The sequence below is a fragment of the Gorilla gorilla genome, chromosome Y, assembly GCF_029281585.2.
Source record: "Gorilla gorilla gorilla isolate KB3781 chromosome Y, NHGRI_mGorGor1-v2.1_pri, whole genome shotgun sequence".
In the NCBI taxonomy this organism is placed as follows: Eukaryota; Metazoa; Chordata; class Mammalia; order Primates; family Hominidae; genus Gorilla; species Gorilla gorilla.
In genome coordinates, this window is record NC_073248.2 from 42287972 (window position 1) to 42360060 (window position 72089).

At 38.6% G+C, this 72089-nt stretch overlaps 2 pseudogenes; both read left to right on the top strand.

Annotated features, from left to right (window-relative positions):
- Positions 1-9614: 9614 nt before the first annotated feature.
- On the top strand, positions 9615-14263 carry LOC129530362 (serine protease 55-like; annotated as a pseudogene).
- A 6408-nt stretch (positions 14264-20671) lies between these two features.
- LOC129530214 (RNA-binding motif protein, Y chromosome, family 1 member A1-like) lies at positions 20672-30059 on the top strand (annotated as a pseudogene).
- Positions 30060-72089: the final 42030 nt, after the last annotated feature.

Consider the following 72089-nt stretch of genomic DNA (forward strand, 5'->3'; position numbering starts at 1 on the left):
CATATCCTTCTCATCTCTATTCCTTCAGATCACAGTAGCTTTGGCAGCAATATCGAGACGTTGTCAGTTAAGCTTCTAGATCCCTCCTTCTGCCACCATCAACATAGTCACATGACTAGAAATAATAATTTATGTATCTAGAATCAGCCACAAGTAGACTGCTGAGTACTTACTACATAAAGGCAAAGCTAGCATTTTTGGGTTGGGGGCGGGGGCAGTTGTAGAAACACATTAACAGTTCTGTAAATACATATAAAGACATGCATTTTCCTTAATCACAAATAAATAAACCAGAAGCATTTTCAGTGATTTTAAAAAATTTAGAAATAGGGAACTTATTTAAAAAGGCTTTGAAGCCACAGTGGCTCTTGCCTGTTATCTCAGTATTTTGGGAAACTGAGACAGGGCCTCACTTGAGGCCAGGAATTCCAGAGGAGGCTGGCAAACAGAGTGAGATGCTGTCTCTAGAAAAAATAAATAAAATTTAAAAATTAGCTGCTTGTTTTGCAGTGTGCCTATAGCCCTAGCTACTTGGGAGGCTGAGGTGAAAGAATTGTTTGAACCAGAGAGTTTGATGTTGCTGTAACTTATGATCTTGTCACTCCACCCCAGCCTGTCCAGAGTATTATCTAATCATACTGTGGACTGTTGCCAAATCTGCAGCAGTGACTCTCTGGACACATTCTGTGTCTGGTAAAGTCACACTTTGGAACCAAGAAGAATTTCCAGACTTACTTCCCTTGACAGAGCCTATCGCTAAGACAGTCACAATGTAGATCCAGCATAGAATTCCAACAATAAATCCCTGAGCAAAAGCTATAGCTGAAACTGCCATACCATGGATCCTTGATGAAATGCCACCAACAAATCCCTGGAAAAAATACAGCCTGAATATTTAGCAGTAAATACCTGGCACTATCTGAATTTAACCCAGTCTCATTGTGGATCTTGGCTTATGTGTCAGTAGGAAACTACTCTACACAGTTCCATACTGAAACAATAACACTGTGAACCCAGGTTGAGTCTCCAGCAATACTTTCCTGGAAACAGTTGGGAACTGAGATAATCACATTAGGGACCCATGCTGAATCACTAGTGATGAATTCATGGATATATTCTTCTATATGTGATATGGTCACAACACGTATCCAGGCTGAATCGCTGTTATCAAATCACTGGACATACTCTGAAACTGATATACTCACAACATGGATTCTGGCTGAAACTCTAGGATTAAGTCCCTGGGCACATGATATGTTCCTACCATGGACCCAGGCTGAAAGTATCTTGGATTCAACCATGGATTCCGGGTAGAATGCCAGCAATGAATCCCTGGAGAGAGGCTATAGCTGACATTGTCCTACCCTGGAACCAGGCTGAATTTATGTAGAAGGAAATGCCTGGACACCGTCTGAAACTTATACAATCACAAAGAGGATCCTGAGTGATTCTCCAGCACTAAATTCATGGACATGGGCAATAGCTGATGCAGACCAGCTGTGGACCAAACCTGAATTTCCAGCAGTAAATCCCTGGACAAAGTCTGTAGTTGATAGTACTATACCATGGATACAGGATGAGTCTCCAGCAATAAATCCATGGACACGGTACGTATCTTATACGATCAGACCATGAGCCCAAAATGACTCTTCAGCAGTAAATCTCTGTACACTACCTGAATCTGATACCATTATCCTGTGGACACAAGCTGAGTCTCCAACAGTAAATCTGTTCACAGAGGCTGTAACTTCCACAGTCACACCATGGGCCCAGGCTGTATCTCCAGCAGTAATTCCATGGACACAGCCTATACCTTCCATAGTCGCACCTTGGACCCAGGTTGAATGTCCATCAGTAAATACCTGGAGAACGTCCATAGCTGATGCCATCACACTATGGAAAGTGGCTGAATTAACCTCAGGATATCCATGGATACTGCCTTGGGCTGCTACTGTCACACTATGGGCACAGTCTGAATCTCCAGCAGGAAATCTTTGGACACAGTCTGTGTATGACACAGACACACCATGGCCTCAGGCTGAATCTCCAGCAGTAGTTTGCTGGACAGAACATGTAGCTGATACACACCGTGGACTCAGTTTGAATTTTTAACAGTAAAGCCTTGGATCCAATCTGTATCTGATACACTCATACCATGGACCCAGGCTGAGTCTTCAGCACTTAAGCATTTGACACAGGCAAAAGCTTATACAATCAAGCTGTGGAACCAAGTCAAATCACGTGCCGTAAATCTCTGGAAACAATATGAAATGAATATGTTCACATGATGTACTGAGGTTGAATCTCCAAAAGTAAAGGAGGGGACACATCCTATACCTGCTACAGTTATACCGCTGAACCAAGCTGAATCTGTAGGAGTAAATCCCTCCACAAAGCTTGAAACAGAAATACTCATACTGTGGACCCAGGCTCATTCTAAAATCAACAATCTCTATACATATACTCTACTTGATAGAGTGACATCATTGGCTAAGAATGTTTGTGTAGCAGTAAACCCACGGAGAATGTCTAAAACTGAAATAGTCACATCATGGGCCCAGGATCTGTTGCCAGCAATAACTCCCTTAACAGTGGCTGTAACTGGTATAGTCACACTGCAGTACATGGCTGTATCTCTAGTAATAATTCCCAGGAGAGAGGCTCTAGCTGATACAGTCATAATATGGACACAGACAAAATCACCAGCAATCAGTTTCTGGTTGTAACATCTGCCTGGCACAGTCAAACTATGGACCCAAACAAAATATACACCAGTTATCACTTGGAACCAGGCTGAATTTCCAGCTAGAAATCCCATGATACAATCTTAGCCTCCAATTATAAAGATCTGAACAGAGTCTGAATCTCTAGCCCCAAGTCCTCTATTATAGGTGGAGACTGATACAGTCATACCATGGACCCAGACTGAATCTTTGACAGTAAATCCCTGGACAAAGCCTGTTGCTGATACACTCACACTGTGTACACAGCCTGTAACTCCATCATTAATCGTTTTTTCACAAATTTTTCATGGTACACTGAAAGCATGGGCTCAAACTGAATGCTTACCAGTAAATACCTGGACAGAGGCTGTAGCTTCCAAAATTGTACCCTGGACCCAGGCTGAATTTCCAGCAGTAAATCCTTAGACAGAGCCTTTTGCTCATATGGTAACAATTTCGGCACAGGCTGTATCTTCAACAGTAAAGATCTGGCCACAGCCTTCATTTAATACAACCACATTATGTATTTAATACAACCAATCTGAATCTGCAGCATTAATTACATGGATACAGCCTGCATCTGATACATACATAGGATTGATCCAATCTGAATCTTCACCAGTGAATCCCTGGAGACTGCCTATATCTAATATATTATCATTGTGGACCCAGCCTGTATCTCTAGCAGTCAATCTGTGAATAGAGGCAATAGCTTCCATAGTCATACCTTGGACCAAAGCTTTACTTTTAGAAACAAAACCCTGGACACATCCTATATCTGATATACTTACACTGTGGACCCAGGTTGAATCTTCTGCAGTCATTACCTCCACACAGGCAGTATCTGACACAATTATACTGTGGCTGCATGCTGCAGGCTCCAGTAGGAATTACCTGGATACAGACTGATCTGATCTTATATCTTCTTATATCATGGAACCATGATGAATCTCAGCAGAAAATTCTGGGGCATGGGCTGTAGTTTCCACCGTGTTACCATGCAACCAGTTATCCCTTCAGCAGGAAAAACCTGGACATCTACCTGTGTCAGAATCAATCACCCCACGGACCCAGTCTGAGTCTCCAGTAATGAACACATGGACAGAGGCTGCAGCTTCCACACTCTCAAAGTGGACTCATGATGATTTTCCAGATGCAAATGCTTATACACAGAACAAAATGGGCACATCCTGGACAATGCGTAAAACTGAAGCTAAGAGGTGGGGTGCAGTGGCTCACACCTGTAATCCCAGCACTTTGAGAGGCAGAGGCGGGCGGATCACGAGGTCAGGAGACTGAGACCATCCTGGCTAACCCAGTGAAACCCCACCTCTACTAAAAATGCAAAAAATTAGCTGGGCGTGGTGGCGGGCACCTGTAGTCCCAGCTACTCGGGAGGCTGAGGCAGGAGAATGGCCTGAACCCAGAAGGCGGAGCTTGCAGTGAACCGAGATTGTGCCACTGCACTCCAGCCTGGGTGACAGAGCGAGACTCCGTCTCAAAACAAAACAAAACAAAACAAAACAAAACACTGAAGCTAAGAAACTCTGAACAATGCCTGAAGCTAAAATATTTAGAGTTTCATTACCACCTCAACCTGATACTCATGACCTGTAATTCATGAAGAAAATCAAGCATCTATGTTATGGACAGACACATCATGAAATTGAAAATATCAATGAATGGACGTTGTCTGAATCTGGAACACTTATATCTTGGACCGTGCTTGTACCACAAGCAGCAGAACCATGGCCCCAGCCTGAAGCTCTGCTTAGCACACCTTTGTTTAAAACTGGATCAGAAGAAAATGAAACCTTGGGCTCAACCAGAATTTCAAACACTGAGCACATTTACTCCATTTGGACCTGGTAAACTAGAATCCCGGGCCAAACATAACACTACTACATTGAAAACAAGGATCTAATCCGAAACTGATGTCTTCTACCCGCGCACCTAATCTGAAGTAGGTACAATGAGATCCCAGACCATTTCTGAAGAAGATACAGTAAAACTATGGAACTGGACTGAAGCAGGCACAATCCACCCCTGGACTCAAACTAAAACTAATACAATCAGACTTTTGACTCATGTGAATTTCAAGCAGTCAGACCCCGGACCCTGTCCTTGTCTGATACACTGTTGTATCAGGCTGAAATGCAAGCCGCAAAATGCTTGACCATGCCTGACATTAATACTGTGAGTTCTTGGTTTCAGACTCAAAACAATGTACGAATAAATGTTACTCAACCTCATTCTTGAGCAGGTACTACCTGGATGCAGCCAGAATGGCAAATAATCCACCCATGGAACCAGTCTGAAAAGAATGCAGTCAGACCCTGGACCCAGTCTGAAGGTGATGTTCTGCAGCCTTGGATCTATGCTGAACCATGGATCTATGCTGAACCAATACAGTCAGACTCTGGGCCCATTCTGAAACTGATAAAATAAAACAATGTACTGAGCCTGAATCTCAAGCAATTAGGATGTGGCCTGAAGAGGATATGTTCGCACTTTGGTCCCCAACACAAAACGATGCAGTTTGGCCATGGACCCAAGTGGAATCACAAATGACCCACTCCTGGACCCAGAATCAACTTAGTATAAATTACCCTTGGACTCAGCATGTACCTGCTGCAATCAGACCATGGACTTACTCTGAAATTCAACCCTGCACCCACCTTGAAGCCAATACAGTGATAAGATACTGGTTCCAGACTCAAATGAGTTCATTAAATCCTGGAACCAACCTGAAACTGAAGTATTCCAAATTTGGACTGTAAGCCAAGTAATAAAACCCCAAAACTTCATTGAAATTGATACAGTCACATCTTGCTTACAGACTCAATGTGATACAATTAGACCCTGGGTTCATCCTGAAAGTCAGCCACTCTCTCCTTGGCCCCACACTGAAGCTGGTGTCAGGCCTCTGAGCCCAAGCTAAGCCATCATATCCCTTGTGACCTGCATGTATACATCCAGATGGCCTGTAGCAACTGAAGATCTACAAAAGAAGTGAAAATAGCCTTAACTGATGACATTCCAACATTGTGATTTGTTTCTGCCCCACTCTAACTGATCAATGTACTTTGTAATCTCCCCCACCCTTAAGAAGGTTCTTTATAATCTCCCTCACCCTTAAGAAGGTGCTTTGTTATTCTCCCCACCCTTGAGAATGTACTTTGTGAGATCCACCCCCTGTCCCCAAAACATTGCTCTTAACTCCACTGCCTATCCCAAAACCTATAAGAACTAATTATAATCCCATCACCCATTGCTGACTCTCTTTTTGGACTCAGCCTGCCTGCCACCAGCTGAAATAAACAGCCATGTTGCTCACACAAAGCCTGTTTGGGGGTCTCTTCACACAGACACGTGAGACAGTTTGTATATTTCAGCCCTGGACTCAGCAAAGAGTTACTACAAATCGTTCGTGGACCCACCCTGAAACCCAAGCAGAGAGACCCTGGATCAAGCAGGAAACTGAAGATAGAGACAGATCTTCGTTTTACATTCAAATGAATAAAGGCAGACCATGGGTTTATTTGAAATATCAAATAGTCGGCCCCTGGATCCAGCCTGAACTTGATGCAATTCACCCTTTTATCCAGTCTGAAACCTTCCTATTAAGATTCTGGCCCAAGGTTCTACCTCCAGTAGTCAAACCATGGATCTTGCTTAAAGGAAGAACACTCATATCTTGGATACTGCCTGTAACCCGAGCAGATGCTGGATCCAGCCTGAAGCTCATCTTATTGAATCCTTCGGTGTTTTTAAAGCCGGCAAAGTGAGAACCTGGATCCAGCCTGAAACAGAAATACTAAGACCCTGAACCCTATAAAGCTGTTATAATTGCATCATTTTCTCCTCCTGAAATTGAGCCGAACAGAGAAACACTATTAACGAGTCATTTTGGCTGCTTGTCCAAATATGTACCCTTTTTGCCAGTAAAAACTGTTTGTTCCCCAGATCGGTATTTTATAGCTTTGTCAACTGAGATAACTGCCACACAAAGCCAATATAAAATCAATTCTATCCAACCAAGCCAGTTTACAAGCATCTGGCTTCCTGGAAGAGTTGTTTACCAGCTCTATGGCAGGAAATTAAAAATTATCAAGACAAAAGAAAGCCCTCATGTCCCAAGTACCTCTCTTATCTCTCTTTATGCTTTTTCTTTATTCATTCTTGTTCTCTTCCATCTGTGTGTACACTGACCCCTTCTTGTTCAGTCTTTTCTTCTTGTACTTTCCCTTCATTCTGTATTTTCCCATCTTGCTCAGGAATTTCTCCTCTGATCTCCCTCCTATTCTGCTATCCATAGGCTCTTTTGCTAATCCTCCTCAGAATATATTTCCCTCAGCATTTACTAAAGAGTCAATTCTTTCTCATTCTTTTTCATCCTTGCATACTGCTCCAGCCGCACTTTTAACAAAACAACCTCTCCTGATGCCTGGATCTCAGTCTGGACCCAAGCCTGGACAACAACCTCTTAGGCATTCAGAACTCAATGTTTCCCTGGGTGAGTGTCAACTAGCTGTGATTTGGAAAGAAAGTTTCCAGGCTTTCTGGCTCTTCAGGACAGCTGTTATTTCCCATGAAACCACAGGCAGCTTTAGTCCAGTCAGATATTTGAGTTAATGTACTTGGTATGAAGACTCTTGTTGAACCCTAAAACCAGAGTTTGTAGCAACAGAGGTTATGTTCTCAGACCTTTGCAAAACCAAAATTTAGGTTACTGTGTGAATCAGCAGAGATGTGTAAATATGGAGAGAATATCTTTTTTTTTTTTTTGCCAAACAGGATGTATGAGCTATGTGTTATGAACACAATTCTATTCAGAGAGCAGTATTTTAAAGATAGCCTTACTCCTTAGAAAGGTTTTATTATTTTCACTTGAGGTATATACATATATACACACACTATTGGATAATAGTATGACATCTTGGATACTAGTATCAGATATAAATAATAATACGCTACATATGTAAACTATATATACATATATTTATATATAGCATCTATATAGTATATATGTGTATATGTACAGTATATATGTAACTGTGAGTGTGTGTGTGTGTGTGTGTGTGTGTGTATATATATATATATATATATATATATATACACGCTTTGTTAGAAGGGGAAGTATGAAGATAACCTCTGTACTATATCTAAAATTGTGGGATGAATAATGTATATTTCTATGTATTTTCTCAGAATTGAAGATAATGAATTTCCAAGCATTTTTCTAAAAGTCTAAATTTAGATTTTAGAAAAGGAAGGGTAGTAACACTAATCACTCTATACCATGTGTGGGTTCCTCTGGAGAGTGTGGATTATGCCCTGGCATTATCCCTGTCTGTCCCAACTGCTGGGAGGCAGAAATTGGTGAATTCTCTTGGGTGATTTCTGCACAAATGTTTTTCTCCCATTTTTGTGCTGGCTCCATACTACATGAACAGTGGATCATTAGCACAGCTAGATGTGCCAATTTTATGTAAGTGTGAGCAATTCATTTCAAGATTATGATATCATTATAAAGCAAGTACAATATTGAGATTGTTACTGAATATGTTTCTTTTCTATTTACTTATTTATTTTTGTTTGTGTGTGTGAGACAGAGATAGGGAAAGAGAGAGAGACAGAGACAGAGACAGAGACAGAGACAGAGACAGAGAGAGAGAGAAAGAGACTCTCCCTCTATTGCCCAGGCTAAAATGCAGTGGTGTGACTCACATTAGCCTCAAACTACCAATATTAAGTGATGCTCCCACCTCAGCCATCTGAGTACCTGGGACCGCAGGCACACGCTACTGCATCTGGATAATTTTGTTGTTGTTGTTCTTGTTGTTGGTAAGGAAAAATTCTCATCATGTTGACCAGTTGGTCTCAAATGATCCTTGCAAATAGTTTCTAAAGTACTATTTGCAACTGAGTGCTTACCTGGACTTCATGTGATTCACGTGAAATCCAGGGTTTTTTCACACTGAAATGTGGAAATAATAAGATTTTTTTCTTGATTTTTTTCCCGAGAAAAAATGCAGAAGCCCTGGCTGTGGCCCGAGTGGGGCTTATTGACCTTCAGGATCCTGCCCAAGCTGAGACTGTCACCTTTGAGCATGCCATGCCCTATTTAGGTCCCAAGGGACCTCTAGGACCTGGGTTGATCTTCCTGAAGCAACCACTACATTTTCAATCCGTGGTCCTTCCTATATGCCTGGAGCAAAGCCTGGAACAAGAGAAAATATACAACTATATGACTGTTGTCTACCTAGTTGGTCCCTCATAATGAGTGAGTAAAGAAGAAGACACTGGAATGAAAGAGAAGCATGTTTAGGAAGAGAATAGTATCCTCTCATGAATAATAAAAGATTTGTCTTTCCCTTCACCATACTTCTCCCTCTAATGTGGGCTAAAATTTGAAGACAAACACAAACACCTCTTCTCTGTTTTCTATCAGAAAGTCCTGGAATTGTGCAAAAACGGCACCTGAGCATCCTACAAGTCAGCACTTGTGCCCAATTTTGGCTCAAGCTGAATGAATTCACTTTCTGGGTGGAGGCCAAGAAAGCCATGGGGGAGGCTGACTGTCAGGTGACAAATTCATGGGGTATAAATATCAGGGAGAAAGAGGAGTATCTTGAAAACCAAAAGTTACTTCTGGCCCTCCTTTAAAATATTGTTTGATATCTTGTCTCTTGTTTCTTGCAAGGTGACTTGGGAGCACCTTTTGCATGCCATCTACAGCAAAAGGACACTTGGGTGCAAGTGGGAATCTTGAGTCACTTTGAGGACCATTGCACAAAGCCCTAGGTCTTCAGCCAAGTGCACCCTTTCCTTTCCTGGTTCAAGGGAGTGGCACAGTCTAGCCATGCTCCCTGGGACAAGCAAGAGCCCATGACTACCTCTGCTTCTATGTCCCATTCAGTCTCTACCTCTACAAATGCTTCAGCTTTTACCTCCACCCCTGCTTCTATTTGGCCACACTTCTCTCTGCCACAGCCTCACAGTAAGGCTCAAAAACTTGGTAGGGGAAATAAAGGAAGAAGAGAACGGAATTAGAAAAGAAGAGAGGGAAGCAGAGAGGAAAGAAAGCTCTTCCTGAAAAATATATGAGTTTTTTATCTACCAAATCACAGAAATTATTTTTCTTGTGGTTTACAAAGGTATTTCACACTTGATCTATGATTCAATTTCCACAGTATCCCTGTATGATATAGATTACTGTATAATATAGGTCATAAAACATGATTATTATAGTTATCTTAATTGCTTACTCTTATGCTAGATAAGTAGAATGGATTGTTCAAGTTCTTATGGCAAAAGATGAATAGGACTAACATTAAGACACACTCTCCTAACACAAAGTCATTTCTACCACACAGTATCTTACATGTGTAATAGAATTATTTTGAATTGAATATATTTTAAGTTAAAGACATTATGATGTTTGGAAACAGCATAGCAGTTGGTAAGTAATGTGTTTTAGGTGCTGGTGTACTAGACTGTATTACATTGTGATTATCAGTTTCCTCCTTCCCTTGGCTATCAGAAAACCTATCACAATATTAGCAATGGCTATTTCACATTACTGTACTTCCACTTATTTCCTTAGAAACTGAGGGATCTCTTTTGGTGTCATGTACTAAATGTGCACTTAACCACAGCTATATTATAGCTAACACCTATTGTCATAGCTACAGTGAATAATACATTAAAACACAAAGGAGGCCACAATTATTTGCTCACATTCTGCAAAGTCTGATTCAAAGACAACTACACTTAAGATCATAGTTATGCTTCTAATTTCATCTATATTTCCTCATCTCTTCTAGAGAGAGCCTATCTTCATCGTTTTTATATCTATACATGCATTAACCAGCATTGCTTCAACTCAGTTTTCTGAGAAACTCTCAAATGTTTTTTAAAATATGAGCTCTTTCCTTGACCCCAAACTTGAATGTTCTATTTAAACTGTCATTCTGATATCACACTAAGATTGTAAGTTCAGGAAGATAAGCCCCCTCCAATTTAGAGACAGGAGCCTTATCTCCAAATTTTTCCTTGTTTATCTAATATCTCCAAATCAAATAATTTTTTGTTGCCTATCTACTTTGATAACTTCTAAGTAGCTAAAATCATAGCTATATAAAGGTTGCAATGGGGAGAAAGCGGGAATGACACCCAGTACTTTGACTGAAGAAATTTAAGTTAGGACATAAAGAAACTGTGAACTTAGAAAAATAGTAAGAGGAAAACTTTTTTTTCAGAAAAATGTAAAAACAAAAACAAAGGAAAAACAGAAAAGAGGTAGAAGTTTGTGTTTGCTAGTCATATTTAACAATGCTGACCTGGTTAGCAGACATAGGAGGGATCTAAAATTTTTTTAAAATGGTCTACATGTGGCAATTCTACTCAAATTAATTGTGTGAATTTTCCCCTTGGCTTTGGCAGATCAGATTTATCTGAGATATGCCATGCCTTGGAAGGCTGTCATCATCATCTGTGGCAGTCAGATCTGCAGTGGTTCCATAGTTGGCAGCTCTTGGATTCTCACAGCTGCCCACTGTGTCAGGAACATGTAAGTTTGTGCCTGCCTCTTCCCATGTCCTATAATTCATCATCCCATAATTACATTGCTGGAAGTTTATCTGTCCAAATTCACTCCTATAATGCATGACCATCTCACTTATACAGATAACTTTTTTGTTTTAGGCTAAAAAGAAATTGCCTTACTGTGTTTGGCTTATTAGTACCTCTGTTAGTTATCTCCTCTGCAACCCCATTGTCTGTGGACTCTTTATTCATAGATTTCTGATTTCAATGAAGATGACCTAGGAACCTTGTGTATCATGACAAAAGCAATATTCTGGAAAGCCTGATGTAGGTTTAAGTTTCAGGTTTTCTAATGATTGTACTGTAATAAATCTTTGCCTATGCACACAGGAATCCTGAAGACACTGCTGTGATACTGGGCCTGAGGCACCCTGAGGCACCACTGAGAGTTGTGAAGGTGTCTACCATTCTACTGCATGACAGATTCTGGTTGGTGACTGAGGCAGCAAGAAATGTTCTGGAATTGCTACTCCTCCATGATGTCCAGACTCCCATTTGGCTCTTATCACTCTTGGGCTATCTGAGGAACCTGAATAGTTCAGAATCCTGGCTCTCTAGGCCACAAATTGTTGCACCAGGTCAGCGGTTATTTTTCTTATTAGCGTAGTAGTTCTAAAAAAATGAGGTTCATATTTTTAATATTATGATTCAAGGCATAAGTGTAGTCACATTTGTATACATTATTAATTATAAGATATTTAATCCACATCAGAGACCCACTAGGAGATTTGTTTTTGTTTTATGAGATGATGGTTCTGATGATGACTTCACAGGATTTTAGATCTAACAAAAATTATATGAGGAACTTTCTCTGTACAGTCTAGATTTGTAAAGCAAGGTAGAGATGATTTCCTTCCCAACTCTTTTCTCACTTCGGTACAAAGGAAAAAGAAGGGTTTTGTATTGTTTTGTTTCATTTTTACCTCTTTATGAAAATGTAGCTTGACTTGGAATTTTGAATTTCAAAAGTAAAAATTGACTTGTTAATTTTGCAGAGTAGAATTTAAAATGTTATTAAAAAGTGACAAGTCTGTCTTCATTGACTCACCCTGGTAATTCCAGCAATTTGGGAGCTTAAACTAAGAGGACACTTTGAGTCCAGGAATTTGATACCAGCTTGAGCAATATAGCAGGACTTCATCACTAAACATGTAAACAAAAACAAAGCCTGGTTGATGTTGCACACAGGTAGTCCCAGCTATGTGGGAGGCTGAGGCAGGACGATAGCTTGAGCCCAGAGGTTGAGGCTGCAGTAAGTGAAGATTGTGCCAATGCACTCCAGCCTGGGTGACCAAAGAAGAACTTGTCTCAAACAAACAAACAAACAAACAAACAAACAAACAAAGGCCAGACATGGTGGCTCACGCATGTAATCCCAGCACGTTGAGAAGCTGAGGTGGTAGATCACCTGAGGTCAGGTGTTCAAGACCAATCTGACCATCATGGGGAAACACCATCTCTATTAAAAATACAAAATTAGCCAGGAGTTGTGGTGTGTGCCTGTAATCCCAGCTACTCAAGAGACTGATGCAGGAGAACTGCTTGAATCCTGGAGGCAGAGGTTGCAGTGAGCTGAGATCATGCCGCTGTACTCCAGCCTGGGTGACAGAGCGAAACTCTACCTTAAAAAAGAAAAGAAAAGTGACCAAAAAGATAATGAAATAGAAAAACTGTGTGATGTAAAATGTTAATGGTGATGAAGTGAACTGAATTTCTGTGTAAAAGTTATAGATACAAGTTTAAAGTAATGACGAGACAGAAGTGATGAGACAAATCGTAGTCTTATCTTAATACTTAGGGTTTAAATTTAACATATATTCTTAAGGATATAGTCCATTTGTCTTTCTAGGAGGGACCAATGACAATCCAGAAATGTTAGGCTCAAGTGATGAAAGCTTCCAGCTGTGCCCACCTGTACCCTGACATAGGCAGTTCCATTGTTTGCTTCATTACTCAGGACAAAAACTCTGATGAAATTGTGGTACACCGTCAATTTTTTTTCTTACTAAATGATAGAAACTATAACTTTGTTCCTGTACAAAGGGGTATACTGCATATGCCTAAATGATAAATATAAGTGAATCATTGATCAGTAGGAAACCATTTTAAAATTCTTTAATTACAGAACAAAGTCCCTGAAAAAATTCTGTTTTTAATCTCTGAGTTTTCTTACATACAATTTCAATCTCTAGCCATACTGAATAGCTATTATGCTGCTGTACACACAAATTAGACATTCTATATTATTCTCTTATTCTAATAATAGTATCTTTACACCTCAGAGTTTAAAACGAGTCTCACCTTTTTCTATTTCCCCAATTAAAATAACTTTTTAACGTTTAATCTTCAGTGATTTTTTGTAGTAATATTTTTGAAGGTATTTGATCAGGATGATTTATTATGCACTTATCTGATGTCTCCTTTTCTTCTGAATACATGTTTTAATATCTACTTATTAAATCTATGATTAATAATTTGGAATAGGGATTTAAATCCAAATTCTATGTTGGAATTTACAGGAGTCAGTGAGCCTACGAAAAGCATTTATGTGTGGACCAATACCTGACAATGGCAGTTGGAGACATATAGGCTTCAATAGTCTCAAAGCCCCTAGCTAGTACAGTGAGTCCACACTTCTCCTGGATCTTATCTATTCAGCAAAAGAAGGCCACCCAATAAATCAGGCCCTTGAGCCTTGGGTAGAAACTCCTAAGTCCTCTAGTCTCCTTAAACAGCCAACCACACTGCCACTTTCCTCAATAATAATTACTGCAGCCCAAGGACTTTGGTAGCCTAGTAACTATAACTACTGATGCCACAGTCTGCTCACAGTATGATAAAACACCAGAGCATCAACGAGGAAAATCTTGACTTAGCCTTTCAAAATCTATCTAAATATACCTTCAATAAAGATGGCTTTTCTTCATAACAACTGCTTTCTACCTACTTCCTGAACTAATGCATGGCCTTGGATTGTTTTTATTCCTGAAAATGATTCAAAAGTTCATATTTAACATGAACGTGAATGCAGGATTTTATTTATCAGCAAAAAAAAATTTCAAAATGATGCGAAAATACAAATGTGGAATTGTATTTGTGAACTTTATTAGCCTTTCAAATTATATTTTCATCCCAACTAACTCACACAATTTTTTGTAACTATCTGCATATTCTCCTCAGGTGGGGGAAAAACAGTACCAGAGTTCTTGAAGAATTTATGAAAAAGAAAATGACAATGCTATACAAGGGTTAACCTATTCACAATACTGTATTTAGTGAATGAAAACATTACTTTTAAAATCCTACTTAAGTATTGAGTAAATAAATAAAGCATATTATTTCAATAACTCTAAAATACGTGTTCACGAAGACAATACAACAAGGGTTAAAAATACATAAACAAACAAATGAGGCTGGGCATCGTGGCTTGCACCTGTAAGCCCAGCATTTTAAGAGGCTAAGGCGGGCAGATCGCTTGAGGTCAGGAGTTTGAGACCAGCGTGGCAAATATGGTGAAACCTCATGTCAACTAAAGATACAAAAATCAGCTGGACATGGTGGCATGCACCTGTAATCACACCTCCTTGGGAAGGCTGAGGCAGGGGAATCGCTTGAAGCTGGGAGGCTAAAGTTGAGGTGAGCTGAGATCATGCCACTTCCCTCCTGCCTGGGTTACAGAGCCAGACTCTGTCTCAACACACACACACACACACACACACACACACACACACACACACACACACATCTCAAAAAATGGAAAAAAAAATCTGTACTAGAAAAAGAGCTCACAGGCAAACTCACATATCTAACAGGAAAAAAATGTCCTTTAAACAAAGATTGCACAAGAGGCAAATTAAAAAAAACAAATGTATCACCTTGCATATAAACTACAAATAATATACTGAAGAGAACCACAAGGGGAAAAAAATCAAAATTTGTAAGTATATACTCTAAAAGAAGCTGAAAGTCACTTAAAAATTTTCTGGATTCTATGTCTCTATATTGCAAAAATGATCATAAAATTTGCAGGAGCAGAACAATCAAAATCTATCTTAAAACTCAGTAAGCACTTCAAGTCTCACATGAGAATTGTAACAGAAAATGGATGTGTCTGCAGTATTTCCATACAAATCTGAACAAACACTATTTCTTCATACTCTTTGTTTCACTATTCTAAGAAAATAACCTCCATATTAATATTAGGTGATGCGACAAAGCAGGTCTTCATCATGATAAGCAACACTGGGTGTCCACACCAGTACCCAAGTGGGTCTTAATTCCCAGCCAGGTTCCCTCCCTGGGCACATACCAGAGGAGTCAGCCATTTTGCAGTCTCTTCACATTTCCTCCTCTGAGCCCGATGTGGTCCTCCAGATTCTCTGTGTAGTGGCCTCTCTTGTCTGGGTAGCAGGGAAGTGTGAGTGAAGATGGCAGAAAGGAGAAATCACGTCAGGGGAGCCTGGGTTCATCGTAACCGAAAATGATGGGCCTGGGAGAGCCATTCTGGGAGGACGCAGACCTAGACAGGCCTTGGGGGGACATCTGCATGGAGGGTGAGAGGGCCCTGGTTGAGCCCAAACTGAGCCCCAAGTGTTAGCCAGCCTCAGGGTGGGGAAGGGAGCCAGCAACAGATGATGAGCAAGTTATCCCTTGAGACTTGCTTCTCACCCACTGACCTTAGACACTTATGCCTCTTAGGTGACTTAAGGTGCCCTAATCCTGAAACGTGAGTGTTACAGTTCCCTGAAGGCCCTTTCTCCTTCAGTCCATGGATGGCCTGGGATTGCTCACTGCAGTCTCTTCCCTGAAGCTTGGGTTCTCCACGTGGGGCACAACTCCAAGAATCAAAGACCCCTCAGTCCAAAGCCTGAGACTGCTAACCTGACCTCCTCTCTGTTCCCTCTCTAATGGCCTCCCTCCCTCGGGAAGTACTGAAGGGGATTGAGCCACAGGCCCTGGCTGATGATCTGGGGGACTGAAGAAGCGGGTACAGGACAGGTCAGGTCATGGCTCAAAGCCAGTTCCCCAGAGGCCAAGGAATGACCAGCAAGGTTTTTCCCATGATGCCCCACCGTGGCACCCATCTCAGCAATCCTGCCGGGACCTGGGTAGCCAGGGGCAACCAACCAGCTGAAGAAGGTCAGATGTAGGTGTACTGCCTGCAGCTGGAGGCTTGACCTTCATGATCCCACAACCACTGGACTGCAGTGGAATGAGACACCCTGTTTCTTGGAGGAATAGGAATCAGGAAGGTTCATGCCAGACATACCCTCCCACACACAACCTCCCCTACCTTGCTGGGAGGCACTCCTTACCGAGGATGCCAATGCAGTACTCCTGAATGATCACTTCATTGTGGAAGTAAAGGCTGTGACAAAAGGAAACCTTCATCCTGATGCCAGTACCTGGGGTGGCTGTGTTCCTCCATCTACCTGGTCAAGAAGGAGAAACGGGATGGACTCAAAGGACCATTTCATGTAGCTGGACTGAAGTGGCCTGCTAGCTGGAGTGAAGCATGTGTTTCCCCTTCTCAGCTGTCCTGCTTACACACCCCTGGGCCCCAGGGGGACCTCAGCCTCACCCAGGCACTGGACCACTCCCACAGATTCAGGCTCAGCAGCCTAACCTGCAAATCCATCATGTAGCTCAGCAGGACTTCATCATTTGTGACCCTGGTCCATATCTGGGCCCAAGTCTTGAGCACCGTGTGTTTCTGGGGTAAGCCTGCTGGACACAGGCACAGGGAGTAGGGGTAGTTCCATGGCTGGCATGGGCATACAGACTCCCCTTCCTCCAGGGACTTTCCCAGGAAAATGTGCCCTTTGACTTTCTGCAGTGCATAAAGGGTCCATTGTGCTCCTATTCTCTCTTGTGAGTGCTGTGCTTTGCTTCCTGTCCCTACTCTACGTGCTCTCAGGGCAACCGCGAGCAAGCTGCCCTCCTATCTGCAGAAGTCTGGCCTCTGCTCCCTTCATTGTTCCTCATCCCCTGACTCCTGGATGACCTCCAGTGCCTACCAGCGGGCTCCCCCCAACCCTGCTCCTGGGACCTAGGCGCCCACCCCCTGCTGCCAGCCATCCCAAATTGGCAGCTGCAAAGACATGGCTCTGGCCCGGAAACTGGGGATGCCCTGTGGCTTGAGGCATTTACAGAGCCCAGCTGCAAATGATGGACCTCCAGCGAGTCCATTGCGGGCCGGGGCATACTGGGGCCAGGGCCCGGCTCTGCCCAGTGGTCCTCCTGCTGCTGCTCCACGTCGGCCTCCTCCTTGGCCACCACTTCCACTTCTGCTGTGATGTCATCTCCCAGAAGCACACCTCTTCCCCCCCAGGCCGCCCTCTCCTGCAGAGCCTCCAGACTTAACACGGTGCCCTCCTAGGGCTCCCACAGACCAAGGTCTGAGCCGTCCACCTCACGCCCCTGGCACCCCTAGACTCTGGGGGCCGCTCCCCGAGAGGCCCGGGGGCCTCGCCTAGCTGAGAATCACGGTCTCACAGCCTACGTGGACCCAGGGTTCCTGGGGAGTCCCGCAGGGCCCACAGTCCGCCGCAGTCACCATGAGGTCCAGATTCCCTGCATGGTTAGCTGCATACAGGAGCCATAGGCAGAGGCCCTGGACTTCCGGAGCCCCGCTGGCAGGCACCGTGGCCGGTGGGTGCTGCGCTCACAGCAGCCTCTGCGCCACCAAGGCAGTGAACACAGGTCATTGGATGGGCGACCACGGCAGCTTGTCTCTGGTGTGCCCAGGGCATAGGACAAGAGATCCTTTGGAATACCCCTGGGAGTGCAACATCCTAGGGAGGATGCATGGAACTTGGAGTCTGTATTTCCCTAGATCTGAAAGAGTCCTTGTGGGGTTTTGAATTCCGGTGCTGACGAATTCCACCCCAGGAAGGTGCCAGATGACTTTCCTCCCAGATGCCCCCTCGGCCCCACTCCCCGAAAACCACCGCCGCTGCCCTTGCCCCAGCAGGCAGGACTAGACCCTCTCTCTTCCCTCTGGATCTCCAATATTCAGTACCATCAGCCTGGCCTGCCTAATGAAGTGAGATGTTTCATGTGTTCCCTGTAAGTCAATGGCTTGCGGCACTCAGGATGCCAGTTAGGGTGTAGGCCTTCCATGTCACAATTCCAAAGGGCTCACAGTCCGCGTGTGCCTGAACCCACCACCACCTTGCACAAGAATCTTCTCAGAGGAGGATTATCGTGGGAGGATGGAGCTGCGGGCCACCCAGGGGAGGGGCTCCTCAGGAGACGCCTACGGCTCTTGCAATAATTGGCAGATGCCCACCGCCTTCGCAATGATTGGCTGGAGGTAGGCGTGATTTCCGGGCATGGCTTCCCACTCAGGCCAGCTGCAGGAGTCTTTCCTGCAGTTGGCCCTGTGGTGTCCCGAAGCCGGATGCATACCACCTGAGTGACGGGAGACCCTGAGGCTGTTTGTCCTACTGAAAAGCACCTGTATTTTCTGTTTCTCTGGACAGGTTGGTCTCTCGGCAAGGATAGAAAGCAAAGGTTTGGGATTTTGTCTATAAAAGCGACTGGGCTTTCTATATGTGGGCTTGAATTACGGGAGGAGACAGTGGGGAGAGAACTCCTTAGTGCTCTAAAGAAACTCATTTTTGTTAAACTCTTTGATTTTTCTTGAAGATTCTACCTTTAACTGTCGGACATATCTGACATGTGGGCAAGTTCTGGGAGATGGTGCTAAGGTGCCATTGTTTTCATGCGCACTTTTTATTAAAGCAGTTTTTCTCTGTGAATGTCGTCATAATTCAAAATACAGGCAATATACTTAACCACTGCGATTAAAAACCCGTACTTTACTCAGCACATGTCACATATGTGATTTCCTTGGCGGGAATTATCAAATTTTGACGTATTTTAGTGTATGTAGAAGTCTGGGGCCATAAATAACCTCGGTTTAAATTTGCCTCTGTAAAGCCTGTAATTGTCTCCTTCCTTGTATGACAGTATTTGAAACATGTTTCATGTATCTGTGGCACCTAAGTAATTTAAACAGAATAAGTGGGTGTAATGGAGTGGAGTTGGATAGACTTAAACGAAAACAAAATAAATCTGCTTGTTATTCTCCTATCTTGACACACTGATTTACTCTTGTAATCCTAGCATTTTGGGAAGTGCAGGTAGGAGGATGGCTTGAGGTCGGGAGTTGGAGACCAGCCTGAATAACATAATGGGCTCCTTTACTCTATTGCCATTTGCGCACCAGGGACCGGTTAGTGGAAGACAATTTTTCCTCAGACAAGTGTTGCCCAGCGGAAGAAGGCAGTGAGATGGACACGTTTAGGGGTACGGGCTGGCGGCAGGGCCCCGAGGGGCACGTGGTGGGGCGGGGCTTCTGGTGGGAGAGGTGTGAGAGGGGGCAGGTGGGGCAGTGGGGCTGTCACCGGGACAGGGTGGGGCAGGAGGGGTGGGGGGCGGCTAGGGAGGTTTCCGGGTGAAACTGGGCCACCTCAGGTCATCCTCAGGCGTTACATTCTCCACAAACAGGTATTACAGGTTATCCTCAGGCATTACATTCAGGCCACAGACAGGTATAACGTGAAGGCCAGTGTTTGGGGATCCTTGATCTATTATATATTTCAAATCACTAAAAGATGGTAAAATACTTAAAATGATCTCCCCCTAGAACATTTTAATTAGCTTGATTTAATCTTTCATACAAATATCACGCTGGGTGTGGTGGTTCACACTTGAAATCCCATCACTTTGGTAGTCCCAGGCCAGTGGATTGCTTGAGCCCAGGAGTTGGAGACCAGTTTGGGCAATATAAGGAAAACCATGTCTATTTAAAAACAAACAAACAAACAAACAAAAAAACACACACACACACACAAATTGCCCAGCCAGCTACTTGGGAAGCTGAAACGTGGGAGGATCAGTTGAGTCTGGGTGGAGGAGGCTGTAGTGAGCAGTGCACTTTAGCAACAGGAGATATACATCTCAAGAAAAAAAAATACACAAAACATCACACCATACCTCATAAATATATAGTTTTCAAATAAAATTATTTAACTGGGAACATCCTTCATATTGCAACTTAGGAAAATTACAGTAGCTTTTCTTATCTAATTTTTAGAAATTAGATTTTGTCACCTACATAATAAAATGCAGCATTTGTCCATGAAGTCAGTGCCCCTTTTGCTCTGTATGTTATGAATTTTACATATTTAAAGTAAGAAATACTAAAAAGATGTTAGCCTCTGGAAGGGACTTTTCCTTGAATTTTCAACACAGTATGTAATAAAATTTTATCTTTTTAGTTTGTTTATTTTTATCTAATATAGTTTTTTTTTTTAACCATTGACAGCACAATGGTAGAAGCAGATTGTCATGGCAAGCTTTTCATTGGTGGCCTCAATAGAGAAGCCAATGAAAAGATGCTTAAAGAAGTATTTGCAAAACATGGTCCCCTTTTAGAAGGTAACTCTTAAAGCCATGTGTTTTGTGTGTGTGCGTGTCTCTGTTTGTGTGTATTTTCGTATGTATATTTCAATATGTTATTTAAAATATGTAGGTTATATATGTATTTTAAAATATGTATTTTTCAAAGTTCATTGTACACATACATTAAAAGGCCTTGTCATTTGTAAACTCTTATTTTGAAGTATCTATCTGATATTTGGAAAATTCTCATAGCAGCAGGTGAAGGGTAAGAATCACTTACTACTTAGAAAGGAAAATGAGGAAAAGTAAATGTGTTATGGAGTTAGGGAACAAACTGGAATAAAATAGGCTGACTATAGGGGTGACTTAGTATTAAGAATCATAGTAGTGATGTGAAATGCAGTTATTTTTTGGTTTGATGTAACTTTCAGATGGTTAGTACCTTGGTGAGTCCATTCTATAAATGTAAAATGTTTTTATGTATTTTAATTCTTTTGATAAAAGGTCGAACCAGTAAGTCCAGAGATTTTGCAGTCATTATTTTTGAGAATGCTGCAGATGCTAAGAATGCTGCCAGAGATATGAATGGAAAGGTAAGAGTCCCTTATTAATAATACTCTAACCCTGGTTTTCAGTTAACAGTATTTCTAGGTCTTTTTAGTATTACTAAAGTGTTGAAGATAGTAGAGTGCCATATGGACTGAAATGCTTTAGCCATCGTCTTCTTTGTGCCATATACCTGAAAGTGTAGTTGGAAGGGTGCTGCAATTAACATTACATAAATTAATATATGGTAACTTTTTTTCTATTTTTGTATTTCAATATGGGTGTAAATAGATTTTCAAAGGTTTCCAAGAGCATTAAAACCTAGAAGGAACCCTCCTCTAAATGAAAGGACTAAGTCAACATTTTTAAAATGCTATCAATGGAATTACTTCCAATTCTTGGAAATACTTCTATAGCATATACAAACTGTGGATAGACATCTAGACAGACTCACAGGAAGGAAAGATTCTCTCCCATTTTCTGGAAATATATTCTTGAGAAAGTACATTTAAATAAGACCTTTACATTTAAGGATGTGTTAAGTACTTGAAAATAGAAAACAATATCAGAACATTGAAGTTGGACAACAGAAGAAGTAACTGGCATTTTTTGCCCCATCCTTGCTCTTTTCTCCTAAGGATGTTTTTTTCCTGTCACCAGAGTGATTTATGTAACATGAATACCTAATTGCTCATTTTCCCAATGTGTTTGAGAACGTGTTTTGATCAAACCAATGGTCTCTTGTCCAATTGAGTCTTAAATCTAGGGATTGTGTGTTTACTAAAGCTTTAAAATTTTATGTAATTCTATTAACTATGGAAGTCCTTTACGTTCTAGTCAAGATCATTCCATTCTGGGCCCTTTAGAGCTTTTCTGCTTTCTAACATTATCCAAATCTGTTTATTCTGCTTTATAACATTATCCAAATCTGTTTTTAGCTCCTGTCACTCTTTATGCTACCCCTAAAATGCTTTTTTGGACTTTTTGACAATTATTCTTTCCTATGTATGTCTCAGAAATAACAATTCATCCTTCAAAAACAACTTCAATTTTCTATTTTCTTCCTCGTTGCAAATCGTAGATATTTTATACTCACTGTACCATGTATTAATCTATTGATGGTTAAATTGTCTACAGTGTATATTTAAGGCTTCCTAGTTGCTTTTATTTTTGTTGCATCTAGTAGAGTTGCTGACACATAGCAGAAAGTACATTTTTATTCACTCTTATAAATTAGTATTTTAAGCTGTGGTAGAAACCCAGAGTAAATTTGTGGTAGTTGTGGAGATAATTTTTACTTACATATAGTAATCTATGATAATTTCCTTTTCCCCCCTAGTTTTCAAGCACAAGAGCAGGTAATTTGTATAGATTTTTTGCTTGTTTGGTTTTTTTGTTTTTTAAGATGGAGTCTCACAGTGTTGCCAGGCTGGATTGCAGTGGGATGATCTCGGCTCACTGCTACCTCCCCCTCCCGGGTTCAAGCAATTCTCCGCCTCAGCCTCCCAAGTAGCAGGGACTACAGGCACATGCCACCACGCCCAGCTAATTTTTGCAGTTTTAGTAGAGACTGGGTTTCACCCAGTTGGCCAGGATGATCTCTATCTCTTCACCTCATGATCCACCCACCTTGGCCTCCCAAAGTGTTAGGATTACAGGCATGAGCCTCCGCGCCCAGCCAACGTTATTTCTGAGTTACTTCATCTCACATATTTTATTGTGTAAACATAAATATGAAGTTATATGCACATAAATGTTAAGACGGCCAACAAAGGAGGTTCTTAGGGTTATCAGGGGCAATTAACAGTTTAAGGAATTTTGACTGACTTTGAAACACTGGGAAGGAAGCAGCCATGCGCAAATCTGGGGAAAATATTTTGGTCCCAGAAATAACAACAGAAGTTTCAAGGTAGGAACAACTGGCGATGTGGCTGCAAGGGGTCTTGTAAGGGATTTAAGATCTTCCCCCAAATAACAAAAATAAATGTAATTTTAAAATAGAGTTATTTATTATCTGAACTGTTTTCAAAAATTACTTTGGCCTATAGAAAAGATTATACTGAAAAAATGTTATTGTGAAATTAATTAGCACATTTAAGCATTTCTGAGAAACAACATGAAGTACTATATTAAGAGTCATTTTTTAGGGGCACGTCTAAGGCAAAATAAGAAATGAATAAGGCAAGAAACCTTAATGAGATCAAACAAGGATCACATTTACAGAAACGTTTCTAGAGTAAATATAGAATTATAAATCATATGGGGACATTTTATGTAAGTGTTAGCAGATCAAACAAGAAACAACTCATAATGACTAATGTGACTAATCATTTGGAATAAGTAACCTCATTTTTTTAAATGACACAAGTTTCATTGGGACACTGAAACTTTTAAATCAGTGATGTGAATACAAAGATGAAGTGGATTATCTATTGTAAAAAAAAAAAAGACACGCCACATTCTTCCATAGAATGTGTGATGGGTTAATCTTTTTTGTTTGAGGTGTTTTTTTTTTAATAATTGAGGAGTTTTCAAGGAATTTGAATAATAGAATTTGTGTTTGATCCCTTAATGGAAGGCATGTGTTAGTAAGTGTCTCAAATTTAGTATTGTGAAAGACGTGTTCATTTTAGGAGAAAAAAAAATTTGCTTTGGGAGAAAATATCTAGAATTGAACTACAGTTGATGTAAAAATGTTTGTAAAATGTGCTTAGGTTTAATCTTGCCAATGTTATTGATAGTACTCTTAATACTTTTAGTCGTTGGATGGAAAAGAAATAAAAGTAGAATAAGCAAAGAAACCATCTTTTCAAAGTGGTGGTAGGCGGAGACCACCAGCTTCTTCGAGAAATAGAAGTCCTTCAGGAAGTCTGAGATCTGCAAGATGAAGTAGTGGAGGAACAAGAGGGTGGCTTCCCTCACATGAAGGACACTTGGGTAATGTTTTAAAATATAAAGATGGAACCATAGGACTGAAAGAAAATAAGTTTGAAGATATCAAAATTTCCCAATTTTATTTATTTTGGGAAATTTACTTATTGGTAAGAAGTAATTTTCTTATTGATGAGAAAATTAACTTATTGATAAGAAGCAATATTATTTCTAAGTACTAAAGGTGTATCATAAGAATGATTGCACTAATATCTAAAATTTGTTTTAAAATTGTAATAACTTTGCATTGAAATGACACAGATTTCAAACTGAATTGAGTTTATGAATGCTGATTGCCTGTACTCAACAGGTTTTCTGAAGAACTCATTTATATTCATTATACTTCATAGAGTTTTCTACTTTGGGGCCCAGAACTTCATATCAGTTGTATTATCAAAATACAACGGAATATTTAAAACTTTCCAACAGGAAAAAAAGTAATTCAGCACTTAGGATTGATTTTCCAATATTTGTTTTTTTTTTGTGTATACATGTGCAAACATGTATGCAAATCTATTGCTTTGTAATTTTCATATGGAGAGTTTGTACATTGGCCTGCCATAAAGCATTTTCAATTTAAGAAACGTAGAACTTTAATTTCTAAAAAAAAGTCTGTGACTCTGGAAAGGACAAAACACCACTGCTTCACAGATATGTATGTATCTTTCTTGCTGGAAGGTGAGTCACTGAAAATGGTATTTATGAGTGATTTACACAGTAGAAATGAGGGGTCAATTTCTACATAAAAAAGAAAAACAAACCATGTATTTAAAAAATATATATATTGGATGGGGGTGGGCGCACTTGGGGAGTATGGGGCGGGTGGACCACGAGGTCAGGAGTTCCAGACCAGCCTGGCAAACATGGTGCAAACTGTCTGTCCTAAAAATACAAAAAATTAGCTTGGCATGGTGGCACATACCTCTAATCTTAGCTACTCAGGAGGCTGAGGCAGGAGAATCACTGGAACCTGGGAGGCAGAAGCTGCAGTGAGCTGACATAATGCCATTGTACTCCCACCTGGGCAATAGGGCAAGAGTCCATCTCAATCAATCGATCAATCAATCAACCTATTGGTTAACTTATATTATCTATTAACCAACCTTCAAAAATCTATCTTTAATTTTGTGTTTTAATGACCAGATGTGTAATTAATTGGAGATGTGTTTTTAAAGTTGAAATTGCAGTGTTTGCTGCATTTTACGATGCATAGCTTCATGGTTATTTTGTCTCCATTGATCTTGAGGGTGAGATTCAATAATACTGTGCCATGTATGAGAATGTGTGTATTCTAACCTGTAACACCACCTGGTAATTGGCATATGTCTACAGATTTGTAGATATATAAAATATTTTTATATTATTTAATAAGCAATTCTTAAAGATTATTAAAATTTAGCATAGTCTAATCTGAAAATTAGTGTTTCACAAGGGAATTGTAAGAATTCTATACTATGTTAACAAATTTTAGAGATAATATATTTTCCTGATGTGTCACCTTTTGATATTGTAAATATTTGAGTTTCTTTGAATGGAATTTAGTTTATCTTTTTGATATGCTTTGAAAATTTTTCCTCATAATAGAATGATATAAACAGTCATTTATCATTTTTTAATATTTTTTCTTTATGTATATTATACTTAGATATTTTACTGATAGATTTCTGCTCCCTGTTCACTGCCCATTTTTCCCACATCTCTCTCTCCCACCAATATATTATAATTCTTGAGTTTCCTTCTAGATTTTCTAAACAGACTTTTATTGCTTGAATTGTACTAATTTCATATAGAAATGTTAATTTTATTAGTTTAGACAAATGTGAATTTGTAACATTATAATATGTAGAAAAACAACAAAACTTAGCCATTCAAGAAACAGTGATGCTAGTTAACTAAAATGATTTTGTTTGAAATACAGATGATGGTGGATACGCTCTTGATCTCAACACGAGTTCTTCTAGGGGAGCTATTCCAATTAAAAGAGGTCCATCTTCACGAAGTGAATGTCCTCCTCCTAAAACATCTGCTCCTTCTTCTGTGGCAAGAAGCAATAGTTGGATGGGAGGCCAAGGTAAATGCTACCTGATAAAAGACCATATTTTTTGTATAACTAAAAATGAGCTATTTTAACTTGATTCTTAAATTTAAGTTCATTGAACAAAAGAGAAGTGACACATCATTGGGCATAATTACTGATCGATAGCTTTTATTATACTTTCTATCTCACTAGGTACACTCAGATTTATGTTGAAGAAATACTCGAGCTTCTCACTGCAGTTCAAAGAAGTGATTAGAGTGAGGCCAACATTCCTCTTAATCCTGTGTTTGCTAGATAATTCCCCTTAATTTTTCTAAAAGTCCCTAGCAGTATTCTTTGATGATAGCCTTCTTCTTTTAATGAATTCTTTCATTTCCTAGGTCCCCTGGTAGTGGTCCCCTGGCGGGCCAAGTGAAAAATTGCTTGTTCAGTTTCTTTATTGGGTTGGAGTCTTGCTCTTACAAGGTCAGAGTGCATTGGTGAAATGATGGCTTACTACAGCCTCAAATTCCTGGGCTCAAACAATTCTCCTGTTTCAGCCTCCTGAGTTGCTGCAACTACAGGCATGCACCACCACACCTAGCTAAATTTTTTTCCTGTATTTTTGTAGACAGAGGATGTCACTACATTGTCAAAACTGACATTAAAGCCAGGGGCTCAAGCAGTCCAGCTGTCTCAGCCTTCCACACTGGCTCGCACTGTGAGCCGCTGAGCCTGACCATCCAGCTTCTGAGACCTCAATAATGTTTATGTGCAAGGCATTCTTACTGCTTCTATGAAGATTCAAAAGAACTACAAGAGCATTTAGCAGAAAAGGAGTCACTGGGCTTACCTATTATTTAAAAATAAAATCAAGTCTTGAAAGGTAGACATGAAGGAGTCCAATATTCTTAAATTGAGTGGATATCACAGAAGTGCAGAGGTGTGAAATATAAGGTCATGTAAATCAATAATTAAGATTATACCGGGATGTTTAAACATTAACACAAGATCCTTAGCGTAAGACTGGAAATTATTTGAGGAGAGAATTTAGACCTAAGCAACCTGAGGTGAGCAGTAGGATTGAATAGAAGTAATATTTTTGAGAAGGAGAATTGTTAAGATTGCAGACAGAACAGAAGAAAGGAAGACAGTAAATAAAAGTTCTTAGCAAAGAAGTTTAGGCAGAACAAATTAAAATTCTTACTTAGTCCTCCACCCTAATATGGAGGAAATTGAAAACTGCTGTTTTCAATTTTACATTTCATGTGTAGAGTATCGGTGAAATTAGATATGTGTTGACTTCAGCATACATAAGCCAACACATTTCCATTGGAAAATTAGCCAGTGAACATATCATAGGTGAAAGACTGACCTCTAAGGAATAGCACGTAAAGAGTATATTAAAGGAGAACATTTTCTATTTTTAAATAGCAACAATGTTGTAATGACCCCTTTAACAGGATTGCTTATTGCAGTAAAAGTAAATCTTGGCCATCATTAGAAAGTTTTCACTAGTACATTTCAATTTGTCAACATTTAAGGTAGAGCCAACCACTTAGAGATAAAGAAGACCTTTTATGTAAAAATTTAGCATCCAGTCATTCAAAGGTAGCATCATTTGTGTGTGTGAGGTGGATTGAACAACATAGGAAAATTTACCTTCTTCAGCTGAGAAGGGACAATGTATGTAAACTTAAAAATCTGTGAAGAGTTTTGTGGTTTTACATGTCTTCACTGTATCATTGGTAGTCATCAGTAATTCATATGAAAAGAAAAATAATAACTAACTAGTTATTTACCATTACAAATGAACTTTTACCTAAGAATTAATGTCTGTCTTCAGCTTTGTTAGAAGAACTGGCCTTGCAGTAGCCATGGGATTATCCAAAGCCATAAGAAATATTCACAGTGTCATGACTTTCTAGTAATTTAGGGAATGAAAAATGGAGTCATAGAAGAAATAATTTTTTGTTTGAGAGAAGAGAAAATAGTATTTCGGATTTGCTGTTCTTTCCATGTTTCATCATTTTAATATTAAAGGTCCCATATCACATGGAAGAGAGAATTATGGAGGTCCTCCATGCAGAGAGCCAATCTCTTCCTGGAGAAATGACCGTATGTCACCAAGAGATGATGGTTATTCAATTAAGGAAAGGTAAAGAAAAAAATTTTTAGAAGTTGATTTTTTTTGTTATGGTGATGAAATTCACATAATAAAATTAAATATTATAAGGTAAACAGTTAGGTGGCATTAAATACATTCTGTGTTGTGCAGCAGCTACCTCCATCGAGTTCCAAAACATTTTTATGACTACAAACTAAAACTCCAGCTACCAGTTAAGCAGTCCCTTTCATTTTCTTCCTTCCCTCAGCTACTAGCAAACATCAGTCTTTGCTCTGCCTCTGAACTTACATGTTGTGGGCATTTAATGTTAATAGGCTCAAACACTACATGACTTTTTGTATCTGTCTCCTTTCCTTTTGTATCATGTCCCGAAGTTTCATTTACATCATAGCACTTAAATCCTTCCACAAGCGGTTAACCCGTTATTTTATTTGGGTTGTTTCTACCACAGTATTTCTATGCTCCAGTATTTGTTTGAGTACACTTATTCAATTCTGGGTGTATATATAAGTGGAATTGCTTGGTTCTGTAATAATTATGTTTGTTTTCTTGAGGAAACGGCACATGTCTCCATAGTAGCTGCATCATTTTCCCTTCCAACTAGCATTGTATCAAGGTTCCAATTTATCTTCACCCTCTCAAACACTTGCTATTTCCTGCTTTTTATTGCCATTCTAGTGTGTGTGGGAAGTATGGTATCTTACTTTGGATTTGAAATGCTTTTTCTGAATCACCGATTATGAGTATCTGTTCCATGTGCTTTTTGGGCATTTGTCTGTTTTATTTGGAGAAATATCTATTTAGATGTTTGGCCTTTTAATTTTGTTTAAGTTGTAAGTTAGTTATGTTTTGGATACTAGAAGTTGAAATTTTAATATTTGTTGTTTAAACTTATGCCCACAGAAATCATCCACTTTCCCGAGAATCTAGGGATTATGCTCCACCGTCTAGAGACTATGCATACCATGATTATGGTCATTCTAGTCGGGATGAACATTTCTCTAGAGGATATAGGTATTATAACATTTCCTGGATTTGTCAAATAGAATTTTTAAATGGTTCATTCTGACATTAAGAATTTTTTTTTCAATTTAGTGATTGTGATGGCTGTGGTGAGGTGATGTTAGAGATCGTTCTGAACGTCCAAGTGGAAGTTCTTATAGAGATGCATTTCAGAGATATGGTAAGGGTCTGGGATGGATTTGTAAATTATAGAATTGTATTTAATAGACCAGATCGTTATTTTAATGAAATTCTAAGGAAAATTACGAAGGACAAATATAACATGTCTAAATATTGAGTATTCTTAACAGAAGAAAGCATAGGGAATGATATGAAGGTGAGAACTTCAGTTCACGTTCAGAAAATGTGACTCAACTTTTACTTTAGAATTAAATTTGTTAAGCTTCAAAATACTTCTCTTACACTTCTTACTAATAAAACCTTCTGATTATTGCAGGCATAATTAATATCCTGTCTGCAAAGACAGAGGAAAGTAGACATTTCCAAATAGTACTTTAACTTAATCATGCTTTAGTGATAGCAGTAATAATGTTTAAATATAGTCCGACATATTATTTTATCAACCCTGCAGGGACCTCTCATGGTGCACCATCTGCACGAGTGCCTCTGTTGTCTTATGGTGGAAGCAGCCACCATGATTATAACAATAAATGAGATAGATATGGCATAAGTCGGGAGAGTTACTCAAGGAGCTGTGGTGATTTTTATTCCCGTGATTGTGGGCACGTTGACAGAAAAGACCAAAGCAATCTACCTTCTCTGGATAGGGTACACCCTGCTCCTTGTGAAGCATGTGGTAGCTCAAGATATTTGTCATCTACAGGAGATGGTGGGGAAGGTCGATCTGACAAAAGAGCCTGAAGCAGATATTAAAGCAAGTATTCAAACAATAGTTATTGCATACTAAACCTTGTTTGCAAATTGAAAATTGACCTGTTATTTCTGCATTGTTACCTGCGTCTTACTAAAAGAAACATGTTTGTTTTGTGGAGAGAGGTAGATACTAACTTCCTCCATGAATTTTTTGAGGTATTCAAAGGAATTTTATTTCCAATAAATAAAGGGAATTTTATTTCCAAGTAATTTCATACTTACTAATGCTATTTGAAAACTATCTGTTTAGATGTAATATCTACATTAAAATTTTCAGAATAAAATTTTACATGTAATGCAAAATGCCTAATGTTTTTGCTCAGCTGCACATGCTTAAAAGCAAATTCAATAAGAGAGTAAATTGCATTGTTTGTTGAACATTTTCCTTTATTTCTTTGAACATAAATAGATACAAAATTAGGCATATGTTATGTCTCCCTTGCAAGCTGCACAAGTTTTCTAAATAGGCTGTTTCTCTTTAAAAACTTATAAGCTTACAATGTTTGAGTAGTCTTCAGAAAGACTACAAGACTGTCTGCCTCACCATATGTTTATCGTTTAGAGGAACAGTACAGGTCAAAGGAAATAATTAGATGTGGTTGATACTAAAATTTAAGACATCCAGAACATTCTACTTGAAGCATTCTGTGACTGAAGAGGGATAATGCTAATGAAAACTTTTTTTTACCTAAATGAAAAGTGAACCAGCTAAGTTTCTCAAGTGCATAGCATAATGAAATTAAAATTTCCTAGTTTAAATGGTGGAAAGTAAGTGTTTGGTCTTGGGAGGTAGTCATGTTATTTTTTTCTTAAAAGTTTTGACAATGGTGTGTAAGTCATGGTGTAGTAATAAGTTGTTACAAATAGGAATAATCTAGAGTGGTTGGAATTTTATCAGGTTTTTTTTTTTTTTTTTTGAGATGGAGTGTAGCTTTGTCACCCAAGCAGGGGGGCAGTGACTCCATCTTGGCTTACTACAACCTCCACCTTCTGGGTCCAATCTATTGTCCTGCCTCAGCATCTTGAGTAACTGGTATTAGATAAGTGTGCACTACAGCTGGCTAATTTTTTGTATTTTTAGTACAGACAGCGTTCCACCACACTTGCCAGCCTGTTCTTAAAATCCTGATCCACCCTCCTCAGACTGCCAAAGTTCTAGGATTACAGGCATGAGCCACCACTCTCAGCCTATCAGATTTAATTGGTTATATGAATGGAAGCACTTTCAACCTCATACTTTTGGGAAGTGAAGTGTATAAAACAAAACAACAGCATAACATTTCAGACAGGGGATTGCTTAAAGGTTTAATAAATCATCAAATGATAAAAATAAAAAGATTTGGACTTAAATAACTAAACCAAATAATTTTTCTGATTATACAACCTAAAGAAATGAAGTACATGAAGTTCCAGAAGTTTTGCAATCCATAATTCTTACAATTAACAGACTAATCTGCAAGGAGGAAATATTTTCTTGATAAAATTTTGACAAGATCTTCAATTTCTATAGGTAAGGGTGCAAATAATTTTAAAGGGAGAAGTTACCAACTTGGATTTTCAAGTGAGTTATTTGTGTTATGAAGTTGTGTTTTCATTCACCTACAATGTAGGATTGTGAGGATGAAGTGAAAAAATAAAACTCCCTAGTCTTGTGTATCTTACCGTCCAGGTGTGGTGGCTCGGGTTTTTAATTCCAGCATTTTGAGGCCAAGGCTTGCTGATCACTTTAGGTCGGGAGTTCCACTTTAGGTCGGGCCAATACCATGAAACCCCATCTCTAGCAAAAGTATGAAAATTTGCTGGGCATGGTGGTGCACACCTGTAGTATGTTACAGTTAATCGGGGGGCTCAGGCAGGAGAATTGTTTGAACCTGGGAGCCTGAGGCTGCAGTGAGCCAATATTGCACCATGTACTCTAGCCTGGGTGACAGAGCGAGACTCCAAATCAAAAATAATTATATAAATCTACAAATATGTAAATAATAAATAAGGTATCCTTCATTTCAAGCATTTATTATTTCTTTTTTCTTTTTTAGACACAGGGTCTCCCTCTGTTGTCCAGCCTGGACTGCAGTGGCACCGTCAAGGTTCACTGCAGCCTTGAACTCCTCGGTTCAAATGCACAAGCCTTCCATTTCAGCCTCCCAAGTAGCTGGGATTACAGACACACATCACTGTGCCCAGCTTTTGTGTTTGTGTGTGGTGTGTGGTAGGGACAATGCTTTGGATATATTGTTCAGGCTGGTCTCAAACTCCCAGGCTTAAGTGATCCTCCTTACTTGGCCTCCCAAAGTGTTGTGATTACAGCCATGAGCCACTGAGTCTGGCATATCATTTCTTGGTATGTGCGACATTACACCTTCGCTCTATTAATTCTTTTGAGACATATGATAAATGATTATTAAATGTACTAATCCTGTGCTACTGAACACTAGATCTTATTCCTTCTAAGCAACTATAATTTAATGCACCCCATCCCCTCTTTGATCCCTTCGTTACCAGTAAACATTGCTTGTATCAAAATATCACATGTATGCCAAAAATACCTACAACTTTTATGTACAAATTTTTTAAATAAGTAAAAATTAACAAAAAAGGGTATCTTCAACAAAGTGATAAAATAGGAGGCTCCAATTTGTTCCTCCATCCACAAATGCAACAAATAAAAAGCCACACCCACATCAATCCCCTATGAGATAAACTTAGAAACAAGTTGGGATACTCTTGCACGTAGGGTTATGAAAATACTTACTTAAAAAAAGGTAAGATAAACTGAATCATGATCTTTTTCTAGCGTTTATCTCTGACACATTGCCCTGGAATCAATAGGGAACTGTTATTTCACAGCTTCTCTCAGAGAACTGAAGTATTATTAATCCACATATGTAAAGCCCCAGCTGTTAACAGCTGCTTCTCAATGAAATGATTCCTCACTTGCCTATCTCTGGATTCTAACACAGACTGGCATTCATAACTCTCCTAGGACCTCCAAGATAAAAGAGGGATTTAAATAGACATTCGAGCACTTCCGAAACTGTTTCCTCCCGGCTTACTGGATGTCAAGCAGTCAAGAAAGCTCAGCTCCCACTTTGTACCTCAAAGAACTTCTATTGTACATCTAACGTCTTGACTTTTTTTTTTTTCTTTTGAGATGGAGTCTTGCTCTATTGCCCAGGCTGGAGTGCAATGGCACGATCTCGCCTCACTGCAACCTCTGCCTCCCAAGTAGCTGGGATTACAGGTGGCCGCCACCATGCCAGGCTAACTTTTGTATTTCTGAGTAGAGACAAGTTTTCGCCATGTTGGTCAGGCTGGTCTCAAACTCCTGACCTCAGGTGACCCACCCACCTTGGCCTCCCAAAATGCTGGGATTACAGGCGTGAGCCACCACACCCAGCCATGTCTTGACTTTTATAGCTTCTGCCCAGATACCTTGCTTCTAATCCTCCTGACTTTTGTATCTGTCAGGGTCCTCTGAGAGCAGGCACGTAGGCATTTCTCATCAGTCTTCATCATCACTCACTCTAGCAATATACTGAGCTTCTAAATTTTCCTTCCAAGAAGGCAAACTACCCAACTATTGCCCTGACTTCTCAGGTTGCTGACTAAGATTTTGAATACCATCTTGCCAATCTCTGGAAGCTAATGGATCTCAGCTTTTTGTAATCTCAAGATTCTAAAGAGGAAAAAGGATTGTTTTATGAAAACTCAGCATGATTTTTAAACTTCCCTATTGATATAGTTTGAACATTTGTCCCTCCAAGCCTCAGGTTGAAATGTGGTCCTCCACACTGTAAATGGCACCTAGTGTGAGCTGTTTGTTTGTGTCATGGGGATGGATGCCTCATAAAAATGGCTTGGTGCCCTCGCCATGGTTAATAAGTGAGTTTTCCGCTCTGTTAGTTCCCACAATGCAGATTACATCCAAATAGGTTGTTGAGAAGTGCCTGATTACCTTCTCCCCTTCTCTCTCTTGCTCTCTCCACATGTGACATGCCTTATTTCCTTTTACCTTCTGTCATGAGTGAAAGCCTCCTGAGGTTCTCGTCAGATGCAGATGCTGGCACCACAGATCTTTTACAGCCTGCAGAACCAGGAGCCAATGAAACATCTTTTCTTTCTAAATTTTCCAGTTTCATATTCTTTTATAGGAACACAAACAGACTAAGACGTGTATCTCTGGCTGGTAACTTGCCTATATCAGTAAGCAGTGGAGATCAGCACTCATTATTTCTTGTGTTCCATACAGGACAAAGAGGTGGTTTTCAGAGGTCCCGTGAGCTCTTCCTTATACCAAACCCTTGGATTGCTCTACCTTTCAGCTTCTCCGTGGAAGCACCCAACCTTTTAAACTCCTCCCTTAGGAAGAGTATTTTGTTGTTGTTTTCATTTTTATTTATTTGTTTGTTTATTGAGATTGAGTCTCACTCTGTCACCCAGGTCGGAGTGTAGTGACATGATCTCAGCTCACTTCAACCTCCACCTCCTGGGTTCAAGAGATACACCTGCCTCAACCTTCCAAGTAGCTGGGACAACAGGCACAAGCCACCAGGCCTGGCTAATTTATTTGTTTTGTATGTTTAGTAGAGAGGTGATTTCACCATGTTAGCCAGGATGGTCTTGACCTCCCGACCTCATGATATGCCTGCTTCGGCCTCCCAAAATGCTGGGGTTACAGGTCTGTGCTACTGTGCTCAGCCTGGACCAGACTTTTAACTTGCCTGTTTCTAGGGTCTGATGCGACAGACCAGGCATTCTGTGATTCTGCTAATTCCCACCCTCTCTGCAAAAAACCTCAACTCACAACTATCCTTAGATACGGACACCTGAGTGAATGATTCTACAGCTTGGGATTGGATCTATCACACCTTTTTTGACTGTAGAACTGAGAATAGCCACACAGATAGGATAAAAGAACAGTTTTAATTTGATGCTTTTTCTCCTCCCCAAGCCAGCACAATGTTGCATACAAAAAATTCCCCTGGACTCACAGTTTCTTCACAGAGGAGAGAGTTGAAGATGTACATTCTGTCCTTTCTTTTCCATTTTGCAATTCGTCACATGAAGTTCTCTCTAGTCTTACCCTGTGGGAAACAGTGGGGGTATCGGACAATGGCTGTCAATTAGAAACAAAGTACATGCATGGGGCTCACAGTGACCGTAACAGTAATCTTACTCATGGCTTTGCATTCCAGCCAGCAGAGTTGCACCATCAGAAAAACTAGGCAACAGCATCATTCTGCAGCAACCAACCATGGTTGATGGGTCTGCCAGGCTCAAATCACTGGCCAACTGCCAAATCCCACCCTGGTTTTCTCTGCAAAACTTCCAAGGCTGTGACAAAGAGGCAGCTTGGTGATTATCCACAGAAGGGTCATGTGACCCCACCCATTCCCAGCTGCCATACTTTTGACCATCCTAGCCCTGTGTGCTCCACCCATCCCCAGGCTGAAAAGCAGAGGCAATTTAGTGGTTAAGGATGAAGTTTCTGGCCCTACCTGGACCCAGTGGGCAAGCAGCTTATATAATAAGTCTTGGTACCCCTGGAAGGAAGTTCACTTCTGATGTATCTAGTGGAAATCACTGGGGTGTTAGAATCCCTAGAGCACATGACTTTATTGAGAAACAGAGAATTCCAGTCTCGGCTCCAGCCCCTCCCACTGCTGTTGGGAAGCAACTACCCTGCTGGGGAAAGGGCCTGTCTGAGCTAATGAATGTAGTCTGTCCAGGCTCTGTCCAGCAGAAAATGGATCTAGACTCTCCAGCCTGTGTCCCCTATAGGGATGACCCACTCTCAGCTCTAGCCCTTCCACTTTAGTCAGGGAACACTATAATCCTTGAGAAACTTTCTGGGCAATATGCAACTTTCTTAGGAGAGACCAGGCTCTAAATGATCTGTTCAACAGCGGGTGTCAAGGGACCTGATCATCAGCCCCAGGCCCTTCTGCCGCAGGCAGAAAATTAGCTCAACTGTGCAGGGACCTTCCAGTAACCATCACAGCCAAAATTACAGGCATTCCATTCTGTGTTCTGCAACAGAATCTAAGTGGACACAGTCTCAGCTTCAGCTTGTCCAATTTCAATTTCTGAAATGGAATCATTGGTAATAAATAACCTACAAGCCAAAAAAAAAAAAAAAGCCCAGGAACCGATAGATTCCGGATGAATTCTACCAGATCTACAAAGAACTGCATCATATTCCATTGTGTGGGTGATTCCAGCTTGTTCAACTGGTTATGTGTGTATGCTTACACACACACACACACACACACACACACACACACACACAGGCACACACCTGTGTTTCATGTTCCCTCAAAAAGCTGCAGTGGAAATGCCAGGCCAGCCTCTGGTGTCATCCGAAGGATCAGTGGGGAAGGACCCACTCCTTTGCTTGCATTACATTGTTGCCAGCAACCTTGTCCATAATGGCATCTTTTCAGTGGTTTCTTACAGCTCTTTAGAGAATCTGCAATTATGTTTATTTGTATGGTTTACAATATATTCGTTAACCTTTATCTCTAAACTTGAGGCTGGGTACAATGGCTCAAGTCTGTAATATCAGTACTTTGAGAAGCTGATGGAGGATGCTCTGAGCCCAAAAGTCTGAGACTACAGCGATGTATGATTCAGCCCGGTGACAGAGCAAGACCCTGCCTCTAAGTAAATAAATAATAAAAATACAACTGATAGTAATATTTTTGTTTTACAGTTTGGAAACACAAATTTCCTTGATCAAATAAATGAATATTTGATAGTCACTAACACAGCACATTTGCTTGTGTATGGGAACCAACGCAGGAAAGCAGTAGGATTGGATGCTCTTTCCCCTTAATCCCTGAACATGTATATACTGTGATGATGATAAGGGGTGAATTTGGATCAGGAAGTCTTTCTGCCAGAGCCATCAAAACCATGGAAATAAAACCCTCCACAAATCAGGAAACAAAACAGTCTTTACTGATAATAGTAACTATAAAATCTTTTGCAGATTTGGTTTCATTTTTAATTTAGTGTAGATTACGCAGCATAACACAGACTACCCTGCCCCTACTAGTATGCGATTTGATGACAAATGTCAATTAGACTTGGTTGTTGAAAACTACAAGAATCTTAGTTAACACCCTAGTTACATGAATAATTTTGACAATATAAACCAGCTTATTTTAAACTTTCAGTTAGTCCACTAGACACCAAAATATTATTTTAAACATAGTTCAAAATTGATGTGGATAATGGCCCTTGTGCACTGGGTGCTAGATAGGCTCTGCTGAGGGTGTCAAGGTGTGTGGTACCCTCTTCTGTTCTCCCTGAGGGGTGGGTGTGTCCACTTGAGGGAACCGGTGTGGGTAGAAAGGACTGCAGGGCTGTACCTGGTGCTCCCCATGGGGCTCATGTGTGTGCAATGGGGGCGTGTGTGCAAAGGAGGTTATATATGCTCAGGGTCCGCAGCTCTTTGGGTGCAACACAGGCAGAGGGAAGAAAGACTGTCTGGGTAGCTGGTGCCTGCCTTGCAGAGGACAGCAGCCCCGTGCACCGTGAACCCGAGTCTTGAGTACCTTGTGTTTCTGGTGTGAGGCCTCTGGACACACACGGGGAGTGGGTGTGGTTCGATGGCTGGTATGAGCATGCAGACTCCCTTTCCTCCAAGGACTTTCCCAGGGAAACGTACCCTTCAACTTTCTGCTGTGAGTGAAGGGTCCTTGGCACCCCTATTTTCTCTTGTGAGTGCTGAGCTTGGCTCCCAGTCCCTATCACATGCTCTCAGGGCACCTGCAAGCAAGCTGCCCTACTATCTGCAGTATCCTTGCCTCAGCTCCCCTCGCTGTCTCCCATCCCCTGCCTCCTGGCTGACCCTGTGTGCCCCTGGCCTGGCTCTGTTGCTCCCCGCCCCCGGAAGCCCGACTCCCACCTCCTGCTGCCAGTCATCCCGAATGGGCAGTTACAAGGATATGGCTCTGGCCTAGAAGCCGGAGATGCCCTGGATGATGGCCCTTGTGCCCTCCAGGCCAGGCAGACGCTTGTGACAAAGCTTCTGCCTCAGCCATGGGCAGGGCATGTGGCCTGGGGCATTCACGGAGCCCAGCTCCCTGTGAAGGACCTCCAGTGACTCTGTGGCCGGCTGGGGCATGCTGGGGCCCGGGCCAGGCTGTGTTCACTGGTCCTCCACCTGCCGCTCCATGTCGGCTTTCTCCTCAACCACCACCTAGACCACCGCCGTGACGTCGTCCACCACCAGCACCTTCTCCTCCTACAAGGGCACCTCCGCACTCCGTGCCCTGGCTGCCCTCTCCTGCAGAGCCTCCGAATTCAACAGGGTGCCTCCTTTGGAGGTCCCATTGCCTACAGCCTGCACTGTCACCTTCACATCTGGATAGGTGTATCCTTAAAATATACTTAAAGAACAATAACTTAAAAGTGTTCCCGTTTCTCCACATCCTCTCCAACATCTGTTGTTTCCTGACTTTATAATGGTCGCCATTCTAACTGGCATGAGATGGTATCTCATTGCGGTTGCAGGGCCATGGATGAAGCTGGAAACCATCATACTAAGCAAACTATCACCAGGACAGAAAAACAAACACCACATCTTCTTACTCATAAGTGGGAGTTGAACAATGAGAACACATGGACACAGGTGGGGGAATATCACACATCTGCCCAGTTGAGGGGTGGGGGGCTATGGGAAGGATAGCATTAGGATAAATACCTAATGTCAATGACGAGTTGATCAGTGCAGCAAACCAACATGGCGCATGTATCCCTATGTGACAAACCCGCACGTTCTGCGTATGTACCCTAGAACTTAAAGTATAATTTAAAAAAATGAAAAAAACTGAAAAGGAAAAATAGCTCTCCAAACCCAAATACTAAACAGAAAATTAGTATCAAGTGGCCTAGAATGTAATTTACATGAAAATGTCACAAACATTCAGCAGATAGTTTCTAAATGCTACAATAAGCCTGGCAGTCTGCAAGAAGCTCAGAAAAACATGGTCCTTGCTCTTCTGAGAGTGCAATCGTTACAGGCACAGATAAATGAGGAATAATAAGTATGATAACTGCTGTAATAGGCAAATACAGGAACTATAACTGGAAATAAAGACAATGATTTTGATAAAACTTTAATAAACAATGAAATATTAAAAAAAAAAAGACTCATGATTTTAATAAACGTTGCCTCCTTCTTCCCTCCAGAAGAAAACTCATGCCTCTGCTTTATTGGCTGACATGTTCCTAAGGAGATGTAACAGGTCTGATTTGTATTAGTAAATCACATTTGCCTCATTTATGAAACGTGTTTAAAAATCCTCTTAAAGGTCAAATGAGAGTATTTGTTGTTACTGGATAAATTGTCAAGTGCTACCCAAATATTATTTTCTCATGGTGATTTATACCGTGTGTATATTACATAGTTAGTGTAGCATTCTCGGAAAGGAAACCTTGAAACACGTCTGCTGCTCGGTTTTTATTTTTCAATTGTTTCAGTCATTATTATTTATCACATGCTTTCTAGGGGCTTTTGAATTTTAAAGAGATATGTATACACCAAAAAGAGAAGGACAATGAAATTGTGAGACTACAGTCATAATGATTTCATTGATTAATTCAATTGTTTATAGGGCTAGATTAGATTATATTTCTCCCAAAAGATTCTCGGAGAAATTCTAAGATGACGCACCCACTGTTTGAAATGGCCAAAAAGTTGTTGCTTAAGTTAGAGTTAACTCTTTTTAAAGCCTGAAGATACAGTAATAGTTTCATGAATTACAACAGGGAAAATAGGATTTTTAGTGCTACTTGCTCTCATCAGAAATTATCGTTAACTTTTAAATTGTTCTTTATGTCACATTAAATTTTTCCTTTCCATCTCATGTTTTGGATGTGGTATGTATTTTTAAATGTATTTTCACCCTTATTGTGCTTCTGTGAGAAACTGCAGATTTAAGTTCATATCATAGTTATCTTTTAGTTTTATTTGTTTGTTCCTAAAGGTTCACAGAAATAAAGAATTCCATTTATGCTTGTATCTTTCAGCAACCTCATTTCAGATAACGGTGCACATTACTGCAGGTATCACATGTACAGGTCCAAAGGGAGAAAAAGAAGAAAGCAAGCTTTTAAGTCTATGTATTTGTAATACTAGATCAGAAACTCAGTATTCATAGTGAAATCAAAAAATGATCACAGTCAATTCCATCTCATACCCAGACTGAAATAAGAACCTTCAAAAGAAAAGAAAGTTAAGAGCTTTGGGCTTGTCAAAATTTTCCTATACAGATAAAATTATCGGTGACTTTCTCTCACTAGAAAACATAAACAAAAATTCATCCTTCATATATGTGTAAATAAAATATTTTTATTTCTATCAGTTATGCAAGCAAGTAATACAGTGAAAGTACAATAATAAAACGATATAAGGAAATTTCTCTGTGTCAAAAAATTCCATCGAGGCCATTAATTTTACAAAACCCGTAGAGAATACTTCATGAAACTACATTATACTCTACTCTTTAGTATTTTACTTACATTTTAAATAATCAACAAATTAAATAAAATTCTTAATCATTATTTATTACCAATAACATTATTCTACTCAAGTAATCCTTTTGAGATTAAATATTTTAAATAAAACATTAAAAACAAATTGTATTGACTGATATCAGCTTTTGATGAAATAATACTTCTGTATTTGTAGTCATGTGAAGTATAACTTTCTCCTCACAATGGATCTTTTATAACACCAGTGGTATTGCTTTCTCTGATACAAATCCTTTTTGATCTCACAGCTTTACTGTATCTACATATTACATTCCTCCAGATAGTAGGCTTCAAACAGATGGAAAAAATTATATTTGTGACAAAATTCTAGGAAAGGGAATGGTAAAATGGGACAATAATTTCTAAATTTCTAACTGTCCATCCATGGATTTGGATATATTAAGATATAGACAAATATTTGCACACTGCAAGTTTGCACGTGTTTATAAATTTAAATGAGGTATCCATAATGTATGGGTTGTGTAATCTTTTAATTAATCCTCAATTTTACATGTGGGAAATTTGAAAAGGGTTTATCCTTATCAAATACTCAATTCGAAGTACTATACTGAATTTGATGTAAAGCCAACAAAATCTCTGTCAACATTCATTTCAATTAATCCATTGATGTTAACTGCTGATAGCTTCATTCTCCTTGATCCCTGTTGGCAGCCTGAAAGCTAATTCTCACTCTAATTCAGCACTCAGGGTGCCACCCACAAGTGACTAACACCTTGCTGTGGATTGTGACCTCTGACTCTACCACTTTTGTCCTATAACAGTCCTACCTTTGCATATTTAATGAACTTTGTACATGGTTAAAAAATAAAACTGTAGTGAAATGTCAGGCCATGCTGTGAGATGTTCCATTGCTTCTGTATCTCTAATTGACCTTTCATGTTATAGAGGACAAGAAAAACAATTCAATACGTTTCTTAGTATCCAATGCAATGCACCCTTTCTTATTAATATGCCAAACCCATCCCTTCAAGGCACTGACATCTAAACACAGCTAGATGTATCAAAATCTCTTCTCATTAATAACCATTATGTTAATCACTGTTGCCCAGATCTGGACTCTGACTGTGAAATCCTAGGGTGGAAATTGCTATAATGGCTCAAACTACGGGAATGACTATGTTTCGGCATAATTACTGCTGTCATCTTACTGAAAAATATCACGTTGGATGGCAGCTTCTAGTTACATAAATCCTGTTGATTAATGTCCAGCATTTATGATATTGCACAAGTAAAGATCTTTGATAACTTAAATGATTAGCTGAGCAATAATTAAAATAACTCACAGCAATTTAAATATTCATTTACTTACTAGAAGTGCCATACATCATTAACTCCTGATGAAAACAAACTGGGAAAATTGCAAGTGCTGAACTGGTTACTAAAGTATGTATTTCGGGGTATAAAACTATCCATGCCATGTATGATGCCTCACCTGCAAGGATAAAGCTTTAGCATATATGAAAAATAAGTGTCTTTGGTTCTTAATCTCTTTCTACATTTGTCTTCATAACCTCAACACAAAAACACTCATATACTTGACTTTTGGCTGGGCTGACTACCAGTTATTAGGATTTAAGTAAATAGAATAAAGATTTCAAAATTCGATGACCAAATATGAGAAATCACACTCTCCCCATAACATACAATTATTCTCAAGTGCCACTGCTAATGCAAAATTGAAAGAAGAAATTAAGTCCAATATATTGCAATATTCTAAAATCTAAAATTTTTTCTTTGAGGTCTGGTGGTTCATGCCTGGAATTGCAGCTCTTTGGGATGCTGAGAAGGGAGGATTGCTTCAAGCGCAGGGTTCAAGACCAGCCCAGGCAACATAGCAAGTCCTGTCTCTACAAATGTAACTAATTAAATACTTAATTAAATTGGGCACGCTGGCACACATCTATCTTCTATTTACTCAGCAGTTCAAGGTCGTAGTGAGCTGTGATTGCACACTGCACTTCAGCCTGGGCCATGAGGTAAGACTTTGTCTCTACAAAATAATTCAATATAACAAAACAAAATGAAATAAAAACACTTTTAGTTGTTTTTTGGAAGTTTGTTTAATTGCTCCAAAGCATAGACATTGTTTAAAAAGTTAAGCCGTTCATGGGGAATCGGCAGTGAACATTGTTTATATTGTTTTCCAAAAATTAGGATAAATGTTAGAATATTATATATAAATATCTCATAACCTTTTGTACAATAAATATTGACAAATGTCAAGCCATCGTGTTTATAGACTTTTCCTTCAAAATATTCATAGCTTAATTGGAGGATGAAGAGAAGAGCAATAATTGCAATGTACTCTGACAAGTGTTACAATAGATACAATTTAGTAACTTAGCTGGAGAGGAAGGAAGTGCTTAACTGCATTTACAGGGGTTGGGGGAACTTTCTCAGGTCAGGAACAACTGATGCATCTGTAAGGATACAAATTTGCAAGACGAATGTTTGGGAGAAAAACACTATAGAAAAAAAGAAACATTATTTCTATCAATGATAGACATCCTAACAGTCAGTGCATATGATGCCATCTGCCCAATTCTTAGACTATACTAGCTCCATAAATATTTCTTGAATGAATCCATGAATGGAAGATACTGGGAAAAGAATGCTGGAAGGGATTTTCAAAATCCAGTGAAACAAAGGTGAATACCCTGGACTTTACAATTTTGCCTGCTTTTCTTTAAGTTCTTGTTATGTTTACTACCTCATAAGCTCTGTTTTACTTTTTGTTGTTTTCACAAATATCACGCATGATATCGTTCCTGAGACTAATTCTCTCTTGATCCCTTGATACTATATTTGTCTCTGATGCTCCTTTGTGTGAGGTCCTGGGTTCTTATGCCCACAGCTACGTCACTCACCTCTCCCTGGCACTATTCTATAATAGAGAGGCCTGGCCCCTGGGAGGCAGGGTTCCTAGGCTCTCATAAAAATTACTTCCTGTTTCAGCTCAGTCAAGGGATGCCACTGCAGAGATTAGAGAACAAAAAGATGAGAGAAGCCAGTTTGTGTCGCCTTCCTTCTCAGCAGGGTATGTTTCCACAGTGATTCCATGCCTGCAGGACATGCTGTCTGTGTTTCCATTTTCCATGTAGTGACCCGAATCCTAGACTGGATCTTCTAATGCCATTTTCTCCAATTGTCTTTTTGAAGGATTTGGGTACTATTTTGGAGTTTAAAATTTAAAAAAATATTGATATGGACAGGGGGGCAGGGAAGTGCCTGATACAGGAGGGTGTGGTTCTTGGCTAGGGATTCAGCCTCAGGCCTGTGCTCATTGACCTAGGTGAGGCACGCACTTCTGTTTTCTTGCCCAAATTGGTGAGGACATGCGCTTCTGTTTTTTTGCCCAAGTGTTGCATTTTCCAAGAGCACCCCGGCCTGCCATACCCCCATCCTGTGCTATCAGAAACCCCGAGACCCTAGCGGGCAGAGACACAGTAGCTGACGTCGAGAAGAACCATCAGCAGAAGAAGACACAAGCAATTGGACCTGGAGAAGACACCGGAGGAAGGAGAGTGCAAGGACAGAGGCGGCAGGCGATCCACCGCAGAAGAACACAGAGTTGCGTGGGGCTGTGGAAGGACAGCGCTCACCTGCCCCATTCCAAGGGAAAACCACCTTCCTGCTCCGTCTCCCTTCTGGCTCCCCATCCATCTGCTGACAACTTCCACTCAATGAAACCTGCACTTACTCTCCAAGCCCACGTGTGAGCCAATTCTTCAGCTACACCAAGGCAGGAAACCCCAGGATCCAGAAAGCCTTCTGTCTTTGCAGAAAGGCAGAGTGTCTAATTGAGCTGACACAAGCCGTCTACAGATTGATAAACTAAAGTAACACCGTGTAACACATGCCCGCTGGGGATTCAGGAGCTGTAAACATTCACCCCTAGATGCTGCCTGGGGTCAGAGCCCCACAGCCTGTCCTCATTGCTAGCTCCGCAGCGGGGGATAAGGGACGTTTTCCCGTTGCACTATGAGTCTGTTTCCAATGCAGTGTGCTTTCTGCAATACTGCAGTGTTACCTCATTGCATATACTTGACAAAATAAGTTACAAACTATAATGTGAGAAGAAAATAAATGGTGGAGAATAAGGAAGAAAAATGAAACATTGTGTCAATAAGGAATGTTTTTTACTTCATGTAACAGAAAAAGTAAACATGAATTAAATAAACAGGAATTTCCGGTTTTCACATGTTGACCAGCCACAGTTAGGCATTTGGCGCCTTTGATCCGTTGCATTGCTGCATGGAAGCAGCCTAGCTGCATGGTAGTAGCACTGACTTTTTTTTTTTTTTTTTTTGCTATTTTCTTCAAGGTGAAACCTAGCTCAAATCCAACACCATGTTGGGTCCAGTTGTTGCTAGCCAGCTTTGCCCACACTCTGGTTTTTCAGTCCTATCAGCTTCTAGTGTATGCAGCTACTTTAACAGTGTGTTTTTGCTAGTCATGTGAAACTGCCGCCTGAGATTTTCTATTCTCCTGCAATCATCTAGTATTTTTCCTGGCTCAAATTATGTGACTTGCTCATTTTTCTCCTCAGGACACTGCAGGATGTTCTTTACCTGGTTTTCTAAAAGAGCATTGGTAAACCAGTTTCATTTCCCTCAAATACTTCTGAGAATTCCTGGGAAACTTATACATGTCTCACTGGACTGCACCACTGCCCACTCAGCTGCCTGTTATTGACTTCTTTCCTTAGATAAGATCCCCCAGACAGCAACTGCATGGGCCCTCCCACCCCCACTCCCACTAAAGACCAACATCCAATGTTTAAAACATTTTAAGTCTTAGATATAGCATAAAGGGATTATGGAATACAAAACAACACATCAGACACATATATTAAGAACACTTCAGCCAGTATCAGTCTTTGACAACAAAGGTAACCATTTTAACTACACGGTATAAATATATTTACACATAAAGTGTATGCATAGGGAAACGTTTCTCACATTGTATATACTTTCTCCAGTGATGTCTTAGGCACTCATTTAAAATAGGTCACTGATTGAATTACAACTGTAACCTATAATGAAAATAGCAGAGTAGAAAGGTGTAGAAAGGCTTTTTTTTTTTTTTAAACAGCTCATATGTACACATTGTTTGGTCTTCCAGTTGTGCTGTTTCTTTTGTATGCGTGTGTATATGTTTATGTAATTTTAGATAGTTACAGAGAATAGATTTAGTACAAGTAATTAGAAATTAAGCAGACTTCTTTGTAATAAAAAGGAAATGGTTAACTTTAATTGAATTTTAGTGCAACAGTAAAACTGGATAAGAATTTATTCTTACTCAGGGAAAACATGTACTGTGTTTTGCAGACTGAAAGAGTTCTTTCCTGAGTAAGCCAGTGTTGGCCTTTATTGCAGAAATAGATTGTTTTTGGTAGACCCCTACAGCCAGCTACCTGCAGAGAAGGAAATCCTACTAGAGAGGATTCTAAATTGAATATTAAATACTCTTTCTATAGGTGAAGCATTCACATACAATATTCTTTTACATTCAGCATAATTATAAAAGTTAATTTTAGAACACTTTCCAAAAAAATAAAGCAATTATAAAAATTAGGGAGATAATTGTATATTCCTCCTTTAAAAAGTTTTAGCCTATTCAAATCTAACAAGTCCACTCTGAAATACCTGTAAATAAGATACGAAATGAATAAGAAAATACAGCAGAATGTACCAGATGTTTTCTATGTGTTGGATATACATACATCTGTTATTTTTTAGTGGCAGACAGAGTGCAGTCTACATAATTTTATTGATAGTAGGTGCCTATGCATCATATATTCACAGATAACTATTATTTCTCTGAAGATTGAAATAGAAAGCTAGGAAAACACAACACAGCACATACACTGGATTATATTTAAGCAAATGTGAATTGTATAGTTACATGATCTCTTCCAGGGGCTTCTTATCACTCTCCCTTAGGGTAGTCTAAGGATTGATTAGTTAAAGTTCCTAGGCTCTTTCAAGCTAAGAAACACTGTGTAAGTGCTATGCATTATCATGGTAACACGAGAGTGAGGCATAAGTGATTTGCAACATCATAGGCTCTTTGAAATGTGCGTCTAGTCTGGTTGAAAGTTTCCTCTAACGTGTTTTATGTATTGGAAGTGCTTATCATATTTGAAGATGAAATGTGCTCTACTGAAATCATGCAAATCTGCAAAATCAATCTTTGTTCTATATATTAGTATAATGATGTTTCTCAAAATAGAAGAAAACTTGGGATATGATTTCAAAGGTAACTTATAACAAGGTAGAATTTTGACATCAGTTATAACTTGTCTATTATCATTTGATTGACTCAGCTGTTGCTCTCTTAATTAGTGCAACTGAAGTCTAGTTAATTTGCATAAAGGTAGCTATCCCATCTTACATACTTTTAAAGACAGTCAGGAGACTATTCACTGTTTCTATAAAGCTTACATAGATTTTATCAACATGTTTCAGTCATATATGACTGACTGCAATAGTATCAGTTCTAAAATGTAATTTATACATTAATAATTCCTTTAATATTTTTATTTTTATTTTTATTATATTCAGAGAGTACATGTGCAGGCTTATTACAGAGGTATATTACATGATGCTGACATTTAGTCTTCTATCAATCCCGTCACCCAGATAGTGAACGTAGTACCCAACAGGAAGGTTTTCAGGCCCTGCCCCTCTCCCTCTGTCCCTCCTTTGGAATCTCCAGTGTCTATAGTTCTCATCTTTATTTCTGTGCACCCACCCAAGTTTTAGCTCCTATTTATGAGAATATTCAATATTTGATTTTCTGGTTCTTCATTAATTTGTTTAGGTTAATGGCCTCCAGCTGCATCCACACTGCTGCAAAGGACATGATTTTGTTCTTTTAATGGCTGTGTACTATTCCAGGGTTCATATGTACCACATTGTCATTGTCCCATCCTCCATGGATGTGCTCCTAGGTTTATTCTATGTCTTCGCTATGGTGGTGAATATGAGAATTCTTGTGTCTTTTTTGGTAGCTTTAATAATTTATTTTCATTTGAGCATATACACAGTAATAAGATTGCTGGGTGAAATAGTAGCTCTATTGTGAGTTCTTTTAGAAATCCACAAACTGCTTTCCACAGTGGCTGAACATTCTCTCCACCAGTGTATAAGTATTCCTTTTCCTCTACAGCCTTGCCCACATACATTTTTTTTTTTAATTTTGGCTTTTTAATAATAATACTCATTCTGACTGGTATGAGATGGTATCTTGTTGTGATTTTGATTTCCCTTCTCTGATGATCAGTGATGTTGAGCACTTTTCTTGTGTTTCTTATCCACTTGTATATCTTAAGAAGATATTTTAAATACACATACAATTATTTCCTCTACTCATAGGTCAAATTCTGCCTATGTCCTTCTCTCTTTTTCTACTACATGATTTTACATGGATAATGAGTCAAAAAATGTGATGTGCTAGTAATACATTTTATTTCATACTTATAAATGTAAAATGTTTTTCTTTGAAAGATACCACATTCTCCAATTTTTATTTTTTTTTAATTCCTTTAAAGCGGCAATGGGGACAGGGAAATTTTAAAGCAATTACTTCACAAGGTGATTCCAATTTATACAGAATATTGTTCATTGTAAAATTAATTTGTTTTTGAGTAAAATTAAAATATATATACAAATACAAAATAACATAATAAATACTAATTTTACCCCACTTAAAAATAACAGCTATTAATATTTTCCTTGTTCTATGTATATTACCTCTGGTTGTAATTGGAATACACCCCGTCAGGTTCATTTGCTTTTCTCCATTTCCAGAGGTGCCATTATCATCAACCTGTTATTACCTTCATATTTTTAAAAATTTATTAAAATATTTATTTCTAAATAATACTGTTTTGTGAATTTTTAATGTTTCTGTGAATATATAAGGTGTGTATTATTTCACATTTTTTGTTAACATTCTTATTGAGAGCTGCCATTATTGATGGCATAGTTCTCGGTCTACAGAATTTCATCATGTTCCATGATGTGTTTGTGGAAATGCTAGAAAGAAAAACCTTCCCTATGCCTCTAGGTACACATGTGTGAGAGTGTCTAATGAATATACTAGAAGAATGGCTGGACTGCAGTGTGCATACAGTTTTAATTTTGAGGGGATGAAATCTATTCTCATTAGGTCCCAGGGCTACCACTTTATTACTATTGTTTATCCAAGCTAATTGGCTTAGCATATGTCTTAGATTTTTCATTTTTAATGAAGTATTATTATAAGTTACATTGATTAGAACCAGCATGTTTGTTAAATGTTCATTTTGTTTAATAATTATAGCTATTGTCAGGGCTCCATCATTAGGTGAGGAAAATAAAATATTAACAGAATGATGACTTCAGTAGGGGGATAAGTCTGAAAATCAACTTTATTTTCCTAACACGGTTTATACAAAACATAGATAATGCTTCTTTTTCAGGGACAGCATGCAGCAGAGTGCTTGATAATAAATCAAGATGCACTGAGTCAGTATTGGCTAGGAATGGCTAGCTCCTTCCAATCTTCCCTGGTGATGGAAGAAGTATTTGACATAGTTTTTTGTTTGTTTGTTTGTTTTTTCTATATGGTTCACTTACATGACACTGCCAGATCATCATATGGAGGGTTTGGGGAAAATGAAGGAAATAATAGGCTAGATATATGTAAATTATGTGCTAGAAATAGAAGCTTAGCACAGAGAGTAGTTAATTGGTCTGGCCACAGTGGTTTTGTCATCTCTCATATGCCCACAACTATTTATTTATGGGCTACTTGCTTATGATGATTTTAAAAAAAAAATCTGTTTCAGCAGCAATGACTAAAAAATGCAAGTAGATATTTAATTAAAAACAACTCTGGCCGGGCGCGGTGGCTCACGCCTGTAATTCCAGCACTTTGGAGGCCAAGGTGGGCGGATCACAAGGTCCTGAGATTGAGACCATCCTGGCCAACATGGTGAAACCCCGTCTCTACTAAAAATACAAAAACTAGCTGCGCATGGTGGTGCATGCCTGTAGTCCCAGCTACTCAGGAGGCTGAGGCAGGAGAATCGCTTGAACCTGGGAGGTGGAGGTTGCAGTGAGCCAAGATCGTGCTATTGCACTCTAGCCTGGGCAATAGAGTGAGACTCCATCTCAAAACAACAACAACAACAACAACAACAAAAAGAAAAAACTCAATTTCCTTTTCAATCAGATTATGGGTTGAAAAGTGTCTATAAACGCATGGTGTAATCATAAAGCCTTGTATTCTGTGATTGGGACCACAGTCTAAAAGTGATATCCAGAAATCCAGAATATAGAAGGCTGAGGGAAAAATACAGCTGCTACTTCAAAAGGTAATACTTAGTTACATTAAGAAAACTATGCCTGAAGATGACATTTTCACAGATTTAATATGTGAATTTGGGAAAATTGAACATATAATTCTGAGATGATTGGCTTTTTATTGACATCAAATTACTATTTTTTAAAAACAATCATGTACATTTTTAATTCTAATTTTTCTGCACTTAAGAAATATGCATCAGTAATTGTTAGTATATTAGCTCCATTAGCTACAGAAGAAATTCCAAAATAATTGAATAATGCCATCTAGATGTTTCAAACAGAAAATTGGATTAAAAAATGGTTTGATTTTTAATCAATCATTGGAACCAAAATAAAGCTGTTGAAATATTATTGTGTCAGGAAAAAAAACATTGAACAATATGATACTTTTTTTAAAAAAGTTCACTTGAAAAGCTAAACATTGTGGATAACTTTTATTGGTGACAAGAAAAAGCAACATTGGAAAAGTTTTTGCCGGTAACTTTATTTAAAAATCAATATAAAATTAAAACAAATGCATTTTCCAGAAAAAAACTACAGATAATTATGAAGAAACAGATTAATACATATAAATATGTTCTAGAATAATTATTCTTCCTCTTATTTGTAATACTTCAATAATAAATACAAAGAAGTTATTTTTCTATTTTGCCTCAAGATATGTAATTGTGAATTTAAATTTCTGAAGGGATTTCATTTTCCAAAGTAATTGGAAGGTAACAATTTCATAGCTCCATTGATACAGTAAAAAAAAAAAATGCCTGTAAGGAAATAACATAATAAATATTAAATAATTTTGCATATGTTGGTACTCTTTCATTCTAAAAAAAGTTTCCATTGGAACAATAAATATTTTAGTCACCCTAATTTTACTAAATATCATTAGATAATCCTGTGATTGATGGAACCAAATTATCATTCCATACATCCTTGACTACACTTGATATTATTATTTTAATAGTTGCCAAGCAAATGAACAAAAGTTGGAACGTAATGTGGTTTTGATTTATATCCCCAGATTACTAATGAGCTCAAACGTCTAGCCATTTTTCATTGGTCATTTGACTTTCTTCTTTTCTAAAATGTATCTATTTACCTGCCCTGCTTTCTTCTACTGGGCTAGATTGTTTATAGATTTTCTTGTGTAGTTATTTTGATTTTTTGGGGCGCTGGTAACTTTAGGTATATTTTTCTTAGTGATTTTCTGGAGTTTTATAAACCCCCAAGATAATTTTTAGAATTTATGATCTGAAGATTTTCAAAAACTTAACTCAGAAGTCATTTGTGGCCATAATGCTAACTTCTAATGGAAAAAAATAATTTTGCCACTTTAGCAAAACATACTTTAAAGATACTAATTAGAAAGCACTGAAGTGCTCAATTCCATCTTTTTAATGAAATTTGCCTTTAAATAGTCATTTCAACAAAATCTTTTACCCTTACAATAAGAACCAATTATTAAATGTTGATTACCTATCTCCTGCATGGTTTTCTAAATATTTCACAATTGTCATTTGGTAACAATCACTTAGCATACTTGTTAGAATTGCTGGTTCTCCAGGTCTCATTTCAAATGATTGAACAAGGATTTTGAACCAAATAATGAGAAATATTTGAATATATATTTTATGACCCACGTAATTATTTGGGGATATTTGTGAAACTCTGGTCTGACACTTAAGATAAAGTAAAACAACAACAACAACAACAGAAAGAAAACACACAAAGAACATCAAGTCAGGAGTCAGGAATAAATACCTCATGTTTTCCTCACTCCTGACTTCTCAATTCATATGGCCCTATCTTCTTTCTCATTCTTGGTAAATACTACTCCATCTATCTAGCACTTCACAGGAGTAATTAACCTGTTAGTCTGCAATTTAGCAAAAAGCAAGAAACTACTTCTGAACATTTTCTTTAGGAACATGGTTCTAGCTATATACACTGTGTCAGGTAATGCTATGGATAGCCATAAAATAGCAGTATTTAACAAAAATATTTGACCACGGTGGCAAAATTTTCTTTTCTAAATGATCCACTGCTACTAAGATTACCTTGATATTTTGGAGACTGTACTGACATTTTGAATTTCACATATTCATGGGAGATTGGAAAGTGTCTTCAGATATCAGCGTCTATAATGTTAATACTTGTATTAACTTCCAAATTTTTCTGTGTTAAAGCAGGTGTGCAGTATTGGATGAACAGGTATGCCACTGAAGCATAGCTGTGATTAAAATTGTATACGTTTTCATGAAATTGAACGTGACAGCATCTCCATAGAAAATTTAGATTTTTGGCTCACCTGGGAGATGTTCAAGAAAAGGACATTTTATATTCTTAATGATTTCCCAGCTGGTTCTTAAAGCGAGGTAGCACAATGCTGTGGAAAGAGGCAGTTCTGTAATCTGACATTAGACTTTAATATATGCTAAATATTTTGAGGCCCAAATTTCAGATGTATGAAGTGGGGTCTAAAATATCTAGCACCTGTGTGTGTAGTTATAAAGATCATATAATAATAATTGATTCTGTTGGCCTGGTACTTTTCTGTAAAACAAAGACATCATTTAACTATTCAACTTTGTTACTTAGTATAGCTTCATTTGGGCATTTTTAAGGAACATTTATATTGTGATAAAGAAAACAGTTAATACTGGCAGAGAATGGTACTTACTCCAACATTGACTTTGCAGCACTCCAGCTGTTCTGTAAAGAAACTGATGTGAATTGCAAATAAAAAAAATAGTGGACGATTGAAGGTTGTTTAGGGGCCAGTCTTTATTTACTAAGAGTATGTAATTTTCGGAGAGGACACATAACCTGTGAAGTGTTGGGCGTGAAGGATGAAGACTCATCGAGAAGAGGCTGCCTCAAGGATCATCCTCTACATTTCTAGCTTGAAATACAAGGTATATAGTACTGTGAATTTCTGAAATAGTGGAATACTGTAGGGGGAAACATGTTTGGAGGATGAAATATAATATAATTAAAACAATCCCTACTAACCAGTAGAGATGGGTTTCACCATGTTGGCCAGGATTGTCTCAAACTCTTGACCTAGTGATCTGCCCAACTCGGCCTCCCAAAGTCCTGGGATTACAGGCATGAGCCTCCACACTCAGCTAAAATTTTCATTTTTAATTAAAGCCTTTTAAACATTATTAACAGTATTTTTCTGATATTATAAATTATTCTCTAATATTTTCTTCTAGCAATTTGGCAGCTTTGGTTTTTACATGTATTTTTAAAATCATAGTCCATTTACTCTTGCGCATACTGTGACAAAAAGATTTATTTTTATATGTCTTTAACAAATGTGTTTAGTCCATTTTGCCTTCAATTTTTTTCTTAGGATATTGTTGAATAGTGCTTCACTTCAGCATTGCTTAGATTGCAACTTCTGTCATAATAGTGTATTTACTTCTGGGTTACTTCTATTTGCAATAGATTTTCCATACTACAATATTTAGAAACAGCCGTATGAAAGTGTTCCCTATTAAACAGAGTCCTCGGCCAGACACGTTGGCTCACACCTGTAAACCCACCACTTTGTGAGGCCAAGGGGGATGGATCACAAGGTCAGGAGTTCGAGAACAACCTGGCCAATGTGGTGAAACCATGTCTCTACTAAAATTACAGAAACTAGCCAGGTGTGGTGCAGGCGTCACCCAGCTACTCGGGAGGCCGAGGCAGGAGAGTCACTTGAAACTGGAAGGTGGAGGTTGCAGTGAGCCGAGATTGCATCACAACAGTCCAGCCTGGGCAACAAGAGCAAAACTCCTTTTCAAAAATAAATTTAAAAAAAAGAGTCCTCTTTTCCATCTTCCTCTTCAACATCACTGTTCTCCCACACTTACTACAAATTTGCCCAGATGAGTCCCATCCCTTTTCAATTCTATATTTAGAATCAGCTTGTCAATGTACATGAAGCATCTTGCTGTAACTTTTATTATTATTGCCTGAATTTATGTATTAATATAGAAAGAGACGTCTTATCATGTGAAGATTTTTTAACAATTGCCTGGCCACCTTTTTATGTATATTTTGGCTTTGATTTATTATGCCCTTCAATAAAATTTAGTACTTTTCTTTGAAAATTGTTGTGTTTTTTAAATGTTTATTTTTATATGGCTCATAATTTTGTTTGTTCTCATAAACGCTATCAATTGTAATTAAATTCTAATCATATTGTTTAGAATTTTAGGCACAACTTACCTATATGCTTAATTACTCATTGTTAGTGTTATTGTTTATATTGTTATTGCTAGCTTAGGGATATGCTCTTCTTTATTAATTTGTTTACTCACCTTCTTGAATTTTCCCTTTTGTGTGAATTTCCTCTTTACTGAAACTTAACCTTAAGAAAATATTTCAGCAAACAAATTGTTGATACTACATCCTTTCAAGTTTTATATATCATGAAGTATCTTTATTTCACAATCACATTTTAATGATAGTTTTTAAAATATATATATATTATTTTAGATCATGGCTTGAAAAACCCCTGCTTCTTTATTTTTAATTGTTGCTTTTTAGAAACTTCTTGCTAGTGTAAGTGCCATTCACATATAGGAAATTTGTCATTATTTCTAGTACCCCTTAAGATAATTTCATTGTGTTTGGTATCTGTTTAGGGTGTTTTCTGTTTGTTTGTTCGTTTTGGGGGAGAACAATAAATTTCTACTCTCTGAGCAAGTTTCTTAAATATACAGTACAGTATTGGTAATCGTAGTCACCATGGGGGAATGTTTGCATCAGCTATCAGTGAAGTTCCAGCTGTCAAGACTTGTTGCGGATAATGAGTTTCCCTCTCCAGATGTCTCAGATCTATAATGGTATAGCTTACTTCTCCCAGCATTTAAAAACTTTTATTCAAAAAACAATAGTTGCTGCAAATGTGGAACCTTTGCACTCTGCCTGATGTCTACAAATATTTATTATCTTGCACTCAATCTGAATGTTCTATATCAGACCTATTATCTAATTTTCACTACCACCGTCATAGCTTGTGACTGAGGATCAGTGCAGGGACAAGCAGTGGCCCTCCTCACACTCCCGGCCCAATGTATTACATATAAAGTAAGTGAAAACAGTGTGCTTACTTTGCAGATACTGCTTTAAGACATATCGCTAAGCATCTTGTCTATATTCACTTAAGTTTAGCCCTCATGGATTTCCCAATGACATTGTGCTGACTTATTCTCTACTTCTGTTAAAAAAAAAAAAGTTTATTTCATTTTTGTTAGTTTTTATTCTGCCTGTATTTATTCTTCATTTTTAAAGAGAAGAACATGACACAAGACTGAAATATTTTATGCAATCTACATAGAATTAACCCTGTATGTCACTTAGAAAGCCTGTGTGTGTGTAGAACAATTTGAGTTGTGTGTTCCTTTTAATTATTTTGCCACTGTGTCAATAGGTAGAACTTGTGTTCTTCTCCATTAGTTAACAAAAATAATGTGTGGGTATAGTTGTGTGACTTTAAAACTCAAAACAAGTTTATTTGATTATAAAACATTCAATTTTGTGAAATCAGACATAGATTTTAAAAATATCTTTAAATAAATTTAAAGTCATCTAACTTCTTTTAAATTCAATTAAGTACCTCTTTTTGCTTGTTTTTTGATGGTCTCATATCTTGCTCCATGTCATTTTCTCAGAGAAAATTAGTAACACAACATCAGCTTTACCAATTCAAAATTTTCAGTGCCTTACCTGTGCTTGATCTTAAAGTCTTAGCTGATTTTATTCGTAGACTACACCATCTTTATTTCAACTAAGTTCTCGAAGATTTCAAAACTGAGTGGTTAAATAAATTACTTATCACCTATTTCTGTGGTGGAACTACTCCTACTCAGGGTGCTGGAGATAATACCATTTCATGGTCTTAAGTTTCAAATCAAAGACAAACTAAATCAGATTGAATTATTCACTGCTTTTCCTTGGCCACCTGATATTATAGTCCAATCAGGAACATTTTAAAGCCTGTATGTTAGGTCAAAAAAAGCACAGGGCATGGTTCAATTGGACTTCTAATTTAAAATGAGGAAAGAAGAAGGGAAGGAAAGAAGGAAGGAAAGAAAGAAGGAGGGAAGGAAGGAAGGAAGGAGGAAGGAAGAAGGAAGGAAGGAGGAAGGAAGATGGAAGGAAGGAAGGGAGAAAGGAAGGAAGAAGGAAGAAAGGGAGGGAGGAAGGAAGGAAGAAAGGAAAAAGGAAGGAAGGAAAGAGGGGCCGGCAAAAAGTTAAAGATAACTTAGAGCTTGTCATCAGCATGAACTCTGTTACTGTATTATTTCATTAAATAAGAAAGCCAAAATTTGTGCTATGCAGGAAGTGTAAATGGAAGTGGATCTCTGTTATCTGTATATTATTTGCAGGTTCTGGCTTCAACTGAACCAGTCAAACCCAACTTGCACCGTTTGGCATGACCTGATCATGCTCCTGCAGCTTTTTAAACATGGTTCATTTTTTCTGTTTATGGCTTTATTTCTTCAGTGACTTCCAGATAGTCTTATTAACTTTCAGTCCCTTATTCACTCTCAGCCTCTCCGTTTATTATTTTTATGTGTTGGTTTTTTTTTTTTTTTTTTTTTTTTGAACTTTGTATTTTAGGAAAGACCCCAGTGGCACACATCTCCTTTAGTTTTACTCTGGCACTAAGGTTGATGTAGGGCCATCAATCCTCTGTCTTTAGAATTATACATAAACTATGATTTACACCCAGTTTGTCATAAAAAATTGCATACATTTTCATTCAACATATCTTTCCACTTCACTAATTCACCTTCTTGTCTTGTGAATGCTTTTCCAATTGGACCTTGCCAGCCACCTCCCCTTTCTGGGAAGAACTTCCTTTTTTCAACAATGTAAATGAGACTGCTTATCTAACAGCAGTGATGGCTCTAATTGAACTTCATAAATCTTTACAAAATTACAACTCATAAATCTTTACAAAATTACAATTGCCATCAGTGAGGTACCACTAAAACTATTTTTGTCAAAATAAATCTTGGTATTGGATGGGCAGAGATGTGGGGATGGACTTTTCCAAAGGAATACCATCACTTTGTTTCAGTGTTTAGAATACACTTTTTTGGCGGGGGGAGGTGGGTAGAAGGGAATAACTGTGCCTTCAATGAGTTGGAATAAAACAAACCATCATCATTTCAATCTATAATTATAAGAACTTCAGAACAAGCGGTAACCTGGGTTTAAACTATAGTATCAGTTCACAAAATTCCGCCTTTTGATAGTATAGCGTATTTCCCAAGAGGAACACTCTTTAGTCAGATGGGTCCTGTATTTACAAGTGGCTTTGGAGACTTGTGATTTTACACCAGCACCTACAGTAACTAGAGTAGAGTTGCTGGTTCCCTAGCTTTGTGTCTCTCTATATGTCAACAGGGGGAAAAAGACTTAAATAATCAAAACTGATGACTCCAGAGGGAATCCCTCTAATGCCTCGGCTGTTATTAAGGCACCCTGAGGGGAACACTTTAATGGCTCATGACCATGGCCTTTCTTTCCTGGCCAATCTGCCCCCTGGATCTTCTGTAAGACCAGTATAGCCTCTGTTAACTTTGACTGAGCAGCAAGGCACCTTCTTCTGGCTCCATAGTGCCTACTTAAAACAAAACAAAACAAAACAAAAACAGAAAATGCATATCTTGAGTATTCTCAAAAAAGGCCTCAGTTAAAACAGAAGACAGAAATTTGAGACCAATTGATACATCATGTTTTAATTCAGCAGAACTGTCTTCTATTTCTTTATAAGAAGTGATCACTTGGTAATGAGAAACCTGGAAAAGTTGTGAAAATTAATTTGCTTCTCCAAGAACATGCAATAAATCATCCTTTATAATTTTACTCAAAAGGCAGGAGAGTGAAGGTCTGCATATCATCCACTATTCTCTTCACTGCAATGAGGTTAAAAGATAGCATGAACAATGATGGTTAATACAATACTTACATTTTAACCAAAAAATTAATGTTTACAATGCATCTTATTTTACCCAGAATTGGGTAGCCATTATTCCAACTGTATTCATTTGGATGTGTTTGAGGATTAAATTCATAATGTCTGGAACACTGTGTACAGTCGTATCTTATTCTCCCTGTCTTCTGGGTAGCTGATCCACAACATTTTGAAGAGTTGTGTCACAGATTCATGGGTATAAATGTGAAATAAGTGAAAACTAGTATGTATCTTGAGTATCCCTTATTCTTGCTAGACACAATGTCATGGACGCAGTACCTCTCACAAAGTTTTATGGATCACTTCATGACTAATAATCTATGGCAGAGTTTCAAATTACTATAACTCCTAGGAGGATTTCCACTTTGGGATTCCTGGAGCCTAGGTTTCCGTTCTTCCTACAAATTACAGGTTTCATTATTTGGTGACAAATCAGCTATTTAGTAGCAATATGTGCTGAATGGTTGTGTAAAGTAAAACTAATAAGCTTTCTAGGATGGAAAGTATTTAAAAATGATTGTCAAAGGAGTCTATTTTTAACAACGGTAACAGAAACTAGCAAGTGCATATGTTGAAGGCAGTAACATGCAGAACCTCTTTGTGGTTTCAGAGGAAAAGATGGCAACCCAGCCTCAGCATGATAGCATGTTCAACTTCAGCAGGATACTGTTTGTATTTTTAGGTACAGTGTGATTTTACCTTTGCTGAGTTGGTAATTACAGTTAAGGTAGGTGCATGAATAATTCCTGATAAGTGAAAATAAATATATATACAAATGATACTACTAGTCAGGTACTTAGGAATTACAAAATTTGTTCTCTATTGTCAGATATTCATTTCCTCCAATGAAAACTGTAAAAGAGCACGTTTTTCAAAGCAAATGTAAGGCTGTCTCTGGTAATAGTTGTGTGATTGAAACTCAATGATTCCTTCTCTCCTAGAGGCTTCTAATGGAGAGAGATCATTATTGAAGCACATATTAAAATATACTCCTGATAGAACATTATTTATGTCAACATGAAGAATAATTTTGGGAGGTGTTTGTAGTTCTTTCTTTTTTCTTTCTTTTTCTTTTTTTCTTTTTTTGAGACAGAGTCTCATGCTGTGTCCCCAGGTTACAGTGTAGTGGCATGATCTCAGCTCACTGTAAACTGCACCTCCCAGGTTCATGCCATTCTCTGCTCCAGCCTCCTCAGTAGCTGGGACTACAGGTGCCTGCCACCATGCCTGGCAAATTTTTTGTATTTTTAGTAGAGATAGGGTTTCACCATAGCCAAGATGGCCTCGATCTCCTGACCTCATGATCCACCGGCCTCGGTCTCCCAAAGTGTTGAGATTACAGGCGTCAGCCACTGTTGACAGCCGTAGTTATTTCAATGTCCACTGAACAATTTTAACTTAAGGTAACTTCATACTTCTTTGTAATATTAAAGAGTCTTTGGATTCAACTTTAAATCTTGAATACAGTGGATTTAACTATTTAGAGTAAGAACAGATATACTTAAGGTAATAATATTGGTTGAAATGTCTAATTTATGACAGAAGATATGCTGCCTACACTCATCATTTCTCAGTTACTTTGTGAAAGATCATAAAGCACCATAGGCAAATCCAGCATTCTATCCTTGGGCCCTGATTGTCATTGCTGGGCCTTCCTCCAAATCCTGACTGCCTCACTGCCATTCAAGTTTGAGTGGGGCACTGTACGTGGTATAAGCAATGAATGCTGACCTGCAACCGCAAAAAAAAAATTAAACATATAATTTTATTCACTTTCTTTGTACCACATTATGATACTAATCCCGCTGAGCATAGCTCACTTTCTGCAATCCTCTTGAATGAGGTCTTTGTTAATAATTTTCCATGGAAACTTATTTTATCTGGGCAATATATTCCTCTCGGAAATTTAGTTGTGTGTATCTATGATGTGTTGATTAATTCTTGGCTCTTTCACTACAAGCAACTATCCATGAGATCGAAATAAAATTAGCAAAATGTCAGGTGCGATGGCTCCCATCTGTAATCCCAGCACTGTGTGAGGCTAAGTCGGGTGAATCACTTGAGGTCAGCAGTTCAAGACCAGCCTGGGTTATATGGCAAAACACCCATCTCTACTACAGATACAAAAATTAGCCAGGCATGGTGGTGAATGCCTTTGGTCCAGCTACTCAGGAGGCTGAGACAGAAGAATCACTTGAACCCAAAGTTGGAGATTACAGTGAGGCAGGATCACACCACTGCACTCCTGCCTGGGTGAGGCAGTGAGACTCTGTCTCAAAAATATATATAAAATAAAATATAAAGGCTCCAGGATATCCTTTTGCCTATGTATCATACATCATCATTTAAAGAACAGGACAAATATTTATAAAAATGAGACTATACCAACAATAATATTAAATATAAAAGTTTAATTTTTAAGTTCATTATTAAAGGGAGCCTTAAAAAGGTGCAGAACGGATAAAATTCAAATGTGTATCTTTATTAAAATAGGAAGAAATTTTTGGATCAAAAGTTGAATTAATGTCAAAATGTGTCAGATGGAATGTCATACATATGATACTGTGTATTAATACTTTGACACATGTGTTGGGCAATTTTGTGACAAAAAGAAAAAACATATCAACTTACCCTGTATTTAACAAAAAAATCCCTTCATTATATGATATAAACATATTTATATTATATTAAATTAAATATTTAACATTTAAATATTTAATATTTCATGTTTATTTGAATTATAAATTTGCCATGGAGACTAAGTGTCGTGTGTGTGTGTGTGTGTGTATGTGTGTGTGTGTGTGTGTGTGTGTGTGTGTGTGTTTGAGAGAGGAGATTTCTTATTGTAAAATGGATTATGTTACAAAATTATTTCAAATTAGTTATTTTCAAAAGGGTATACATTTTCCCATAATAATAATACCATAAGAATTGGAAAGATACATAACAATCTTTGTAATTTCAGGATCCAACATTAATAAACTCTGACAGGCAAGACATAATTCACCTTGACTCTAAAATGAATAGGAGGATGGTTAGAAGAGTGGAGCAATACAGCCAGTGGAAGTGAGAAAAAGATGTGACAACTGAACACCTCTAAAATCAGGAGCGATGGATAAAGCTTTCTGGGTATGGATATCTAGTATAAAGGTAACATGTGCAAGTCACTTGCAATCTAATTGTTCACAGAATAAAAACCACCTAACGGCTTATTATTTAAAATTAATAGTCCTGTTGCTTAGCACATATTCATACTTTCCATTGCAGAATTGTGATTCCCGTTCCTTTGCTTCCTGTTAGGGGTTAATGGGATGCCCAGACATGAAAAACAGGGAAGGTCTTGAAATGTGTTTGGCAATTGAAGTTACCCTCTTGCCTTCCTGCTTTTCTTTATAAGAAGAAAATAACTTAGCTGTAGGTTTAAAGAGAACACATTAGAATCGACTGCAACAAAACCAATTCCAACTAAGCTTAGAAGGGTAAAAAAATCCCTCTTTTTCTGCAGTTACAAAGGCAAAAATACATGCTTACTATGAAATGCCACCAAGTTTTGGTATGGGTAATTATGCAACATTATTGAGACACTAAATTGTATACTCTTTACCTAAAAAAATAGTTTTGCCAAACAAGCATTGGTACAGAAAGTGTTAGATTAAGGCCTATACAGGAAAATTCAAAGTAGGTAATATTAACAAGAACAGTGATGATAACCTCAGTAGCAATAACAATTAAAACAGAAAATTAAAAGTAAGTAATATTAAGAAGAACAGGGATGATAACCTCAATAGCAATAACAATTACAACAGAAGTGTCTTACTTACATTATCTCATTTTACATAAAAAAGACAAAATTTACATTGTGAATTGGAATGCTTAAAACTTCAGCTTTTTTTATTTTAAAATACTATATTTCCATGTAAATGGGGTCCTGCATTTTTCACTCAAATCAGTGAGACATCTCTTTATTGTGGCCGAGCTGCTCTTACCTGTGTATGTGGGAATAAATCTTGTCCTAGTTTTCAGTTTCTTGAATGAAACAGCAGTAATAACAAAAATGAGATGTCCTCATCACTGACGCTACGTATGGCTTTTTAAAAAAATCAGTGTTAGTTTCTTTATTTTTTGGTTGGTCTGTCCTTAGCTTTACAAACAGGCAATATCTGTCTTTAGAGAACATCTATCCTTGCCTAATCCTTTGCTAGCATATAATATAAAGCAGGAGAGAGAGAGAGAGAGTGAGAGAGAGAAACATACAGAGAGAAGCAAATAGAGAAACAGAGAGAGGGAAACAAAGAAACAGAGGGAAACGGAGAGAGAGAGAGAAACATAGAGAGATAAAGAGATAAAGAGATTCTTCAAAAACAATAAATTATGTCTGCATCTGAAAGAAAGTAAAATGTACTGATGAGCTTGAACTAGGGAATGAAAACTTTGGTTCTATATGTTTAATTAGTTTCTAATTTCTCTGTAATCTCATCATGAGTCTCTAACAGGAAATAATATTGACCATACATTTGGTACAATTAGGTGCTCATATCTTAGATCATTCTCAAGGGGCTCACTAAATTATTTACTAAGCCTAATGTATTACCAATGCAGGTTTAACTCCACCTCTAGTGTAACCGTAAAATTCAGTGAGTAAGCAGTGCCCTGTGATCATCATGGGCTTGTTGTTAGAGATAAGTGAATAGAGTGCCTCGCACAGTGTCTATAAGGAAATACTGTATCACCTTGCCCTGCTCCATTAAAGGAATGAGGGTTTACATCATATTCCACACAAGGAAAACATTTTTACATGCTTCATTTTCCCTAAGGTAAACCACAATGACAACAACAACAACAACAAGAAAAACAGACTCATTCTGTCTGGTTCCAAAAATTAAATCAAACCTTGAGCTTTTCTGTAAGTTACTGACTCCCTAACAAAAATAATTTTATCTTGGCCTTTGAAATGTTGATATATAAAAATGGGAGAATATCATCTAATTTGACAATAATTCAAAGAAGTTATTAATTGTCCATCATGAACATTACAGATTTGATAAATTAAATATCTAGTCATTTTTTTTAATTTTACAGCAAGTTCTGTTAAAACCTGTACTCCAATTAATAATTTTCTGCAAATGAATTTATTTTCTTTTCTAAATGACTTAGTCTCTGAGTCTACCTTTGACATTTGATTTCCAGTGAGTGCCCATAAACTGTTTTATATTACTGTTGTTATTAATATGACAGTCATTTTCATAGTTCATAAATATGCACAGATTCAAATATGTACTATCTATGATAAATTTTCTTTTTTCTATTATACTTTAAGTATTAGGGTACATGTGCACAACATGCAGGTTAGTTACATATGTATACATGTGCCATGTTGGCGTGCTGCACCCATTAACTCATCATTTAACATTAGGTGTGTCTCCTAATGCTATCCCTCCCCCCCTCCTCCTCCCCCCACCCCACAACAGGCTCTGGTGTGTGATGTTCTGCTTCCTGTTTCCATGTGTTCTCATTGTTCAATTCCCACCTATGAGTGAGAACATGCGGTGTTTGGTAACTTTTAAGCTGCAATTAGTCTGGTGACTTTAGCAGAGCCAGGAGACACTAAACAAACAATTTACTTCAGTTATTTTTGCTGTATAAACAGTGACGCATGTTTCCTCCAAGGTTCAACTGAGCATTCAACTGAGTATTCTTATGACTAGTCGATGAAGAAAGAATATGATCACCTAAAAACAAACCCAGCTGAAACATGTGGGAAACACTAATTTTGAATATATGGTTATCATTTATTGCATATTTATTCACCAAGCACTGTCTTGATAAAAACTGTAAGATATGTCAATCAGCCTTAATAGACTGACTCTACAGGAGTGACTAATCACTCCCCATAGGTAGTCCCTTCTTACCTGGACACACTGTTTGTTCTAGATATACTAACCACTTTAAAGACTTTGATGATTCTAAACACTCATTCAGGTACCCCAGATCAGGGTACCAGTGCATGGCCTGTTAGGAAGTGGTTGCACAGCAAGAAGTGAGTGGCCGACAGGCCAGCAAAGCTTCATCTGTGTTTACAGCCACTCCTCATCGCTTGCATTACTGCCTTAGCCCCACCTCCTGTCAGATCAGAAGTGGCATTAGATTATCATACCCCGTGGTGAACTGCCTATGCGAGGGATCTAGATTGTGCACTCTTATGATTATCTAATGCCTGATGATCTGTCACTGTCTCCCATCACCCTGGGACAGAAAGCAAATTCAGGCCTCCCACTGATTCTACATTATGGTGAGTTATATAATTATTTAATTATATATTGCAGTGTTGTAATAATAGAAATACCGGTACACAATAAATGTAATGTTCTTGAATCATCCCAAAACCATCACCTCCCCACCCATGATCTGTGGAAAAATTGTCTTCCATGAAACCAGTCCCTGGTACCAGGAAGTTTGGGAGTGTCTGCTCCAGACCAACCACTCCAGAGAAAATATAATGACTGAGCCATATCAGCGACCTGAGAAACTAAAAATTCTAAAACACAAAACAATCTGCACAAAAGACTACTACCACAGCATCCCAGGAGAACTTGACCTGCTCTACATTCTTACAGAGATGAAAGGGCCCATCCAAGTAGAAATTTCAAGTAATCTCTAAGTAGGTTACCTGCTACCTTTTATGTACATAAAATAAGTACACTTTCTTCAGGTTTATGTGAGTATCGTTTCACATAATAAATCCCATTGAGTACTCAGACACCCTCTGAACTGGTAAAAATGCTGCCTGTTAACTTATCAATGTTGTTGCTGTCTAATGAAGGATAAGCAATAATTATTTATAAAATTTTAATACTCGTCTTAGTGCTTCTTTATTTAATCTTTTAAAAATTCAGTCAGCTACTGTTTATATGTGTACTATTAATATGTCCTCTCTTTAGAACCTGATAAAAAGAAAACCGGACATAAGAATGCTTTTACTACTATGGTTTCCATAAGGATAAACTTGGACAGAAACTGTTAGTACATTCTAAAGCATATATTTAGTAAAATAATATGCTATCACCAGTAATTTTATTACTAAGCTAATTAAGTTTTGTATCTAAGATGAATGGGATTATTAGAAATTAATTACTTGAATAAATAGAATGCATTCATGTTTTAGTATGAACTTTAGTATGCCAATTTTCTAAAGAGTTCAGTTAATGTTACTCATTCAGCATTCTGTTCCACAGTTTGTTGAGCATGTACTGCACATTTGGAAATTGGAGATCCGTAGGTTGATGCACAATATATGAAAACTACCTTCTCTGACATAAAAAATATTACACATTTTTATGTCAAACACAAGCATGATATGAAAGCACACTTTTAACGACACTTTCAAGTCTAAACTCTCCTGAAACTGACATTCATTCAAATTTCTCAATAAGCTTACACACACAATTTTTATCCTAGCATCCATTGTTTTCTATACCATTCTGCAATTAAAATATTTCACTGCAAAATCTACTCAATATTGTATTTTCCTCTGCACCGTTTCTTCATGCCAGAGAAAATAAAGTAATGTAAGGAAAAGCTACAAGAGATTGGCAAGAAAGTGTAACACGAGCTGAGCCCTGAAAGGAGAATGGAACTCCAACCAATTGTAGAAAGGATTCGACTATCAGGCAAAGGAACTTAGAATCAATTTCATGGTAACCTCAGAACCTTCATATTTTCTCTTTCTGTCTTACTTTCTTTTGTGCAAGTCCTTTCTTAGTTTCCAGGTGTGGGAGCCTTGCCTACATTGTTACTTTGATTCAGAGGTCATCAAAAAATTTTTAAAAAGAGTTTCAATCCAGCAGTTAATAGATGGAATATGAATAAGAAACCAGCAAGGATTGTTTTTATTTTGTTTTATTTTATGTTTTCCTACTTTCATAAAGCTAAGTGAAACACTTCAGATTTAAGAAATTCTCCTCTTTCCTGGAGCAAAATTAAGCTCTAAAGTTCAGAGGCAAGTAGAAAATCAAGCATCACTTCCCCTCTGACTACAAGCAAAAGAAAACAAACCTTGCAGCCAGGATAGCAGGAATCTGGCTGGGTAAAACCACATCAAAGCTGCTCTGTAGATCAACCAGCGATGCATCTCAAGTGGTAATCCGGGAGCATGCCACCACCATAACGCTTTCAACCCTAGTAAGCAAATACCCACTTCTAAGATGAAATCTGTCTTCTTTGAGTAACCCTCAGAGCCATAATGTTGTCAAACCAAAAAGAAAGCATCTTTTCTCATCCTATTCCCATTATAAATTAGACATGTTTTGTAAATAAATACTGCTTAACATTGCCTAGTTTCTAACCAATACAAAAGTTTTATAGGTTCTAAAGTTATGTGCATTCTGAGATAGGTATACTAATGTAACACCTAACCTTGTTTTTTACTAACCTTGCTTTTACTAACCTTGTTTTTAGACTCTCACTTTCTCCCTTAATCACCTAGCCTTGTTTCCACGTGAATATGCTCTCCCTTAGCTATGAAAGCCAGACGAACTCCATTTGGCTCCTTCATTTACAAGATATCAAGGACTCCTTACCCACCCCCTTTCCTCAAGGAGTTAACTTGTGTAAGCTGATTGTCTACGTATCAAAGAGTCCAATTAACTGAAGCAAGCAATGCACAAAGCAAGGTACTGAAGCAAGCAAGCAATGTACAAAGTTCCCAGGATTTCACTCAAGAGATAACACCATAAAGCCTTGAGTTTGTGTTCAGCAGAGCCACCATACCTGACATCTTATAATATATTTAGAGCCCCTGCATCTGGAACTGTTTATTTCTCTGTAACCATTTGTCTTTTTAATTTTTTGCATGTTTTTACTTCTGTAGAATTGTTGCAACTGAGCCCCCTTCCCCTTCCTAAACCAAAGTATAAAGGAAAATCAAGCCCCTTCCTCGGGGCCGAGAGAATTCTGAGCGTTATCCGCCTCTTGGCTGCCAGCTAAATAAAGGACCCTTAAATTCATTTCAAAGTGTGACATTCCTCTAACTCGCTTGGGTACAACACTAATGGAAAATGTATCATGATATGCTGTATACCTTTTCAAAGGTAAAATAAATATATAATTGCAGAACCATATATTAATCTTTCAGAGGTATACAGAGAAATGCAGAGACATACAATTAAACCCATGATGAATATAAATAAATGAGAAAAAGGAAGAAACATCACAGACTGTAGTGATATAATAAGAGTCATAGTTGTTTTCTTTTACTTTCATGTTTGTAAAAACGTAGTAATTGTTGCGTACCTGAAAATGTGATACTAATTCCCTTAATTACGTGGTACTAAATATTTTCTTCCAAGGTTTTTATAGCCTTTAGTTTAGACAAAATTAAGTTTACCTGATGCAAATCATTTTAAAGGAGAATTTGTTTGGCAAATACTACTTTGTAATTGTAGGAAAAGTTTTTTTAATTATAATTTGTTTACACTGATCAATTTTAAGACTAGTGGAAATTTTGAATAAAGACAATTCCTGTGAAAAAATAAAACAGCTCGGTGTATATTATATCTAAAATGCTACTAGCTTGCTTCTCCTTCTAAAAGACATAAATCTTAATCATGAGAAATAATTTTCAAATATACTCTTAAGAAGTACAAAAATGGTTTGGGAAAACTGGCTAGCCATATGCCGAAAACTGAAACTGGACTTCTTCCTTGCACCACTTACAAAAGTCCACTCAAGATAGATCAAAGACTTAAATGTTACACCTAGGACCTTTAAAATCCTAGAAGAAAACCTGGGCAATACTATTCAGGACAAAGGCATGGGCAAAGAATTCATGTCCAAAACACTGAAAGCAACAGCAACAAAAGACAGAATTGACAAACGGGACCTAATTAAACTAAAGAGCTACTGCACAGCCAAAGAAACTGTCATCAGAGTGAACAGCCAACCTACAGAATGGGAGACAATTTTGCAATCTATTCATCTGACAAAGGGCCGATATCCAGAATCTACAAAGAACTTACACCAATTTACAAGAATAAAACAAACAACCCCATCAAAAAGTGGGCAAAGGATATGAACAGACACTACTCAAAAGAAGACATTTATGCAGCCAGCAGATATATGAAAAAATGCTCATTATCACTGGTCACTAGAAAAATGCAAATCAATCCACTATGAGATATCATCTCTCTCCAGTTAGAATGGCAATCATTAAAATGTCAGGAAACAACAGATCCTGGAGAGCTTGTGGAAAAATAGGAATGCTTTTACGCTGTCGGTGGAAGCGTAAATTAGTCCAACCATTGTCGAAGACAGTGTGGCAATTCCTCAAAGATCTAGAACTGGAAATATCATTTGACCCAGCAACCCCATTACTGGGCATATACCAAAGGATTATAAATCATTCTATGATAAAGACATGTATGTTTATTGTGGCACTATTCACAATAGAAGGACTTGGACTCCCAAAAAAAAGGTGAAGAAAGGAACGGCATGGTTAACTCACTGAGTAATCAGTAAGTCATTGGTCCACACTTGAGGTCACAAAGCTCTGGGGGAAGTTGGTTCAAGCTGAGTTTTCATTATAAGAAAACAGTTATCAGCACCTCAGAAACAGTATATAAAAGTATTAAAACAGTTGCTTAAGGTTAGCGGGGCTTCAGTTTCCCAGGTTCAATTAATGAAATTAATGTAAACTGTGGTCTCATATAATCCATGGTTCCCAGAATAAGGAATGCTAGACGTAGAACTCTGGGAACAAGTAGGGAGAAATCTTAAACAATATTATGCACAGGGTCGTCAGGACCCAGCATCAGCTTTAAGATGGCAGGCTTTACTAAGGATGGTTTAGTCCCATTATACACAGAAGAGCCTAAAAATGAGAAGGAGGGAGAAACATCACCTGCCTTATCACCTCCTTTTCCCTCAGTCCCACTATCACCAGGCCAAAATAACAAAGAGTAAATGGAGGGTTTGCCTGATCCCCCTCTTACTGTAAGTAGAAAAAAAGGCAAGAAACATACTTCAGCTATGGGACCTTGTCTTAAACAAGTGGCATTAGAAGGAGAGCTCTTAGCCTGTCCAGTAATGCAAGACCGACATGGTCATCAAGTACATGAACCCATTTCCTTTCACTCTTATACACAATGAAGAAAAAGCATTAAAGAAAATGGAGCCACTAGACCATTTACAAAAGGAATGATTGGGGCCTTAGCAGACCACTTCTGTATGGCCCCATGGGACTGGTCAATGCTAGCTAAAGCGACTCTGGAGCCTAGCCCATTCCTCCTCTGGAAGGCAGGATATGGACGGCTTGTGCAAACAACAAGCCAACCAGAATCAGGCAGCCGGGCAAAATATAATAGCTGATAAGCTCCAAGGGAGGTGTCCTCATGCTGATGTACAAAAACAACTAAATTTTGATCCCCAGGCCTTTGCTGAAGTGTCTGTGTGCTCTCAGAGCTTGGGACCAAATTCCCAAGACCAGAGTTCAGCAGGGGTCTTTTGTAAATGTTTGACAAGGGACTTAGGAGCCATTTGTTGAGTTTATGGATCCCTTAACTCAGGCAATTAAGAGGCAAATTAGTCACACCCAGGCCACTCCTATCTTATTGCTGCAATTGGCCTTTGAAAACGCTAATGTGGATTGCCAGCAGGCAATGCAGGCAATCAAAGGAAAGGCAAGCACCATCCAGGAGCTCATATAAGTGCCTCACCTGGTAGGAACTGAGACAAACAAGGCCAGAATATTAGCTATGTCGTTAAGCCCTCCGAAAGTGAAAAGGGAGAGAAACCAAAATTGTTTTCTATGTGGAGTGAAAGGTCATGTGAAGAGGCAATGCCCCCCTAGGGAAAACCGAGCTAACTCAGGGAAAGAACCCTCTTCTATATGTTCCGAATGTAGGAAATGGAAACATTAGGCAAATCAATGCAGGTCTAAATTTGATAAAAATGGCAATCTCATAGGAAATCAGTCGAGAAACTTCATGAGGGGCCAGCCCCAAGCCCTGATCCCAATTGGGACAATGCCGACAGCTTTCCTTGGTCAGCTGGAAAGCCCACAGTTCTCTCTCTCTCTTAGAGCAGCCACTACTGGGAGTGCATGACTGGACTTTCTCTGCCCTGCCAAATTAGTGCTAAAAGAGGGAGAAAGCCCTAAAATGGTTGAGACTGGGATCTGTGGCCCGCTGCCTCTAGGAACAGCAGGATTAGTCCTTGGGCAGCCTAGCCTATCCAGTAAAGGAATTAATATGCTCTCTGGGGTAATTGATAGTGATGGCCAAGATCAGATATTGGTTATAATGGAATGTAAAGGTCTGCATATTCTTCCCCCTGGATCAAAAATAGCTTAGTTAAAGACTTTACCATAGTGAGACCCTAATACCCATGGGAAGGAAAGGGGAAAGGGAAGTTTTGGAAGCACAGGAGCTACAGGAATATATTGGAATCAATTAATCACTGATCGGAGACCCATGATTACCTTAAAACTTGGTAATAAGAATTTTACTGGCTTATTGGACACAGGGGTTGACATTTCCGTCATTAGTGATCAGAACTGGCCAGAAATTTGGACTTGGATCACTCAGAAATAGAAAATTGTCAGCATCGGGGAAGCACACACAGTCAAACAGAGCACACACCCCTGAGCATGCTATGATTCAGAAGGAAGAAAGGCAGTTATACAACCTCTGATCATGTCCATTGTTATACGCAGATGAGTTAGAGAAAACGCCACACTTTGAGATGAATTATTTAAGCCAGTGGCCAAAGAGATGGCTAATGCTCAAAATTCTCTCAGCCCCGAGGAATGGGCTTGATTAACTTTTATACTTTGGTTTAGGAAGGGGAGGGGAACTCAAATGCAATAATTCTACAGAAGTAAAAACATGCAAGAATCAAAGAAACAAATGGTTACAGAGAGACAAACAATTTAAAAGACAAATGGTTACAAAAAAAGCAGTGTAACCAGGTGTGGGGCTCTAAATCCTTCATTAGAGTTAGATATAGATGTTATGCCAAGCATGGTCTCAAGGCTTTATGTTGTTATTTCTTTGAGTAAAATTCTGGGAACTTCTTACATTGTTTGTTTCAGTACCTTATCAGTTAATTGGGCTCCTTCCAAATGCTGAGGATCTGCTTACACAGGTTAACTCCTTGAGGAAGGGGGTTGGGTAAGGACCCCTTAATGTCTGGTAAATCAGGAAGCCAAATGGAGTTTGTCCGGCTTTCCCAGACAAGAGGAAGTCTTACTTGTATGGGAAAAAGAAGGCTGGGTAACTAAGGAGACAAGCAAGGAAAATTTAAAAGTAACGCGTTAGAGTAAAAACAAGTTTAGGCACTACACCTATCCCTGTTAATCTTTGGGGATGGGAATTATTAGCGCAATTGTTGGGGGGCGGGGCACACTGCAAACCCCTTTCTAACAATGGCCACTGTGGTTATTCCTCCACTACCTCTGACTTGGCTCTCTCAAGATCCGGTCTGCTTAGAAGAGTGGCCTCTGAAGGTAGAGAAACTACAGAGGATTCATGTGTTAGTTGAGGAGCAGTTAAAGGCTGGACATCTTGAACATGCTACCAGCCCCAGGAATTTGCCTATTTTCATCATTGCCAAAAAGTCTGTGAAATGGAGGCTTTTACATGACTTATGTGCTATTAACGCTAATTTACAGCCCCTGGGACTCCTTCAAAGGGCCTCCCCTCCCCAGCAGCAATCCCTCAAGATTGACATATAATTGTTATTGACTTAAAAGATTGCTTCTATACCATTTATCCAATGTCCGCCCCTGTGTCCAATAAGCCAGTAAAACAGAACAGGAGAGAGAAAAATTTCCGTTTACAAAACCAGCTATCAATAATGAAAATCCAGCTTGTCAATTTTATTAGAAAATGCTTCCTCAAAGGATGCTAAATAGTCCTACCATGTGTCAGTTTCA